Source organism: Eptesicus fuscus, chromosome 9, assembly GCF_027574615.1.
Source record: "Eptesicus fuscus isolate TK198812 chromosome 9, DD_ASM_mEF_20220401, whole genome shotgun sequence".
Classification (NCBI taxonomy): domain Eukaryota; kingdom Metazoa; phylum Chordata; class Mammalia; order Chiroptera; family Vespertilionidae; genus Eptesicus; species Eptesicus fuscus.
Window position 1 is genome coordinate 84,069,942 of NC_072481.1, and position 72,089 is coordinate 84,142,030.

At 40.2% G+C, this 72,089-nt stretch overlaps 1 protein-coding gene across 1 annotated transcript; it reads right to left on the reverse strand.

Annotated features, from left to right (window-relative positions):
- Window positions 1-22,864: 22,864 nt before the first annotated feature.
- TMEM170B (transmembrane protein 170B) lies at window positions 22,865-54,937 on the reverse strand. Its single transcript, XM_008146111.3, has 3 exons — window positions 54,595-54,937; window positions 35,275-35,445; window positions 22,865-23,754 (listed from the first exon to the last, which is right to left on the reverse strand). Exons 1-3 carry the CDS (start codon window positions 54,908-54,910, stop codon window positions 23,624-23,626), a joined length of 618 nt encoding a protein of 205 aa, XP_008144333.2. The 5' UTR covers window positions 54,911-54,937; the 3' UTR covers window positions 22,865-23,623.
- Between the last annotated feature and the right edge of the window lie 17,152 nt (window positions 54,938-72,089).

Sequence of the window (72,089 nt, forward strand, 5' to 3'; positions counted from 1 at the left end):
CAGAAGGAGAAGGTGGGAAAGATGTTGCAGAGGTAAAACCAATGTGAAGGGTGAGCAAACAAGAGGCATCAGATACGATGTTGTGTGAAAAGATGCTGCTGTCACTTCCTGAGACGGCAGCATGGAAGGAGTCAGAAGAGATAATAACTGCGTTTTGAAACCTGTCCAAGCATTTGTTACCTAAATAAGGTGGAGATCTGGTTACAAGAAGGAATGAGAGGTGGCTGAAATGTACCAGGCTCCATAGCCTTGTCCTCTAGATCTGAGAACATCCTCCCCACCCTGCAGTTCTCTATCAACTCTTCCTCCTCCTCCTCGCCCTCCTCCTCCTCTTGATCCTGCTCTTCCTTTTCTCCCTCCTCCTCCACCACTACCTTCTCCTCCTCATATCTGCTACTAAATGCTACTTCCTTAGGGAAAGCCTTTCCTCACCCTCCTCACTCCAATTCTGATTTAGGTGTTCCTTCTAGGTGCTCCCATAATACCCTGTGCCTCCCACATCACAGCACTTGCCACCTTTTATTGTAATTGCTATTATAATTTTGTGGTACAGTAGCTAGCCCACAGAAGATACTCAATAAATACCTATTGAATAGATGGGAGTAAGGTAGTAGGGGGAGGGGGAGAAGGAAAAAATATGGAAGGAAGGAAGGAAGGAAGGAAGGAAGGAAGGAAGGAAGGAAGGAAGGAAGGGAAGGAAAGGAAGGAAGGAAGGAAGGGGAAGGGAGACAGGAAAAACCTGGAGTTCAGAAAAGCAGAAAGGCCAATTTAGATGTCAACCACAATAAAGTCAGAAGATAAAAATAAATAAGAAAAAAATATGATAGAAGAGTGTATAGACATAGGTGGACTATAGGCCAGGACAGAGCCTGTATATTTGGAATGGAGGGGGAAGGGGGAAGAAGGGAGAAAAGAAGAGGACGGAGTAAAGGAAACAGAATGATTGCAGGGGTTAAAAAAAATCAAAACAGACACGTGTCACTGAAATGCGGAAACAGAAATTTTCATGAAGGGGATGCTACAGTGGAGCAGGGAGGATGAGAACAGTGACCAAAAAAGTGTTTGGGGCTGGCACCCAGGAAGCCTGTGGTGGGAGATGTCAGAGTGAGAGAATGAGAATCGGAACTATCAAGAGGGGCTGTGAGTGGAGATGCCACTGGGAGGGAAGAGAAAGATTTTGCTGGCAGCTCAAAGGAAGAATGGGGCTTAGATATATTTTGCACTCAAGGAGACCAGAGAGGTGTGAGACTATTCATAGCCCAAAGGGAGAGAGTCACAATACAAGAAAGGGAAGACACAAGGGATAGCACAGGTCAATGGGGTTGGTAGGTGGACTCAAAGTCAAGGTCAGAGACAAAGGGCATTAGCATTTGAGAGGAAGCAAAATAAATGGTTCTTAAAAGAGGAGGAAGAAAGGAGAAAAAGACAAAGATAGCAAACAGGTGAGAGAAGCTAAAGATGAACCGAGGTCATTTGCTGAGTGAGGGGGTCAGGTAGGAGGGCAGTAAAGGTGGGACTGGGTCTTGGCAGGAGTGAAAGATTTGCAAATCCCTCACTGGTTACATAGGAAAGAATGTTAATATTCACAGCAGGTCTGGAGCCCACAGAACCCTTAAAATAACAGCATGCCGGCCCTGGAGGCACCCTCCTTTCCAATAACCCAACCCTAAGTGTGCAGGGGAGAGTGAGTCCAACAGGACTTTCCAAGAAAAGGAAAAGACTCTGTATCCATTCTAAGCATTGTTCCAAGCTGTGAAGTCAGGCTAATAGGAGAGCTGGGACAGCAGATTGCTGCCTGCAGGGATGGCCTGCCCACTCCCCCACCTCTGCTTTATGACCTGTCTGGCTTTCAACCTGTTACCCCATCCAACTGTGAGTCTCTTGGGAGTCATGACCCCAGTCATGGCTGGACCCCACCTAACAGCAAGCAAGAGCAGGGAACTCCCCACATGAGAGGTACAGTTAAGTGTGGTGGGAAGTTTGTTATGGCTCTGGAACTGCTGCCTACCTCACCATTAGAAATGTGCTTTTGAAATCAAAATGAGAAGAGGAGCATAGTAGAGAAGGAGGCCATTCACTGTGCTCACCTGTGGATTGGCTTAGCCCTTTGCTTATTCCTAAAAATTAGCTAATCTCAGCTATCCCAGGAAATGAGAGTAGGTAGCAAGTATAGACTTAGATTGAGGCCAATATGACAATAAGTCTGTGCTTTTTATAGGAAGCTATATCACCTCCCAGGTGCTGCTTTTCTCTGGATACAGTAAGAAATAAGAGAAGGAAGAAAGGATGGAGGGAGGAGAAAAGGAAGGAGAGAGGGAAGGAGGCAGGGAGCTGTATGGGAACATTTTTTTAAAAATATACTTTATTGATTTTTTTACAGAGAGGAAGGGAGAGGGATAGAGAGTTAGAAACATCGATGAGAGAGAAACATCGATCAGCTGCCTCTTGCACACCCCCTACTGGGGATGTGCCCGCAACCAAGGTACATGCCCCCAATGAGAATCAAACCTGGGACCTTTCAGTTGGCAGGCCGACGCTCTATCCACTGAGCCAAACCAGTCAGGGCAAGTATGGGAACATTTTGAGAATCAAGAAATGGTTCTACAGACACATTCCAACAGACAAGGGATGTTGTTATACCAGATGCAGGAGCAAAGTTCCAGTGCCATTCAGTTCGGAAAGATGAGCTGCCAGGGGCACCCAAGCCCCAAAAGTGTATACCACAAACTTGGATATTTTTACCTCTGGCTTATCCCCCCTCCTGCCTCCCTTCCAAGTATTAGTATCTTAACATTCTTCTGATTATGTTTCCTTTTAAAGGAGATGCTACTCTTACTAAAAGGTCAACCAGCTAAAAATATTTTGTTTGAATTTTCCATGCTCTTTCCGCATGATTTCTTTGCTTCAGGTCTTGCCTAGGAGGGAGGACTGGAACATTTTCTACTCACAGGGAGCCGTTCTCCAGGCACCGGCGCCAAGGTCTCTTTCCTCCTCTTCCTTCCCCGATTCATCCCCTTTAGTCTTATCAGAAGAACCAAAATAAATATTTTATTTGTAGAGATAGAGAGAAACATTCCTTTGACATTTAAAGCCAAAGGGCCAATGTTCATTTTTAGAAAACTCTTTACAATAGCAAAGGCAGGGTGCTTCTATATGTTAGGTATTAAAATGAGAGTTTTCCTTGGGGCAGGGACTCCAGCGATCTGATTGCCATTGGTAGGCACACTGCACTTACCTGACCATCCTACTAGCAGAATCACAACTTTGGGCTGAGACATGGAAAGTCCCTATTTAAAGTTCTCTTCCTGGAGTCTCTTTCCTCCATTTCTCTACCTGGCAAAATTCTACTTATTCTTGAACACACAGCTCAAGGTTAAGTACTCAGGGTTAGTTGTTCTGTCTTCCAGATTCTTACTCCTACTACTGTTACAGTCCTTAACTTGTCCTTTGTTTGTCTGCACGACTTCTTTCCACAACACACTCCCTCTCCATAGCGCTTTCATCCAGGCCAAGACCAGTCTTATTATCTCTATAAAACAAGGCCTGGGACCTAATGGGTACTGGTAAGGAAAAAATTGCTCTGAGACTTGGTAATGAAGACTTTATTCAAGACTGCTGCAATAGGGGAGAGAGATCGGGCTCAACTCTAAACACAGCAAGGGCAAGTAGCGATTTACAGCCAAGAAGCAGGGTGAAGGGGTTCAGGAAATGGACTATTACTAAGAGAGGACATCAAGAATGGGGAATTCTTGCTAAGTTGACTTGCCAGGACTCTTTGCTAAGACTAGGTTGGCTAGACCAAAGACAGGGACCCATTCCAAGGCCCATTCAAAAAGCGGGCTCAGAGGACCCTGACTAAAGTCTGGTCAAGGAGAGAGTCTTAATTATTACCAAAGAGCTTACAGAATGAAAGCATTTCAGAAGTAATTTATTCTTGTGATTCAACCCTCTGACATAATTCCCTCTGTGAACAACTACTGGTCTTTGACCAAACCCTAGCCAGGCTCTTCTGAATTCTCTTCTCAACCAGGCACTGGATTTTGGGCTTCTGGGTTTGTTTCTGCATTATCCAACTTTAGCAAGAATCCTGCTAAGTTGGTTTAGAATCCCCGTCCTCTGTATCTGATCACCCTCAATTTCTGGCCAGATCCTCATTCTCCACCATCCTCCTGGTGGTGTCTGATATCCTGCCCTGACTTCAACAAGAACCTTGTTGATTGGTTCAGCCAGAATCCCCCTCAACCCTGATGTTTCCACTCAGTAATTTTTCAGCCACTGATCCCCCACCCTGCTCCTGGGGTATAAATTCCCATTTTTCCTTGTTGTTTCAGAGATGAGCCCAATCTCTCTCCCCCACACAAAACCCCACTGCAGTGGTCCCCATACACCCTGAGAGCTCCCCCTGGAGTAAAGTCAGCCTTATGATCCTTTTACTAGTCTCATGAATAATGTTTTCATTAACACATCCTTTTTACCAAACCTGGCTAGAGAGCAGGCTGCACCGAGAGCACTAACAGGAAACTGAGGGGTGGACCTAGATGGGGGTGCACTGGTCAGGAAACTGAGATCTACGGGCCCCCAGGGCCAGGGCACTGAGAGCAGGTAGGGTCCCTAAAGAACAGTCTCATCTACTAGTACATTACAATTGTACCTGCAGCTCACCCTTGTCCTCAAGATGTCAAATTCTTCTCATATCCAATTAAACTTTCAAGTTGATTCTATTCCCTGGTCAAGGAGGGTTGTTTTTGCGTTGTTTTCCCCCCATTTAAAATATTTCCATTTAAATGTGAAAAGCAGCCTGCCCTTTTTGTTTTGAGAATATCTTTCAGTTCCAAAGCAGTTCCCATGGGAATTCCTTGTAAGATTATGAAACTTGAGAGACCAGGAGCTAATGGTAGAAAGTGGAGGTGCCCAGGGGACAGTGAAAGTAAAAGATGAGTTCTGTTTGTTTTCAGCCTGATTCCCTTCGGATCACCTCCTCCCATTAGGAGCTTCCTGTTAGCACAACACTGTCCTGGAAGGGGGGCCAAGATCAGTCACCTAGCCAGAGGCTGAGATGGAAGTGATGGTATTTGCTGAAGGTCTCAGGCCTTTGGAGGAACAGAATCAGGACAGGAATCTCCACATCTTACTGTCACTCATTGTCTGACCGCCCCCCACCACCCTGAGCCCTCTGAGCAGAGGCTCCTGAGCAGGAGCTGTTCACTTGTCAAAGGACTTTACATCAGCTCACTGATGTGAATCTGGAAGGTTCTGAAGCCTTGCCGACACAGGAGTTTTTGTGTAGAAATAACCTAGTGGTTGTCCTTGGCAATTCGCAGCTAAGCTCCTTAGCTTGCCTTTTGCAGAGCCTGGGCAGGAGCCCTTGCATGTTCTCTCTCCATGATAATCAGGTAGCTCAATAAACGAGGAAACCAAACTTCAGCTCCCAGCGAGAAACTCAGGTTGTCACTCTCAAGGCTGCAGCATTTACTAGACGCCTGGTGGGGAAGCAGCCACCCAACACAGGCTGCAGATTGCAAATGCACCTGAAACTAGTCATCCGACTCAGCCTTTTCCATGGAAATATCAACCTCAATCTAAAGGTTAATTTCAAAACAAGGATATATTGTATACTATAGCTATATTATATACTATATATATATATATACATATTATATATATATATTACATACTATAGGTATATGCATTATAAACACATATTTTAAACTTCTTATTTGAGATCACTTCAGTTTCATAAAGTTGCTAAAATAATACAAATAACTCTTACATACTCTTTACTCAGATTTTAATGTTGGTCCACATGTATTTTTCTTCTCTCTCTCTCTCTCTCGCTCTCTCTCTCTCTCTCTCTCTCTCTCTCCCTCTCTCTCTCCATATATATGTTTGCCCCTAAATTATTTGAGAGTAGGTTATATACAACTAGAGGCCCAATGCACAAAATTTGTGCAGGGGGCTTGGCCCTCACAGCCCCGCCTGCCTCGGTCGGCCCTCACAACCCTGGCTTCATAGGGAAGATCGTCTGGACTTGTTCTGCTGTTCGATCTAATTAGCATATTACTTCTTTATTATATAGAATTATTCCCCTTTACCCCTGAATGCACCAGAGTTTGCTTGAGATAAAGATGCCCTCTTACATAACCACAGTAAAGTTATCAAGTTCAAGAAATCTAACAATGATGTGATAGTTATCTAATCTACCGTTCATTAACTATAGCTATAATGTATCCCAAAAGTCTTAGTGCAGCTTTAAGCTGTTTAATGTTTTTAATAAAACAAAGAAAAATGTTTTACTCACTGCGGAGATAATTCATGAGAACCTTCCTACCAATTTATATGAAGAACAAATTATTTGCTCCATAAATTATTTATTGATGTAGCTATTTTTAGTTTGCTTATTGCCTAGCACTAAAGCCTCTGAAGACCTAGCTGTAAATCCAGGCAGATAGTCTGGATATCCTGCTGGTATCAAGTTGATTGGAAAGATCTGATATTTTACTATAAAAGCAATTAATCAGCAGGGAAGTTGAAGAGGTAAAATACAGCCTTTACATTTTTAGCAGGGCTTGGGCTTCTGGGACATACAAGAATTAAAACATGGATGAGAAATGTTCTTTGTGAAAATTACCCCAGTCTCCATAAGACCAGGATGCACACAATTAATAGTCACACCAGGAGCCAAGAGCAAGAATCACTAAACCAAGCACAGAACCATCCTGGCTCTATGGTTTTACCTCTTAAAGTGAAAGATGAGACAGAGGGCCGGAGACCAGGAGACCAGGACACAGGCTTTATTGGAGGAGAAGACCCCTGCTGGGCTGCCTTCCAAAGGAGAAAGAGCACACGTGCCGGGGTGAACACGCGTTTTGAGGGGAGGAAAAGGAAGGGACGGGGTTTAGGGCACTCAGCACATGCTGATTGGTGGTTTCATATAAGGCACATGATTAGGCACCTAGGGACTTAGGAATCAGGGGCTTAGGGTATTTGGCAGGTGCTGATTGGTGGTTCAATGTACAGTCCATATAAGGTGCCTAGTTAGGTGTTCAGGAATGTCCGTGCTGCAGGTGGAGTTTACGTCATACTCCATCCATCAGTTGGGGGAAGGGAGGATCTATCATAAAGGGAAGGGGAGAGATTAGATGATAGATAGATAGATAGATAGATAGATAGATAGATAGATAGATAGATGATAGATAGATGTAACCCTACATAATAAAAGCCTAATATGCAAATCAACTGAACCGCAGAATGACTGGTTGCTATGACATGAACTGACAACCAGGGGGCAGATGCTCAATGCAGGAGGTGCCCTCAGCCCACAGGCCCCAGGCCAGCCAAGGAGGGTGCCAGTGAGGGGCTCCCCCATCATCCCGCCAGTCACCCCACAGATCAGCCCTGATTGCCTAGGGGCCCTACCCATGCACAAATTTTGTGCATCAGGCCTCTAGTTTCATAATAATATGAAGATTATACCCCCTTACCTTCAGCCACACTCAATCTTATTCTCAACCACCCACCGTGTCCTTAGAAGAGATGTCCTTTCAGGTCATTCCCCCTCCCAAACCCTGGGTGACCTTCTGGAGGCTATTTTCTCTCCTTGAGACTTTGCCACAACAATCAGTCTCTCTCTCTCTCTCTCTCTCTCTCTCTCTCTCTCTCTCTCTCTCTCTCTCTCCTTCCCCTTTTCTCTCTCCTTTGCCTCCTTCTCCACTGGCTTTTTTCCTATGACTGGAAGTCTTTCCCCAGGAATGAAGTTCAGGTGCATCTGGAGTAGCTGTGAGGTGGGCGCAGTGCCTGTGGGGAGGCAGGCTGTGCGGAAGCAGAGTGAGAGACAAGGAACCACCTGGACACGTGATCAAGTGAGATGAGGCCTTCATTTCGGAGCATCTGGACTGAGGGGAGGAGGTAAATTAAAGATCCTAACAGGTAGCAATAGGGTAAGGAGAAAAACAGAAAATCAAAAGACATCAATAAATTTGGGGCTAGTGAGAACTACTTGCTAAGAGTCTTATAGTTGAAAATAAATGCTCACATATAAGGATTTATTTTTACTTATTTGCCATGCCTTGGGCACCAAGTAGTGTCCAGATAAGAGATTTTGCAGTGGATTCCCATCAGGTATTCCCTTCCCCAACTAACAGGCTTTAAAAGAAGAAAGGGAGACGCTACAAAGGGAACTTTAGTTTTCCAGCTCCAGGCAAAACCTGCCAGGTTGGGGTCAGTTGGTTTCACCTCCCCCTGAAGGCCTCTTTGCAGGGGAGGTAATGGGGCAGGTTGGGTTTCAAGAAGTCAGTCCACCAGAGCCAGCCCAGGTGGCTGCTTCTGTCTGCTGACAGCTAACACCAATGCTAATGAAGAAAACAGAGAGATAAGCACTCAATAGCAACCAAAAACAGCAACTCAAGTGAATAAGGAAAAATGCATTAGCAGCATGATTCTCTCTGTTGTGGGCAATTAGGGCCGTGTGGGCTCAGGGGTCCTGCCAAGGGCAAGCGGATGGCCAGGTGGTGCGCACCCCTCTCCCCACCCTCCCCACCCCCGGCCCCGTCAATGTCCCAGGAAAACGGTGTTGCGTGCATTGCAGGTCAGAATGATTCCAGCGCCGGCTTTAGTAGTATGTCTGTAGCCACGTCTCATCCCCACAGCACAGGCTCTTTACATGTTTAAGCCTTACAACAACCTGACAAGATGGCTTTGAAAATCATTTCATACATGAGGAAACCGAGCTTCTGTGAGATTAAGAAACTTTCTCAAGCCGAAACCGGTTTGGCTCAGTGGATAGAGCGTCGGTCTGCGGACTCAAGGATCCCAGGTTCGATTCCGGTCAAGGGCATGTGCCTTGGTTGCGGGCACATCCCCAGTAGGGGGTGTGCAAGAGGCAGCTGATCGATGTTTCTAACTCTCTATCCCTCTCTCTTTCTCTCTGTAAAAAATCAATAAAATATATTTAAAAAAAAAACTTTCTCAAGATCATAAAATAAGTGGCAGTAATAAGTGGCAAAGGTGGGTAGGTGGGTTATCATAAGGGATCTGACCTAGAGCTCCTGTTCTCTCTGCTAACACCACGAAGCAGACACTAAAACGATGTGAGCAGGTGACAGCACCCCTTCACCTGCTTTTCCTCTAATTTCAGGTGGAAGTGGACTTCCCTTTCAATGGGTTTCCTCTGCCTAGAGAATAAAATTCAAGTTTATATGCCTGGGGCAGGGCTCTCACATCTGGTGTCCATTTACCTTTTAGTCCTACCTTTCCCTGTCTCCCCCTTCAGCCTCGCCTGTCTGACTCACATGGCATACCCCCGTCCCCGACCTGGGTTTCTGTTGTTCTCCAGCCTGAAGTATCGTCGTCTATCACTTTCCTTGTCCAGATAGGCCACCACTTCTGCCTTTAGTAATAACCTCCAAGGCCTGTCCTATTGCCAAGTCCCCGTGCAGCTGTCCCTGACCTTTCCAGCCCCCGGGGGCTTCTCCCTTTGCTAAAATGCTGTGACATTTAGTCTGCAGCTCTCATTTGATATTTGCCAGATGCTACCTTGGATGTTATATGAGGGTCCCATTGAATATGACCAACTTGAGCCTGGGCCAGGAGCAGTGATTGCCCTCAGGGGAAGTGGGTCTGGGAAGCTCCAGGAGGACATGCAAGTTCGGAAGTTCCTGGCATAGATCTGCCAAACATGACATCACAGGGTGGGAGAAGGTCAGCATACACTGGAGGCTAGAGAGGAATTAAAAACTTAAACCTGAGATTTTAAAACCTTGGTTCAGGCTCAGTGTGATAACTTAGAGGTCTTTGGGATGGGGACACTGGGAAGAACTTGAAAATATGCTTGGAAATGCTTTCCAGGGACAACAGGATTAGCTAGCAAGATTTCTCATATTACTATAAACTGTACACATTTTATGAGAATTCATGGCCATTAAACTAAGTCAATTAGGGTTCTTTTTCAAAAATACTTTTTATTTTTAAAGGGAGAGGGAGAGGGAGAGGGAGAGGGAGAGGAAAACACTGATGTGTTTCAATTGGCTGCCTCCTACACGAAACTGGGGCATGTGCCCTGACCCGGAATTGAACTGGCAGCCTTTTGGTGCACCAGACGATGTTCAACCGAGTTACACTGGCCAGGACAATTAGGATTCTTAACTCAAAGCTTTTCGAAGTCTTCGATATGCTTGTGTGGATTGTGACGCTCTAAGACAGAAATATAGAAGGCAAGTTTTTTCAAAATTATTTATTCAGAGAATTTTTTTTCTCAAAAGCCTCTCCCAATTGGTGACCTTCAGAACACACTTTATAAATGCTACTTACATTTAGTCTAACCCCTGTTTTGTTGTGGCTTAAAAAGTGCTAAGATTAGGAAATTTTACAGTGATTAGGCCTTACTTTTAGCAAATTTATCACTGTGTTAAAAGCCATAGTTATTGGTAGCTTTGGACCAAAGAATGAGTCCAGTCTGGGTTAGTAACAGCCAAGATAACCATAGAATTCCTTGAGGTGTACATCATAAAACTGGAACCCTACCAAATGATTTGATACACTTCTCAAGTTAACAGCTGATATTTTCCAATATTAAAGACACTGCATGGATATTTAAGAAAAATAATAATTTTTAGTTATTTTTAGCTTGATTGTCCTCATTTTAGCTTATGAAAAAAGCCCTGCTTTCATAACAAAGCCTATTTCAAGGGCTTATTTTGTTAACTTTTTGGAGTGTTCTTTTGAGAACAATCCAAGTCTACTTGATCCATCTTAATTCTTCGTCTATTCTGCATGCAAAGAAATCCTTTGACACTTGACCACCTCTACCCCCTTCCAGATATGGTGAGTGAAGACAAAGCTTATATATACAGAAAAAAAAGTGCTTTAAACTAAAAAGGGAATTTATAAGGCGGCACAAATTTCAATGTCAGGCAAAAATTCTTGAGGGGTTATTCACCAATTTGTTATCTGCCTTTTGTTTCTTCCATTGTGGAGGGGTTGACCCATGTTGGCCTCGTCTTTATTTATGGGCACTATTGTAATCTAAATTTCAGTTCAAGCTTTTAAAAGTTTCCCCAATACAGTTTCAGATACCGCAAACAGAGTTCTGATGTCATGGGTGGATGTGTTTTAACTTGATCCTGATTCTGAGGTTAATCAGCCGGTTGTTCATTTTTTCCATCATGGCCGACAAACCTGCTGCTGACACACTGCAGGCCCGAGTCTGCGGACGTCTCTAAAACACCGCTTCCCATTTCTATGTCCAGGAACACTGAAATGTTTTCTTTGACTTGGCAACTTTTCCTGTTCAGATAATTAATGGTGTACATTAAACCAGTTAAGGTAAAAGAAGAGTCTCTGAAAATCATGCTGTTTTATTTATGAAAGAAATAATCTGCTGAGTTAAGCTAAATCTTGAAAAACCTTAATTAAATATGGTGGCACTCCCATTGACATGAGCATTCTGTCAACACTGGCATGTAATTCTTAGGACTGAAGGCATCCATCACAAGGAAAATATTCCTGATCGGAGAAAACAGGTTAACTGCCCCCATAAGATCGCATGTGAACACATCTGGGCCTTCCTGTGTCCTTTCATAAGAAGTCTTAAGTCGAAGCACAATGGCAGGAGGATCAGCTGGTCATGGGTTACCCAGGAAGCGACCTCTTCAGGCTTCCGGAGACTATCTGGGTCCAGGCTCTGGGCTGCTGAGTCTATTTTAGGTCTGTTTTTAATTGTTTACATTTGTCCAAACAGCTGCCCAGGTCTCATAAAAGACCTGTGGTTAGCAGGTAAGTGGCTTTGATTTTAAAGGGAAAAAAAATGGACATCTTTCCCCCAAACAAGTACAAATTGTGAGGATAAAATGAGACAATAGATGTGAAAATGGTTTGAGAGTAAAAGTTCAATTCAACATTGTTTCAAGCATGACCCTATACAGGCTTTGCGTATTTCCTAAAGATACTAATTTTAAAAACCCAGAAGTTTTGGTTGAGATTTGAAATTCTCATCCCTTTCATTCATCTTGCAAAAGTTAAATAAGCTCAAGCAAGAAATCTGAAGGCAACAGTGCGTTTGGCAAATGTCAAGTTCCTGATGCCACACTGGCCCTGGCCCAGGGAAGTACAAACATAACAGACCTATATTGATGTTGTCCCATTAAAAGTTTCAGTCTACATTTAAGAGAAGACAAAAGGAGCCAATCCTTTTGCATGTTTATTACAGAAGAAATTGACATATGAGGTCTCATGTGCAGGGGGTCAGAACCAGGGAGAAGACCCAGGTCTGACCCCTTCCCCACTCAGTGAACAAACGTGGGACTTTCAAATCTGAAGTCTCTGATAATTGTTGTTCCCTCAGCGCTACATCTCCCAGCCATCTCTACCGTCTCCTATTTTCCACATCAGAGATAACACATGTCTTTTATCTTAAAGTCACCCACTTATACCTATTACCACAAAAAATAAGCAAAGGAACAGGAGAGATGTTGTATGAAAATCTGGTCCTCGTCTCTAATCTCTTAAGCTCAGTCCTGATTTCTTTAAGACCTAGAGTCTATGGGCATGTCTGTCTCCACGGCTGCCACAGACCATGCTGTGGAGTGAGATGTGTGCTTTTAAGGTCAAAAACTCTGGAGCTGAAAAGAGCAGCAACACATCTTTAAGTGTGAAACATAGGCTGTTTCTGTGGAGCAATAAACAAAGTTTAGAAGCCCACTTGCAACAGGATCTGAGCTGGTTGGTGACTGTGCACAGCACACAGGGAGTCATGACCATCTTTTGGGGGATTTAATTTATGTTGGCTGCTTTGACTTCCTCCTTTTGTACATATTAGGATTAGAGAATGCAAGGAATTTGCTAGCTGAGCAAGTTTGTTCATTCTGTTTTCTAGCCAGGCTCTGTTCCACTGAGGTCTGTTTGTAAAAAATTCCCTCCACAGACTTTGCTGCCAGCGCAGCATACAATTCAATGGACAGTTTAAACCTGAAACTGTCCTCTCTGAAAATGCACTGTGACCTGCGCGGAAATGGAATCCGGCTGACTTCGAAATAGACTCATACCAAAACTTATAGCAAAACCCAGAACTACACCATCCTTCTATGTACACACATGCACAAGAAGAGGCCAATGGGATAAAGTAGAGGATTTGCTGAGCACCCACTGCATGCAACAGGATACATTATTCCTCTGTACAAATGAGGAAAACTGACGATCATGGGAGTAAAGTAACTTGGCCAAGTTCAAACATTAAATGGCAGAGCAAGAACTTGAACCCAAGTCTCACAATACAAGGATTGTGTTATGTTGGTGTATTCCCTTTGGTCCCAACCAGTTGACCAACTATGTAACTAAATGTCACTAAAGTATAAACTATTAAATTAGATAAAAAACCATTATGCATTAAGAGTTAGAATGACAGAATTAAGAAAAACACAGAAATCAAGATCCAGATTAATAAATAACTTATCAAAATTAATGTAATTTTCTGATTTGTAAATAAACCTTGAACACCATATTTTAACACTCTTTGAAGAAAGTTAAATTTGTTAGTGATAACATGTAGACACTCTTGACTTTTCTCTTAATTTTCTCGTGCACTTTTATTGGAAAAAGATAACACTAGATACAACCTATGAGTATGAAGTACAAATGATGTTGTCCCATTAAAAGTTAATCTTAGGTAAGAATGGACAAAAGTACAGACTAAGTTAATATGGGTTCTTAGGTAAGAGTGTCCAAGACAAAAAAAAAAAAAAAAAGGAGGGAAAATAAATAGAACCACTGCACCATCTAGTGATGAAACTATTGCTTTGCAACAAAATCACTTGATGCAATTCTATTTTGCAAAAACAGTCTAAGCCTGAATATTCATAAAATTGGGCAAAAGAAAAATCTGTGATGACAAAAAATTCAATGGAAAATTAAGGGGAGATAAATAGAAACAGTGGAATGGGATGGATTCTTCTGCTAAAGTTCCTTTGGAAGCTGGAGGTGAACCCAAATTCTACTCCTCAGAGAATTGCCAGAGGTCCTGTTTACTTTTCTTTACATCCTAATTAGAGACCCGGTGCACGAATTTGTGCACTAGTGGGGTCCCTTGGCCTGGCCTGTGGGATCAGGCAGAAACCAGCTCTCTGACATCCCCCAAGAAGTCCCAGATTGCAAGAGGGTGCAGGCCAGGATGAGGGACCCCACAAGTGCACAATTGGGGCCATGGAGGGATGCAGGAGGTTGGCCAGCTGGGGAGGGAATGCGGGAGGGCTCCAGGGCATGTCCAGCCTGTCTTACTCAGTCCCAATCAGCCGGACCCCAGCAGCAAGCTAACCTACCCGTCAGAGCGTCTGCCCCCTGGTGGTCAGTGCCCGTCATAGTGACTGGTCAACTGTCTGCCCCCTAGTGGTCAGTGCACGTCATAGTGAGTGGTTGAGCAGCCTTAGCATATCATTAGCATATTACACTTTGGTTGAACAGATGACCAGATGACTGGACATTTAGCATATTAGGCTTTTATTATATAGTACCATTTTATGAATTAACAGTTCAACTGAGTTAAACAGAGATAACATAAGTATATATTCAGTAAGTATGACCAGGACTCATTCTGCATCATAAAGCTCAGTGTGAAATCTAAGCATCTTTCTTCTAGATTACCTTTCATACTGGTCTTGTCTACATAGATGGCACTAAATCTGGAATCAGATGCATTTTTTCAATGCTCAGTAAATGTCAAAATACCCAGATAGATTACCTATTACAAAAATATTACTTCAAGAGCCAAAGGTGGTAGAATCAAAATAGAAAATTTATTTTTTAATCTCAAGATTTATATTTTGTTTAAGAACTTCTTCAGACTCATAGTCAGGAAGAAATATGTTTAATAATTTTGTAAGTCTATGGTTGAAACAGTTACCTAGAAAAAAAGGAAATACATTTCAATTTAGTAATTACATAAACTGTCAATATATATGAAGAAACATTCACTTCCATTTTGCCTGCCCAGTTTTAAAAGTTAAGCTAGTCTTTATTCCAGCAAGGCTGTACCACTTACAGTCAGCCCCACTCTTTTCTCAGACAGGAGAACAGCTGAGCCTCATTGAGTACTTAGTATCACTCTTAGAAATCCCTAACAAAAATGTAAACTATGCATAAATTTGACAATACAAATCCTGAGTTAATCATTTTCAAATCCCCGTAACTCCATCTCCTCTTCAATAATGAGACTTTATCTCATTACAGGTAAGAGTTCCCAGAATACTCTGTAGAAATCCCTCATATAGCATAGTGGGGAAAAACACAGGTAAGAGTAAGAAAACCTCAACTAAGCATTATTGCCTATGTGACCTTGAGAAGTTTTCATCTTCTCTGAACCTCAAATTCTTCACCTGTAAAGTGGGGATAAAACACTTAACCTGAAGGATTACAGTGTCTAACATAAGCACTTGAAAAATGGTAGTCATTTATTATTGAAAGTGATAGTATGCTTTTTAATTATTTTATTTTTTGTTAATCCTCACCCAAGGATATTTTTCCAATTAATTTTTAGAGAGAGTGGGAGAGGGAGAGACAGAGAGAAACATCGATATGAGAGACACATTGATTTGTTGCCTCCTATACGCACCTTGACCAGGGCTAGGGAACCTGCAACCAAGGTATGTGCCCTGAACCAGAATCGAACCCGGGACCCTTTAGTCTGAGGGCTGACACTCTATCCATTGAGCCAAACTGGCTAGGGCGATAGTATGCTTTTTAAAACAATAACTCTTAGAAGTGAATGCTTATGTTGCCTGGGACTGGTCCCAGGTAAAACTATAAACTAGGCCAAGTGTGTTTTTCAGATTTCATAATTACATTTCAGCACTACCCCCAAAAGCCCTATGTAAAACTGCCCCAGAAAAACTGACAAAAGGGTGAGAGAGAACATTGGAGTTTATAGAGAATGAACTGAAAAGATGTTATCAAGAATCACACATCCCATAAAGCTTTTAAAGACAGATTTATTTATATATAAGTGCATGAAATAGAATACAGAAACTTTATTAAAATACTGTATATTACAAATTTTTAATCCAATAAATTCTGTGTTATGACATTTAAGTGCTGGATTCACTTTTAACAGTTGTTTTGTGTGTATCAGTAGAATCACCCTGTATGTTACAAAGAGGAGAAACACACATGGACCTCAGAAATGGTCCTGTGATTAAACAGTGGATGATATTAATTGTGCATCTGTTTTTTAAAGCCAGGAATTGGAACCTAGATCTCGTCTTTGTAGACCAACTGTCTATAACCAAAAAGAATATGCATATGTTTATTGCTGCCCTTTGAAGAAAATGAGCGGTAAAAATAATTTAAAACAAAAATCAACATCGCTAAGGCTAACCTGATGCTTACCACAGTTAAAATAATTAAGATTCACCGCAAAATTTGTGTTCTCCAAGAAATTATGCTATATATACAATGAGATTTGTACATGAATTGGGAAATTAAAAAATTGCTTATAGAAAATTAAAAATCAATAGTATACAATATTTACAGACTGTTAGGTATTATACATAAACATAGTTTTTTAAAATAATCCTTCAAAATTAAGCTGTATTATGTAAACATGCAGTACATATACTCATACAGTGTAGTTTATAGTCTTAACAGAAGGGGAAATTGTGTTCACATAACATAGGGTACTTCATCAGATATGCCTTTGCTTTTGTGCATTACCCCTCCAGCATTTATTCCTCCTGTCTTTAAGCTTCACAGTACATTAAGTATTTGGATAGCAAAAATAAATCCCTGATGGTAAACATATTTCTAAAGGTTACATAAAATGTCTGCCCTTGTACTACAATATAAAACTAACACTGTTTATACTAGAATCTCTAGTTTACAACAAAATTAAATTTTAAAATACCACTTTTGTCTTGACTACATTTTTCCCCATTTCAAACTTACTTTTTAAAAAAGAGAGACAAATACCACATCATGAAAATGTAATGAAAGTCATCATCTGTCATCATCAATAGCAAAATAACTGACTTATTAAACCATAGGTGATTCTATTACACTGTCCTTAACGCTGAATCCCCATTAACAGGTGTACCAATCCTGAATCTCACTAGATTCACTTTGAAAAAGTATCTTAATTTCCAAGGCACTGAGACATCATTTAGCCTTAAAAATGGTACTGTGGTTTACTAAACGATTCATCAGTAGTCTGTGAGAGTTAACACAATTTGAAAGAGAGTCTTTTAATACCTATCAGGTAAACTATATTTTTGATCTTTAAATAAATACATTTTAGTTGGTTAACTTCAAGATGAAATCGATTCTCTCATCATAGAATGACTAGAGTCAGGAGTTAATACTTCATGGTAGAATCATATGAATTTTACCAAGTTATAAGACTAAAATGAAATATACTGTGGAATTTCATATTGTTCATCTAAATGTGTAGAGCTTGTGTGTGTGTGTGTGTGTGTAGAACGCTAGAATATACAAAAATTCCTCCATCGTAAATGCATCCAATATCACAAATACTAAGAAAGTGTCAACAATTACACTATCAACTCATCCAATATTCAAAGTAAATCATTCTTATTACTATTCAAACAAGTGCCTCTATTTTGCTTTCTATGGAGAAAACTTTAAAATGTTCCTGCCCAAATATACTTAGTGATGCTGTGCAAATACACTAATTTAAAAACAAAGGAAAGTTTTCATCATCAGTAATACTATCAACTTAACATTCATTTATACAAGGCTCTAAAAAATGATGCTTTTTAGAATTTGCCAATATATAACAATTTTGGAGCAAAGGTGTTCTTGTTATGGTAATTATGCATTACAGCTCCTCTTTCTATATATTTATATTACACTGCTTTCCAGTTTCAGTTACATATCTAAATGCATTCCTAAAAGGGGGGCAGTCATGTTACCATTGAAGGAAAATGCATATGGGTGCACTATAGAATCTAAAAAAATATGTTAACGTTTCATGCTCTCTTGACTCTCCTTACTATCTATTTGTCTCCTTAGTATCTAGCACATTCTCTTCAAAACCAGCACTTCTCATTCTATTAACAAACTGTACATATGTTTAAACCACAACATATGACAGTTGTGTGGAGGGAGGAGATTTTTAAGAAATTGCTAAATTGGTTCTCAAATCAAGAAAGGATTATGATAAACAGCTTCAACATAAATGCAATGAATGTAAAGAATGTGAAGAGGAGTCCTCTAAACACAGGGGAGGAGGTGGTTACAGTTCACAGTTCAGTTCACTCAGAAATTTGGATGTTTCCACTTATTTAATAAAGTATTAACTGGTACATCTCCACATTTACTGAAAATACTTTATATATTAAGCACTACTTCCTCTAAAACAAATTCAGATACATTTTTAGATAATTTATTCAGCAACCTCAAAAGCACTGTATTCCTACACTGAACAGAGATCCTTAAGTTAGAAGGGCAAACCTACCAGCACCACACACACACACAAGTAATAATGATTTCAAAGCTTTGTGGAAGTTGTCTCACAGGTAAACAAACCCCACATTCTGGAAACATGCAGGACACATATGCATACAGTGTAGTTTATATTCTTAACACAAGGGGGAATTGTTCACAGAATGTTGAGTATTCATGATATGCCTTTGTTCTATGTGTCACCCCTCCAATGTGTCTTCCTATCTTTAAACTTCCCTCTGCTACAAAATGCTACCACATGTTTGAAATTTTTCATCATTTTTAACTAAGTAATGTCCTTTTTATCCTGGAGAGTCCCTCTCTAAGACAGGGGTCCTCAAACTTTTTAAACAGGGGGCCAGTTCACTGTCCCTCAGACCGTTGGAGGGCTGGACTATAGTTTAAAAAAAACTATGAACAAATTCCTATGCACACTGCACATATCTTATTTTGAAGTAAAAAAAACAAAATGGCAAAAACACCCGCATGTGGCCCGCGGCCGTAGTTTGAGGACGCCTGCTCTAAGATGTTACAAAAAGGAATGACCCCTGAGGGAAATTAAAATCGATCAGTGGTCAATTTTAACCACTGAGAGTCTCACTTTGATTATGAAAAGGAACAGCAATTTACCCCGTTACTCAAGTATTGCCAAACTTCTCTGCAATCTAAGCCTACTTGAATTTCTTCACCAACTTTCTGCATTCTTCATATCTTAAAAACAAATAACAACTCTTTGAAGAGGTTCCGATTAAGATTTTCTGAGAGAAAAAATTGTAATAGCAAAAGTGAAATAGTTTGAGAAAATACTCGTAGCATCTTGTTACTTCTTGAATTATAAAATGGACATAAATGTAAAATAACACTATTTCTTTTTAAGTAAAAGCAAATGAACAGTAGCTGAAGCACCTTGGTCCATGAAGGAAGGACTTGGTAGACACTCTTTTGTTTCCCTATAGAATTTGCACTGCACTGTGAGGCCAACACCCATGGGGCAGAAGAGGAGACACTTCATCCCTTAAACACATGGTAAGTTGCATGTAGTAGAGATTCAATGAATGTTGGTTGAATGAATTCAAGGAAAGTAGCAGGATAAGGTAAAGGAGTAAATATTGGCTACCTCTACCTTTTTCTTTCTTAACCAGTGGTAAACACAATGTGTAATTTAATCCTGCTTGCTCTGGCCATTTCTACCACCACCAACCCCTAAAAATGCTCCCAGATAAGTATCTGCTGATCTTAAAAATAAAGAGGTCAAGAGGAGGAAAAGGAAGAAGATTGTAAGGGTTATTTTAATTTTCCTTTTTAAAAAACATGTAGACACAATGTGGAAATGAAAGAAAACAAATGTCTTTTACAAAACAACATTATTAAATAGCACTGCAAAATGTAATTTAAAAAATTCTACTGACTGACTACCATTTACTGTCGAACATTTACTGCTTTGCCATTCATGACCAAAATGTCGACAAGCAACAGGCCTGGGTTCACATTTATGTCTCTGGCTTACAGACTAGTATTCTCATCACTCTGTCACAGTGATGGTAACTCAGTTACTGAAACTCCATTTTGTGGATAAACTGGGAAAATCAGAATTTGGGGTGGTGGGGTCGAGAGAAAGACTTGAACTCTCAACTAGAATCAGGAAGCAAAATGTTGTTCTGGTCTTTTTAGGACTTAAAACCATCTTGCTAGCTTTTGGTGAACTCAAGGGCAGGAATCCTATCTTGGTCATCCTTGTACTTCCTATAGAGAATATTCCATACAGCTTTGTACGTACATACTAGGTCCATCAAAAATATTTAAACAATTGAATTAGTTGGTGTGTAAGTGTCTGCTTGGGCATGTTAACATGTCAGCCCCACTCTCCTCACCTTAATTAAAGTTCTCTAAAGACTTTTTCCAACAATGTTCTTTGATTTTAAATTATCCTGTTCCTTACATCACAAATACATGATATACAGGGCAGCTCATGTCTTTATTTCTCACTTAAAGCAAAATTAAACCCTTACATTTTTTAGGGGAGTGGAAATACTAAATGCTGCAAACACTTAGTTTGTTACTTAGTACATTGGGTAATAAACTGTAACACTGTTTGGTAAACACTGAGATCTACAGTAAGAATAATTAAATGCAAACACTGAATATAGCCAACATTTAGGACTTTCCTTATTCTAGACAACCCACGGAATCATCCTATGGGCAGATTATTTGCGCCTCCTTCATTTAAAGGTTTTCAGTGTTATTTAATAGTATAGATGAGGTCCCCTGACTAAACTCTGGCCTATGGGCATTTCTAACCAGGATGTTAAATAATAACTAGTTTGGGCATATAGGAGTCTCTTCTTTGGGGAACTAATTTCATTGTCAGCAATACTTTACTACACATTAAAAAAAAAAGATGTATAAACTGCAGATGCTTTCCTCTGTTCTTCCTGCTTTAATCAAAGAGAGTTTACCACTAAATCACATACACATTTTAAGGAGGTGTAACGCAAATACATCAGTAAGAGCTTTTGTCATATCAAAAACAAGGGTCTCCAGCACTATTAAACCAAGAATAATATCCCCAAATTAAAAAATTTCAAACGTCCTCAAACCCATTTAAAAGATCATTCAGCTGAACAAACTCTCCACTAGAGCATGGATGTGTTCCCGGAACATACGCTTTCCAGCTAGACTGCATTCATACATGGCAGCTTTGTGTGGACGTATATAATGATACAGAGGTGTATGTGGATAGATATCATTACAGGTTTCTTGTATCTGTAGGAAAACCACTTTTAAAAAATCTCAACACAGAAATATCTATTAAGACAATTTCATCAATGCACACCATTCAACTATATTTCAAAACATCAAAAGAGTGACAGTTGCACAAAATCCCAATGGAAAGAGCTGAAAACAGCAAAAAACAAAACAAAAATTCCCCTACAAGTTAAGAGTACACACACACACACACACACACACACACACACACACACACTTCATAATATAAAGCAATTTGATAATGAGATTAGGACACTCTACAAACTAATTATTAATAATCAAATTATACTTCCATTCTAAGAGTAAAAACGGGAGTTTAAATCTCTTTGGTCCACGCATTCATATATTTATGTACCAAGTTATTTTCCGGTTAATTTTTGATTCTGAACCATATTATTACCTCACCATGATAACTTTCTTAAATCACAACATAACCATATGTTAAAAATTTTCATTCTGTACATCTTCAATATGTTATTGGTAATTCCTCTCAAAGAATACAAACACTTTAAATTATTGACAGAATAGCCAAAGTAAAGAAAAAACAATGAATTCAAGACTAACAGAAAAGGAGAAATCAAATTGATTTGGAAAACGTATGCCTAAATTTAATTTGGAAAACATCAAAAATATAAAGAACAAATGAAATTAATTTCAGGGTTATACGTATTTAAAATCAATTTTAAGATTTACTTCAAAGATCTCTAAGTGCATAGATGCTAATTGTTGTTTTTTTAAAAATATTTCCAAGCCACAGAATTAGAAAATCCCCCAAATTGGCTTTCCTACTGGTAAAAGTAGCTCCCCCTCCCCCACCAACTCCTCACTGTTTTTTTGGTGAAGGAAAAGTGGCCTGTGCAGCAAAGGCCTTCAATTTGAATGAGACCTAATAGAAACCTACTTGTTTCCCAGCCAGGTTCTAAAGCAGTGAGGCTGCAGCACACAGACTGTTTTTCTGGACTGCCCTTCACTTCTCATTCTCTACAATGGCTCTCCTTGGAGTGAGAACAGTTATAATTGTACCTGGTTTTAAAAAAATGACAGTAGAAGAGAAGTTCAAGCAGGTTCTGTTTCCCTTACTTCCTGTAGTCTTAAAAACAAGTATATGTTGCAAAAATCTCTTAAAATATTTTATTCTAAGGACTTTTCCATTTCTAATAAATGCCATCACATTCTAATAAACTTAAATAACAGCATAAATCAAGAAATGAACAACTAAAATGAATCACTCAAATGTATTTCAGTACTGTTTTAATATACTGAGAAGGACTGCCAGATTTAATAAATTCCTCAATTTTTATTTAGTGAAATTTTGTTACCACATATCCAAAGTAAGATAGTTTATTAATCTTCCTAGATAACTTACTGTTACTTATCTACAAATGAGGCTTTTTGTTTTCACAGCCTAATTTAGGCCACTCTTTAAATATAGGTAATACTCCAGAATTAAAGACTGCTTACACTTTGTCAAAAATCAAGACATAGGCAACAAGTCATAGAACCCCACTGAGGAACAGTTGTGAAGATGTTTTCTCCATGAGACACAGGGCAAAACTTTCTTTAGGGGGCAAAGAATGCAACATGCACTTCAGACTTGTTTTCTAACAAAATTTATAAGAAAAATTCCAAATAATATTTTTATGACACAAACTACAATCAATGTGTGTTACCCATAAAGTTTTTTAATTCATATCAATAGAACATTTATGTATGAGGGAAACTACTGAAAGTATTATTTATGTGCATGAAAAGGATGCACCCTATAGATCTACTTTGAGTCCTTAAAAGAGTTTAGCTAGTTTTCCATTAATATTATTTTCCACATAAATTAAATAACAATAATGCCTAACCATATTAAAGCCCTAAATCCCAGAAAAGTTCAACATTAAAAATAAAATAATTTATCTCCTAGTAAACAATTCGGTATTCGGCACTCACACAGGATTTAGAGTTACAAAGTCTCACTACGTGACCTGAATTCATGTCAAACATGTTCACAGCACTTGTCTCATCTACATCTACACTTGCAAACTGTCACATGACCAATTTATAAAAAAAGAAGAGAGTTTGGCACATATATCAATTCTTCAAAATGTCCCTGTAACTTAAACACAACACTGTTAAAAACAATGATTCAACACCAATGTTAACCTGATTGGCAGCTAAACAAGGTGCCTTTTCTTGTAGCTTCTCATAGTGTAATTCGCCTTGCCTGGGATGGAGGCACGTAAGGTGCAGTGCGGTAGTGCAATCACTTGAACACCAGAGGGCAATCTTTCCACACAGCTCTAGGCCTTATGCTGGGACCTGCTCCTTCCAGGATTCCTGTATAATTTAATTCCCACTTGCTAACAATGCCATTTCCAGAGAATCTGTACATCTGTTTCCTTATGTAAGGTCAGACATTTCCACAGAAACCTCAAAGTGTGGCGAGGATCCTTGAAAAGGAGATGATCAATGTCAGTACAGTCTGTCCTACGCCCCACACCAGGGCTTCCAAAGGGGCCATGTTCTTCCCTGCTACTCGGTAAATGCCTGCTACTGCTGCACCTGGATGAGACAGGAGGGAGAGAAACAAAAGGCCACATTCATTCATTTTAGAGCACACTGCATGGCTTTAACTTAAAATGTCTTTTCATTTCATCAAAACTGAGTTAGTCATTGATCATTCTCATTTTATAAATTTTCTATGAACGAATTTCCATGTGATTGGTAAAAGTTACACTTTATCATACCACATTTACCCACTTAACTTAAACACAGGCTTTTCTATTCAACACAAAATACATATTTATGCTACATGTTGCTTCACACAAAATATGTTCATAAAAATAAATAACTCATTATTGTACATAATCTCTCATCTGGGCATTGAACTGGCCATAATTCATCAGCATTTTATAAATATAGATAACAATACATTGATAATTATAAATGATAATACAAAACTACACAATTTAATGTAAATTCTAAATTATTCAATTTAATATTAATCATTTTATTTCAATAAGTAAGTTAATTCTTAAATGTCATAAAATATCAGGATATTTGATGATTTCATTTTACAATCTAGCATATAAAATTGCTTATTAAGGTTATTTGGAGACCACTATGATATCTAATAAAAACAGAAGATGAACTTGACGTTTCAGAAAAGATTTTTAGATAATGTGCACTTCCAAGAATGAGAGAATCACCATTATAAGAAGCCTCAGACCCATCTGATTCAACACTTGACCTTATTAACACAGCATATATAATAATGTATCTAAGTGGATGATTTTAAAAGCACATTTGGAAATCATAAAGTAAGAAATATTTAAATTATAGAATGCCGTCTAATAGATTGAGATGGCCTTGAAACTATTTTTCTACAAAAAGCTGTCTACCTATCCTAGAATGGTCAAATATGTAGAAACTAGAGGCCCCGTGCACAGAATTCATGCACGGGGGGCAGGGGGTGTCCCTCAAACTAGCCTGCACCCTCTCCAATCTGGGACCCCTCGAGGGATGCTCGACTGCCCGTTTAGGCCCGATCCCAGGAGGATCGGGCCTAAACGGGCAGTCGGACATCCCTCTCACAATCCAGGACTGCTGGCTCCCAACTGCTCGCCTGCCTGCCTCCCTGATAGCCCCTAACGGCTTCTGTCTGACAGCCTGATCACCCCCTAACCACTCCCCTGCCAGCCTGATTGATGCCTAACTGCTCCCCTGCCAGCCTGATTGCCCCTAACCGCTCTCCCCTGCAGGCCTGGTCACCCCTAACTGCCCTCCCCTGTAGGCCTGGGTCCCCCCAAACTGCCCTTCCCTGCAGGCCCAGTCGCCCCCAACTGCCCTCCCCTACAGGCTTGATCACCCCAAACTGCCTTCCCTTGCAGGCCTGGTCCCTCCCAACTGCCCTCCCCTGCTGGACATCTTGTGGCGGCCACCTTGTGTCCACACGGGGGCAACCATCTTTGACCACATGGGGGCAGCCATCTTATGTGTTGGAATGACAGTCAATTTGCATATTACTTTTTTATTAGCTAGGATAGAGACCTGGTGCATGGGTGGGGGCTGGCTGGTTTGCCCTGAAGGGTGTCCAGGATCAGGGTGGGGGTTCCCTTGGGGTGTGGGGCGCCCTAGGTGAGGGGCCTGTGGTGGTTTACAAGCCGGCCATGCCCCCCAGCGACCCAAGTGGAGGCCCTGGTATCTGGGATTTATTTATCTTCTATAATTAAAACTTTGTAGCCTTGAGCAAAGGCCAGGGCAGGCCAGGAAGCTTGGCTTCCTCCATCACCGGGGGCAACCCAAGCCTCCTGCTCTCTCCAGCTCCGTGGCCTCTGCCATTTTTGTTGGGATTTATTTATCTTCTATAATTGAAACTTTGTAGCCTTGAGTGGAGGCCAGGACTGGCCAGAGCAGGCGGGAAGCTTGGCTTCTTCCATTGCCGGGGAAACCCAAGCCTCCTGCTCGCTCCGTGGCCGCAACCATCTTGGTTAGGTTAATTTGCATACTTGCTCCTGATTTGCTGGTGGGCGTGGCTTATGGGCATAGCGGAGGTATGGTCAATTTGCATACTTCTCTTTTATCAGTATAGATAAGAACAGAGATAAATTATTTGAGGACACCAAATTTATAATTACTTGACAGAAAATTCTATTCAGAAGAAAAATATACATCTATATGAATTGACAAAGAAAAAACTTAAAACATACAATTTATACAATAAAGATAGATAAAACATAAAACAATATATATTCTTTACTAGTACATATATATATACTAGGGGCCTGATGCACGAAATTCGTGCAAGAGTAGGCCTTCATTCCCCCAGCTGCTGGCACCAGCTTTACTCTGGCACCCGGGACCCGGACTGGCTTCCCTCCAGCCACCGGCAGGCACCCAGAACCTGGGCTTCCTTTTGGCCCGGCTTAATCCAGAAGGACATCTGGTTTAATTAGCATATTACTCTTTTATTATTATAGATGCATGTGTATGCATGTAGGCCCACATGTACATATATATATGCATGCATGCATGTAATGTAGAAGCAAAAATCTGGGGGATACATAATCAAACTGAAAATAGGATTACATTTGAGAAGAGCACTGGTTTACGAATGCTACTCAAAAGAGACCCCGGACTCATCCATAACATTTTAAGTTTAACATGATGAAAACAGTTATATGCCATATATACATAAGTTCCCTTTATCTACAGTTTCACTTGCTGTGGTTTCAGCTACTGCATACACACACATCTGTATGTATGTACTAGTAAAAAAATATATATTGTTTTATGTTTTCTCTTTCTTTGTTGTGATCAACTGTGGTCTGAAAATATTAAATGGAAAATTCCAGAAATAAACAATTCATAGGTTAAACTGCATGCCCATTTGAGTAGTGTGATGAGATCTGCTGTTCTGCCCAGACGTGGAAATCTCCCTTGTCTAGCATCTCTACACTGCAGGTGCTCTCTGGGCATCAGCCACTTAAGTAGCCTTCTCAGTTATCAGATCCACTGTCGTAGTATCATGATGCTTGTGTCTAATTCACCCTTATTTTACTTAATTATGGCCCCAAAGCACAGCGACTGCTTCTGTGAACATCCTTGCATGTAACACCTGGCACACACATATAATCACTAGTTTCTCTAGAAAATGCCAAATTATTTTCCAAAGTAGTTGTGCAAATTTACGTATATTCCAGTTACGAATCCATATACTTATCTTGTTTTTTAAAATTTTGTCAACCTGGTGGGTGAGAAGGGTTATCTCTGTGATTAATTTGCATTTTCCTGATGTGACTGATATTGTTTTCACATTACTTGCAATTAAAGTTTCTACATCTATAAAATGCTTGTCAAATCTTTTGTCTATTTTGCAACTGGGTCGTCTTTTTCTTATTTAATTAAGAGGGTTTAAAAGTATATAGTTTGGATATTAATCTTACATATTTATATATGATCACAAATATTCTTCCCCAATTTGTGCTTTAGTTTTCATTCACTTTAAGATGTATTTTGTTGAACAACAGTCAGCTGAAAAATTACAAACATTATGAACATTATTTTCTTGGTGAAATATGAGGCTAAGCTATGTGAGAATGAAGAACACAGAAGTGAAATAGGGTGCTTGGAGTAAATGATACGTGTTAGGCACTTCCAATATGATCAATGGCAGAAGGAATGAATTGGGAATAAGACAGGATCCCAAAAGTATTAGTGAAGACTGGTGGGGAAAGCAATATGGCTGAGTTGGTGTCAATATACAGCAACACGACGTGCCTGCAGGGGTGTACCAAGGAAAGGGATTTGATTTCCTCCTCATATTTCCTAAGAGAAAGCAAATATAAAGGTTAAGGCAAATTTAGTTTTACTAGTGTGTTGATTCTATCACTGTTGTAGTTAGATCAGGGATTTGGCAAACTATACTCTGCAGGTCAAATCTGACCCACCACTGTATTTGTATATAGCATGAAAGCTAAAGATGATTTCTATACTTTTAAACAGTTGAAAAAAATCAAAGAAAGAATACTATTTCATGATCAATGAATATTGTATAAAATTCAAATTTTAGGCATCCATAAATAATGTTTTATTGGCACACAGCCATACTTCCTTCTGATACTGAGCTATCTTTGCACACGTAGGATAACATGCATAAGGTAAAGAGCCTGCACTTTTCTGTTCTTAGCAGCAAGATTACTTTGCCTTGGTAAAGAAGCTGTGCCCCAGCTTTTACTCTTTCCATTTTCTGCAATAATTTGGATAAAATAGGAACTTACTGTTTCTTGGAAGTTTGGGAGATATGTGTAAACCCATTTGGGCCTGGAGTTCTTTGGGGAGAGGAGTATTTAATATTTCAATGGTTTAAAAGTACTTATTGTCCAATTCATATTTTCTCTTTCTTCTTATGCTAATTTTGATATTTATATTTAGAAATATATAGCTGTAACAAAACTATGTTATTTTAATAATTCTTTACCCTATCTGTATTATTGGATCTGTGGTTGTTTTTTCTATTAAAAAAATATGTTTTTACTGATTTTAGAGAGAGAGGAAGGGACTGAGATAGAGGTAGAAACATTGATGAGAGAGAAACATTATTGATTGGCTGCCTCCTATATGCCCCCACTGGGAATCAAACCCAAACCTGGGAAATGTGCCCTGGCTAGGAATTGAACCTTGACATCTTGGTTCCTGGGTCAAAGTTCAACCACTGACCCACACCAGCTGGGCTATTTTTTCTAGTTTGTTTTATATTTTACTATTCTGCCTTAACTCATTTTTAATTAGATTTCTAGTAATCTATTTATCTTATTAACTTTGCAAAGAATCAGTTTTTGTTTTATAATCTTTTATAAATTCAACATACAAAACTTAGCAGCATTTCTCTACACCAATAAAACTAAACAATGTAGTCAAAAGAGATACCTGGCATGATAACCACAGCATAATGAGGTTAGGAAATAACTTAATCAAAATATATACCCTTCCTATGGAGAAAAACATTTTAAACCTCTAACAAAAGATAGAAGTTTATCTGAATAAATAAAGATACATTAATGTTCTTAGATGGATTAATTTAATATGCCAATTCTTTTCATATTAACCTCTACATTCAATTAAATCCCAATTAAAATCATAGTTATATTTTTTTAGGGACTCAGTAGATATTTTTAAAAATTTACATGAAAGAATCAATACCCATGAATAGCAATGTTAACCCTGAGTAAAACAAAAAAAAGGAGAGGGACCTAGCCCTATCAGATATTGAGAAATACAGGCATACCTCATAGATATTGTGGGTTTGGTTCCAGACCACTGCAATAAAGTGTGTATTGCAATAAAGCAGGTCATAACCTTTTTGCTGGTGGAGGGTTTGCCTTCAGTTTGTAAAATAATGCAACATCTGTGAAACATAATAACGTGAAGCACAATAAAGTGAGGTTTGCCTGTACCACAAAATCACAGGGATATAAAATGTGGCCTTGCTGCAAGAACAGATAAAAAGACTAACAAATCAGAACAGAGGTTCAGAGACATATCCATGTACCTTGAGGGCATAATACACAAAAAAAGAGATACTACAAATCAATGAGGAGATGTATACTTTAGTGGCTAGTGTGGTAAAAATTGCCTTCCTCCTCTGGGAGGAAGAAAAGGCACCTAGAATCCTATCTAATACCAAATACAAAGGTAGACTTTAGACCAAGGGGCAAATTATGACATGAATGCCAGATGCCTGAAAAGAAGAGATGTTCTAATCCATTTAATAATCAGAGAAATGCAAATTAACCAACAATGAGATGTCACTTTATACCTTGCTAAAATTAGACAGATACGTGTATACTGCCAAATGATGGTATTACATAGTAACCCAGTTTCTTTCAATATTGGTATTAACTATCTATACTAACTAAAATGGAAAAAAAATCACTCTATTCTAGAAATAAAATCTAAGAAGCAGTAAAATATGAGAGATATGTATCAACCAGTGGCCCGGCGCATGGATTCATGCACATTGAAAGGAAATTAATTAGAAGAAAGATTCATGCAGTAATTGCATTACTGCAAAAAATTACATGTCAAATAGTATATATAATATAGTATTATAAAATTCAAATACAAAATATTTTAATATGTATTGTGCATGCACAAGTCAACGTTTGTTTTTAAATTGCCAGTACATGTCATATGTACCAGCCAGTTGGTCGGTTTGGATGGACGTATGCTCAGTCACTTAGCCTTTTATATATATAGAATATTCAGTATCTTGTTCAATATAGATATCCAAGACTCGTTTGCTGCACTGAATATAAAGCTGAGAGTGCTCCGACACTCACAAATCACATTAGGAAAATTTAGTTAAATATTCACATTAACTAGTTTTCTTAATTCAAGTGTTTGCAGGTCAGAAAATGAGCCAGAATAAATTTAAATGTTTTCTTACTAACAATTGTTTACTTGAAATTGTTTCAGACTTAATTTTCGAAGATTTTAACATATAACATTGCAGTTTCTAAAATCATTGGCTTGTTATATTCTTGACTGAAGTAAAAGTAGGCAATAAATGTATACAGGTATATACCACTGAGATAAATGAAAGTAGAATGACATTTCTTTAAACATTTATGCCAATAAGCACACACACACATTCTGTGACACCTGAACAAGCTGTTCCTTCTCTCTCCTCATTTGCTGTTTCATAATTCCCACGAGGGCACATCAGAAACACTGGAATCCCTTTCATGCCTCTTTGCATGCCACCAAAGTGAATAGTAATTAATTGGAGGTTTTCCCTCTGCCATAGTCCTAACATTAACTCTTTCTTTTCCAACCCACTGCCACTCTAGCTAAGATCCACCCTCAAGTTCAAATTTTAGTTATTGCCTCTTAATTCCTCTCCTTTCCCTTTCTTTCTCTTTTCTTGCACATCCTTTCTTTCTTCCTTTCCTCTGCTCTTTCTCACTCACTACATCCGTTCATCCATCCATCCAACCAACCAGCATCTTTTTAGTATCTATTATGTTCCAGGTAGTGTTTTATTGGGGATACAGCAGTGAAGAAGACAGACAAGGTCCCCACTCTTTCAGAGTTTTCTCTTGGTTCCTCATATATCTATCCTAATATATAAAAACCCAGGGTCCATAACGACTGACCAAAGGCTCGACTGAACACCGGAAGTCAGTCTTGCAACCCAGCACTGACTGCTGAGGGGGCTGCAGATCAGGCCCAGAGAGGCAGGGTCTGATCCGCAGCCTCTGTGGCAGCTGTTGATCAGCCGTTGCCTCGCTCTTTCTCTCCGGATTTCACCAGCAGCCGTGCCTCTATTTCTCTCCGGGCCTCCACGGGGGCTGCTGATCAGCCCCGCCTCTCTGATCAGGCCTGGAAGCAGGCCTAGAGACACTGACTGGCATATAAACTGACCAATCAGAACCAAATATTGGTGAACTGTGAGGAGCCAATGGCTGCCTAGGAGGCGGAGCTTTTGACACTGACTGGCATAGAAACCAACCAATCAGAACCAAATTGGCCAGCACGGGAGGGCAGTTGGGGGCAAGATCAGGCTGGCAGAGGAGGGCAGTTAGGGGTGATCAGGCAGGCAGAGGTAGTTGGGGGCAAGATCAGGCTGGCAGGGGAGAGCAGTTTGGGGCGAGATCAGGCGAGGGCAGTTAGGAGTGATCAGGTAGGCAGTCAGAGGCAGTTAGGGGTGATCAGGCAGGCAGGCAAGTGAGCAGTTAGGAGCCAGCGGTCCCAGATTGCGAGTGGGATGTCCGAGTGCCGGTTTAGGCCCGATCTGGATCGGGCCTAAACCGGCAGTCGGACATCCCTCAAGGAGTCCCCGATTGGAGAGGGTGCAGGCTGGGCTGAGGGAACCCCCCCTCTGTGCACGAATTTCGTGCACTGGGCCACTAGTCCTATATAATAAAGAGGTAATATGCAAATTAACCCAGGCCAGCAGGGAAGTTAGTGAGGGGCGACCAAATGACTGAACAAGCAGGCTGCGTGGGGCAACCAGGCCGGCAGGGGGGTTAGTGAGGGACAACCAAACGACTGAACAAGCAGGCTGTGTGGGGCAACCAGGCTGGCAGGGGGGTTAGTGAGGAACAACCAAACGACTGAACAAGCAGGCTGCGTGGGGCAACCAGGCCGGCAGGGGGGTTAGTGAGGGATGACCAAATGACTGAACAAGCAGGCTGCGTGGGGTGACCAGGCCGGCAGGGGGTGAGAGATGACCAAACAACTGAACAGCAGGCTGCATGGGGCAACCAGGCTGGCGGGGGGGCAGTTGGGAGCGATCAGGCTGGCAGGGGGGCAGTTGGGGGCAACCAGGCCAGCAGAGGGGGGCAGTTGGGGGCAACCAGGTTGGCAGGGGGGGCAGTAAGAGGCGACCAGCCCAGCAGGAGGGCAGTTACGGGCGACCAGGCTGGTGGGGGGGGGGTGCAGTTGGGGGCAACCAGGTTGGCAGGGGGGCAGTGAGGAGTGACTAGGCCAGTGGGGGGGACAGTTGGGGGTGACCAGGCTGGCAGTGGGGGGCAGTTAGGGGCGACCAGGCTGGCAGAGGGGGCACTAAGGGGTGACCAGGCCAGCAGGGGGGGCAGTAAGGGGTGACAAGGCTAGCAGGAGGGCGGGCAGTTAGGAGCAACCAAGCCAGCAGGGAGAGGGCAGTTGGGGGCAACCTGGCCGGCAGGCAGGTGAGCAATTAGGAGCCAGCAGTCCAGGATTGTGAGAGGGATGTCCAATAGCAGTCGGACATCCCCCAAGGGGTCCCGTATTGGAGAGGGTGGGCTGAGGGGACCCCGCCCCCATGCACAAATTTCATGCACCGGGCCTCTAGTATATATATAAAAGGCTAAGTGTCTGTCTGCCCAACCGGTAGCTATGACTTGCACTGACCACCAGTGGGCAGATGCTCAACACAGGAGCTGCCATGAGGCGCACTGGCCATTTAAAAATAAACAGCCACCACAGACGTGGTGCCGACAAACCAACACTCGGTTTCCCCCAAGTGTGATACAGGCCCCGCCACCACCCCAGAGCACCACCCCACCAAATTGCAGCCAACGCTGCCATGACCCCATGGTGCAAAATGCGACCCACAGCCCAGCCCAGAAACGGTCGCTGTGGGTGCCAGGTAATGACATCACGTAGCAAAGCCTGGCTTCCTCTCCCTAGCAACTAGCATTCTTGGAGTTTCTTCTTCAGCCCAGGAACATGACTTCCTTTATAGCCAGGTGCAAATATTTTACACTTTAACCAAATGTTTGGGGAGCATTTTCACATGCCTCATCTCATTTGATCCTCACAGAAGTCCGAGAGTAGGTAGATAGGAGACTTGGTAGAATTCTATTTTCTTTTCATTAGCAAGACGTGAATAGTGTTATTAAAATATTTCTTCTAATTAATTTCCTTTCAATGTGCATGAATCCGTGCACTGGGACACTAGTATTCTATATTTAGCTATAAGACACATTTTCCCATTGAACTGCTTTGCCCCTTGCCAACTCCACTCAAAAATATCTGTTTGTTTTCCGCATACTGCAGCACTTTATGGCTGGCCTTCCAAGATCCTCTAGGATTTGTCTCCATTCTATCTTTCAAGCTGAATCTACTTCTTCACTATGCACATCCTATACTTCAGCTAAACCTGAGCATGTGCTTTAAACCTTACCTATGGCAAAATGGATGAGGCACCTTATGATAAAGTTACTGGTTGAATACAGCAACAACAAAACCTAATATAAGATAACAAAAAATAAATAGTAAATGAAGGAAGGAAAAAATAGGCTACTCACCACTTCTCACAACTATTTTATGATTGTCTTAGTGCCACAGGACATACCCAGAGACATGGGATAGGGCTTTTCTCTTGAGGCAGCATATGCCAATCACTCTGGGAAAAGGTGAGTGTGGGACATTAAAGGAGAGGCCTTAGCGCTATAGAAGAAAAGGACCTTCTCTTATTTCTGGGGCTAAGAACCAACCAGAAAGGAAAAAGTCCTTTGTGGAGAGTCTCAAAACAGATAGAGTAGGAGCAGTGAGCTGCCCCAGACATTTGGAAGTACCATATTTTCCGGCGTATAAGACAACTGGGCGTATAAGATTTTCCTGTGTTAAAAAGTTGTCTTATACACCGGAAAATATGGTACATAGATTTTCCTGGTGATTCAGATTTTATGTAGCTAGAATAAAGAGGATTACCGTATTTTCTGGCGTATAAGACGACTTTTTAACCCAGGGAAATCTTATACGCCCAGTCGTCTTATACGCTGGAAAATACGGTAGACCAGAAGCAAAGGGCAATGTAAGCCTCTATTACTCAGTGGCACTGACAATCAGCAATAGCATAGAAAAGCAGCCGGTTTCTGGCAGGACCACATTAAGGAAGTCACTGTGGCACCCTCCAGTCTGAACAAGATGCATCGAAGTTCTGGCTCAACTAGCACAACAGAAACCAGAACTCTTTGAACCCAAGGCTAGAGTTGGAGCCTAAGGACAGTGTTAACAGGAAAGGGCCAGCCATGGTCGGGTGGTTCAGCTGGTTAGAGAGTCGTCCTGTACACTGAAAAGTCTCAGGTTCCATTCCCGGTCAGGGCACATACCCAGGTTTCGGGTTCAATCTCCTGGTCAGGGTGTGTACAGGAGGCAATCAATCAATGTTTCCCGGGTACATTGATGACCTTCCTTCCTTCCTTCCTTCCTTCCTTCCTTCCTTCCTTCCTTCCTTCCTTCCTTCCTTCCTTCCTTCCTTCCTTCCTTCCTTCCTTCCTTCCTTCCTTCCTTCCTTCCTTCCTTCCTTCCTTCCTTCCTTCCTTCCTTCCTTCCTTCCTCTCTCGCTCTCACTCTCTTTCCCTCCTTCCCTCCCTCCCTCTCTTCCTCTCTCCCTTCCTCTCTCCCTCCCTCCCTCCCTCCTTCCTTCCCTCCCTTTTCTTCTCCTTCTCCTTTCCTCCTCTAAAAATATCAATAAGATCATATTCTCGGATGAGAATTAAAATAAAAAAGAGGAGTGGGCAGAGGGAATGAACCTAAGACAATGCATGAAATACACGAGGCAGCACAGTAGAAAACTTGCAAATAGCTAGAGGACACGCTAAAGTGGCCAATTTCTAATAGGCCAGGGATATTTGTGCCATAATTTGTGTATAAGAAGGAAGTGTAATTTTATTTTGTAGTTACGGGCAGATGACATCAAGGACCTAAAGGCTATATTTTCACTCTTTTTTAAGGACAACCATCACTATCATATTTGTGTGCCTACCTTTCCCCCTTATGAGATAGTGAGCTCCTTTAAAGCAGAAATTACATTCACTGTAAGATACAATTTCCCATGAATTGCTTTGCCCTTTGCCAAGTTTTACAAGTTTTTGTATTTCCCACAAAACATAATGAGTCTTCACATAGAAGTAAAAAAAAAATATTTCAATGAATAAGTGATCTGATCTTTACCCTCTAGGTGAAGTGCAATTAGTGCTGAAAAAATATTCTACATGAAAGAATACATGTTGCAGGTACAATAAGAATAATGTTACCAAAACTGTAAGTGCATATAAAATTCTGTCCTTAAATAAAACAAAATCAACTTACTAGTGATCATTGCTCCAGTTACAGAAGCCAGAAATCCGATGCTGACTGCAATGACAGAGATCACTCTTCCCTGCCTATGCCTCTGCAGCATTACAAACATCAGCACTCCCGCAGCACCATGGACAAACAGAGAGGAGAAGAGAGCCCAGAGAAAGATCCAATACCACATCTCTGAAAGGAAAAGCAAAGTGTTAATAATTCTGTGGGAAAATATCTTAGAAAATTCAATTTAACAAATTGTGAGCACCCCTGGTTTGGGGAAGGTTAAATGAGATAATAGATACAAAAATGCCTCGTACAGTATCTGACACATAGTAGTACTAAATAAATTTTAACAATTACCATCCTTGCTAATGCTTAATGGGAAAATAATTCCCTCCATGACTTCAGAAGGTTAAGGCTACACACTAATTTCCTCTAAATATCTCCATTATGTAGCCAGAGTGCATCAATTTGTCTTAGACACCCCTCATATATTTTCAAATCTCCTGAAGTTAATTGTATAATTTATTACTCTTTGATATGTAATTTTCTATTTTCTACACTAAATAGCAGTGTAAAGACATTTAAAAATCTATTCCTCAATTCAAATCATTCCAGAAATTAGTCAATGAATTTATCTTTTATAATTTTAAGAACTTCATATGATTCCCACCTTGGCTCTCAACTTTATATACACTATTAAACAGTTAGAATTTTTTATTTTATTAAGAATTTTTTGCCTTATGTCATTTTAATAGTCTTTACCCAAAACTTTCAACTCCATTCTTCTTCAATATTTCCTCAATTACTGTTCACTGATATTGAATTTATAAAGAGTTAATGAGCATACCTTTCATTTGGTCTCTCTAGCCTTCATTCCCTTTCTCTCTGACAACCGGCAGCCTCCCAGTCAATGCACACAGCTCCCATAGATATTGCTGGGCCCTCACATTGGCTCCATTTTCCTGACCATGCTTGTGGTCAGGCATATCAGGGCAGGCCATTGAGCCCAGCCACGCCAGTCATTCCCGTCCCCTGATAATCCTGTACTGGGACCAATTGAGCACGCAGGTCTTTGGGAGGTTGAACCCAAAGGTTTCATGATTTGTAAAGAGCCATTTCATCATCTATATATATATATAAAAGCCTAAGCAACCATTCAACCGGTTGCTATGATGCGCACTGACCACCAGGGGGCAGACGCTCAATGCACAGGTATGGAAACATGGAACAGACTGATGAATCTCAGAGGGAAGGGGGGAGGGGGGAGGGCGGAAAGAGATTAACCAAAGATCTTATATGCATACTAGAGGCCCGGTGCACAGATTCATGCACTGGTGGGGTCCCTTGGCCTGGCCTGTGGGGATTGGGCCAAAATCGGCAGTCCAACATTCCTGAGCGGTCCCAGATTGTGAGAGGGTGCAGGCCAGGCCAAGGGACCCCACTGGTGCACAAATCCATGCACCAGGCCTCTAGTCATGTGTTAAAAGCCACCATACACAGTGAAAAAACAACAACATATCCATCAAAGACTAGAGACAACCAAGTTCCATTTTTAGTAATTTCTAACACCCTGCCACATTCCATCCTTAGATTCAATCCATTTCCTTGTAATACTAGTAAAATCCCTCTTTTTATTTAAATTAGTTCAGATAAGGTTTCTGTTACCTATAGTTAAAAGAGCTGACTCTAGAATGTTTAGATGTCACCTTGAGACTTATCCTTGGTATAAAATGTTCCATATGCAAAATATTTCATCTGCTATTTGTGCTAGTATTCACTCTATCGAATATAAAAGTCAATAAAAGTCAGAAAATAAAAATGGACAAATTAAAACTTATTTATTCCATACAATGTAATATTACTCAGCTTTAAAAAGGAAACAATCCTGTCATCTGCTCCAACATGGATGAATCTTCAGGACTTTATTCTAAATAAAATAAGCTAGTTATAAGAACAAGTACTGTTTGATTCCACTTATATGATGTATCTACAGTAGTCAAATTCACAGAAACAGAAAACAGAATGGTGGTTGCCAGGGGAATGGGGAAGAGGGAAAAGGGGAGTTGTTGCTTAATGGGTGCAGAGACAAAAACGATGTGATCTAGTGCACAACAATATGAATGTGCTTACTACTGAACTGCACGAATAAGATGATAACTTTTATATTATCTACTAGAGGCCTGGTGCATGAATTCATGTATGGGTGGGGTCCCTTGGCCTGGCTGGTGATCGGGACTGATTGGGGGGAGGGGGGGGCGGCCACTGGGGTGAAGGACCATGGGAGGTTGGCGGCCGGGGGGAGGGACTGTGGGAGGTTGGCTGGCTGCAGGAAGTTGGCTGTGGGAGCTCAATGACCACCAGGGACAGCTCCTGCATTGAGTGTCTGCCCCCTGGTGGTCAGTGCGCATCATAGCAACCAGTCAACCGGTCATTCGGTTGCTTAGGCTTTTATGTATATAAACTAGAGGCCCGGTGCACAAAACTCATGCACATGGGGAGGGTCCCTCAGGCCAGCCTGAATCCTCTCCAATCCAGGACCCCTGGGGGGATGTATGACTGCCTGTTTAGGCTCGATTCCAACCGGCAGTCGGACATCCCTCTCACAATCTGGGACCGCTGGCTCCTAACTGCTCGCCTGCCTGCCAGCCTGATGCCCTTAACTGCTCCCCTGCTGGCCTGATCGCCCCTAACTGCCTCTGCCTGCCAGCCTGATCACCCCTAACCACCTCTGCCTGCCAACCTGATCGCCCCTAACCACCTCTGCCTGCTAACCTGATCGCCCCTAACCACCTCTGCCTGACGGCCTGACCACCCCTAACTGCCTCTTCCTGCCGGCCTGATCGCCCCCTAATTGCTCCCCTGCTGGCCTTATCACCCCCTAACTGCTCCCCTGCTGGCCTGATCGCCCCTAAATGCCCTCCCCTGCTGGCCTGATCGCCTCCTAACTGTCCTCCCCTGCTGGCCTGATCACCCCTTAACTGCCCTCCCTTGCTGGCCTGATCACCCCCTAACTGCTCCCACCTGCCAGCTTGATAGCCCCCTAACTGCTCTCCCCTGCTGGCCTGATCGCCCCTAACCACCTCTGCCTCGGCGCCACAGTGGCTTTGTCTGAAAGGACATCCAGAAGATGTCCGGTCTAATTAGCATATTACACTTTAATTAGTATAGTTTTTTTTACCACACAAATAAGTAAAAATTTTAAAACATTTGGGTGGAAATTTAAAAGATAATTATTTTAAGTCAAGACCATAAATGAATAGGCATTTAAAAACAAAACAAACAAAAATCTCTCTGGAGAAAGAAAGCAGGTTATAAAGGGGTAACACTAGGGGTTTTTGTGGCAATAAAACTGTTTTGTATTTTGACTATGATGATGAGTATATATAAAAGTGATAAACTGTATACAACTAAATACATACACACACACACACACACACACACACACACACACACACACATGAGTACATGTATACAATACCGGTGAAGTCTGAAGGTTTGTGGATTGCATTAATATTAATATCCTGGTTTGGATATTATACTGTGCTTTTCCAAGAGGTTCCCATTGGATAAAGAGCACAGGGGCTCACCCTGTTTTATTCCTTACAGCTGCATGTAAATCTATAATTATCTCAAAACGAAAAGTTAAATTTAAAAAGAAAAGGAAAGGGAGATTCCAAATTCTAAAGAATTGATCCTTAGAATGGACTCAAATCATTCGAAATCATTTCACTGGAGACATCTGATATATTTTCCAGTGTTTTAAAGTACCATGCATCCTTCTCAATGGCATGGAGATAGATACTGGTGATTAAGGAAAAATAGACACAGCTTTCCTTTTAAAAGGTTTTCTCTCTTCCAGTTTTCAGGGAAATAGTGCTTTCATGCTATCACACCCAAACCAATGGCTTCCACTTATAATAAATTAATTAAAGACAAAAAGGCTTAACCTGCTCAGAAAATTTATATTTAAAAAGATAATAATTTTCCAAAGTGAACTCAATAAAGTAAAAATGTAAGGGAGTACTAATGCACTGTAGGGAGTGCTCTAAGACAAGAAAGGGCTCTGCAACAGAAAACATAATCCTACTAAGTCAACAATGCGCCTTGTATCCTAAGACCACTTCCGATAGCTTATCAGATGTATTCCCCCTAAAGCACTTTCCTTTGTTGTCCTTGTAATACAAGTAGATAAAAATTTCTTGACTGCATTTAACACTATGAATGCGGGATTATTTGACACTATAAGTAATATTCTTTGCCTGACTGTATAGATATTGACATCAACAATACATTTACCTAATAATCAGGAAAAGTAAATTTTAAAATTAATGTTTTAACAAACCCCAAATTATAAAAGAATTATATAACTAAAAAGGAATCTTAAATGGTCCTCTAATGACCAGTCCAGGATTATCCCTTAAACTGACTGAGAACAAAGTACCTAAACTCAAATTTACTTTTATGTTTCTCTCGCTTTAAAAAAATATATATATATATATATATATATATATATATATATATATATATATATGATATTTTATGGAAAAAAATTAAACTCCACTGAAAATATCTACAACTAACTTAGGTGTCATGTTGCTACTATTATTTTGAATTACCTGATAGATCAATACAACCCTGTCACTGAGCATGGCCTCTGAAGATCTTGATCTGTTCTGGGTAAACAAGCCTGTCTACGGTTCTACTCACCATTGGCAAACCCAGGAAACCTACTGGGTTAGTTCAGATGAAGAGAAGTGTAGGATCCTAAGAGTAGAGCAAGAAGAGTTGTCCAAAAGTCCTAGAGGAAGAACAGGTACTAAGAGGACAGGAGTAGAATATCACAATTTTTTCTCTAACTGTCTAGGTCCTACAGCTAACTTGAACACTAAGAATCCCAGTTTTTCCTTTCCATCTGTAACTCATCTGATCCAACTTTCTAGCAATTAAGCAATAGTGAAGGGAGGAAGCCAGAGGGAGCCTTTGCTAGTGCTAAACAAATACGAAAATTTAAAGTACAATGCACAACACAGAAACTTTGAAGCATGCCATCCATATAACCGCTTTAATTCCATGGAAGAAGTATCCCTTCTTCCTGGGCACATCTTAGGAAGCCCTTTGGCTATTTCTCCCTATTGAAGGCTGTCCATATCTTCATCTTAAAGTAGTTTTGCCTGGATTTTTGCAGTGTTTACTTTTTAGTGAGACAAGAGGCAGGAGAGTTGTGATTTGTTCCAGCCTCCAAACAATACTAGTAATAGCCCTGCTTGAAATCTGCACCTCATCAGCCCTGGTTGCCAAGTCACTCAGAAATTATACTCTGTGCTTTTGATTTTAATCCTTGGGAAAATTATTTATGAAAAATGAACTTCTCTCAATGTTTAGAATATATTAACTGAGTAAAGACAAGTTAAAGAATGGTACATAATGTTTGATCCTATTTGTTTAAAAAATTACATGTTTATATATGTACATAAAATGTATAAATAAACAAAATACTTGACAATGGCTATCTTTTAAAGATAAGATACAAGATGAATGACATTTTATATATTCTTTATCATTTGCTTGTTTTTAACAACCTGCTGGAAAGACTTTAAAAAAAATTTTACTGCAAACATACTGTCTTTAAAAAATAGGTTTTTGCCCTGGCCGGTTGCTAAGTGGTTAGCACCAAAGGATCTCAGGTTCAATTTCTGGTCAAGAGCACAAACCTGGGTGGCAGGTTTGCTCCCTGGCCCTGGGACATGTGCAGGAGGCAACCAATCCATGTGTCTCTCTCACATCGATATGTCTCTCTGTCTCTCTCTCTGTCTCTGTCTCTCTCTCTCTCTCTCTCTCTCTTTCTCTCTCTCCCCCACCCCCATCTCCCTCCCTCCCTTCTACTTTCTCTAAAAAAGTCAATGGAAAAAAAAATCCTTAGTGAGGATTAACAACAACAAAAATAGGTTTTCATTCTATAGTTCATCAAAGCCAAAGGTTCTCAACCCAGGCAGCTCATGATAATTACCCATGGAGCAACTAATACTCTCTGGAGGTAGGACCTAAACTACCATGTTTTTATCAACTAATCATGACATGCAATAGAGACAGAAATCACTACTCTAAAGGTTCATAGAGGTATTTGTTTAAAAAAATCCAAAAATCATAAAACAAGGAAACCTATCTCATTAAACAACACTAAATATATTTTTAATCCTCTGTAGAGTATCTAACCCTTTAATATCATTAGCAAGTAGATACTAAAAATGTACTATGTATTCAACATATTCTAAGCCTCAAGCTGAAGATACCATGCCAGTAAGACTCTATTTGGGGACTGTTCATAATTTTCCACCTTCTTTATAGAAATGGTGCACACTATAAGTTTAAATAAATTGTGTTCAAATTAGGCTATCTCAGTGTCTCAAACTTTTTTCATTCTAGCAAATCTAAGGTGTGGAACTTGCTCTCTCTAGTTTCAAATAGGAGTAACTTCTAAATTTGGGGATATATCCAACAGAGGAGGCTTATTAGGTTCTCAGGAAAATGATGCATTTGTATGTGAAAAAGTCACCAGATCAGAGTCAGCCTCAGATATGGCTCATGACCCATAACTGTCTGATCCACCGCCTGTTTCTGTACAGCAAGCATGTCAAACTCGCAGCCCACAACGAATATTTTTGCAGCCCAGCCAACATAACGGTACGTAAGAAATGTTTTAATACAAATTTCGTAACTTGCTTTTTACAATATCCTGTTATACATAATCTATATATATAAAAGGCTAATATGCAAAGTGTCCCCTCAGGAGTTCGACTGGGAGTTCAATCGCTCGCTATGACATGCGCTGACCACCAGGGGGGTGGCGCGGAACATGGCGGGCGACCAGTGGCAGCAGGGCACTAAGGGAGCAAGGGAAGGAGGAGGCGAGGAACCATGCGTTGTGGGGGGCGCCGGTGGTGAGGGAAGGAGGAGGCGGGGAGGCGGGGAACCTCATCGGCCCTGATAGCCGGCCAGGCCTAGGGACCCTACCCATGCACAAATTTCGTGCACTGGGCCTCTAGTTACTAATAACAAACTACAACATTCGTAATGAATGATTAATATAATCATGTTGCGTTCATTTCCCTTAAACGCCTGATGCGCAGGTGCACCATTTCTCTCCACTAATACTAGCAGCGAATATTTTAGCAGTCGATCGCCACATCATTAGTCTTGTACTGACTTCTTTGCTGTGTGCAACAGAAAATATTTTGCTTTCAGAGAACAAGAAAAATACTAGATTTATTTGCGTTATGCTTATTAATTTGTGCAGTTATTCAGTGTCTGGTAAGTTAATGTTCGAGAAAAAAATATCAATTTTTATTAAAATGTTCTATTATTTTATGTTAACAATTACTCATTTATTTCAGCCCTTTGTATTTAGCATGTTTCTATCAAAATAAACCTACCTTTCTATGAAAACTGAAGCTTTTGTTTTTTTGTGGCCCACATAAACTTAAACCTTATTTATTTGGCTGTGTTAGCCTTTGAGTTTGTGAGCTAAAAATTGCTTTTATATTTTGAAATGGTTGAAAAAATTCAAAAAACAATATTTCAAGGCACATGAAAATTACAAAAAATTCAAATTTCATTGTTCATAAAGTTTTATTCTAATGCAAACATGCTCATTCACATTGTCTATGGCTATGTTCATGCTACAATGGGCAGTCGAGTAGTTGGGATAGAGACCATATGGTCAGCAAAGCCAAAAATATTTACTGCAGTTACTATATGTTGAGCATGTTGAGTACTGCCGATTCCTGGTCTAGATGATTTGACATATGTCCTGGGTGCTGCGTTGTTCCATACCCCATTGAAAATTAGTCACAGTACTTCCATATATTATCAAGAACACATTTGGTATTTAATTAATGATACTTCAATGGCATATATTCTAATACCTTAGGTTCTTCAGAGCACAGTGTGCAGCTAGTACTATGGGATATAGAGTCCTCAGCAAAAGGAAGGAATATCAAAGAAGATTGCAAGAGAACACATTGCTACACCTGAGTTTTCAAAAATAAACAGGATTAACCAAACTATAAACATATTGGAGATGGAATGAGGGTGAGGAATGGGGATGGCGGATGGTTCTCAGAACCCCTTCCCCCGCCCCCCATATGTTGGAGTGACTTGGGCGAGCCTAAAAGAAATACCACCACTGAAATTCTGATTTAATTGGGCATCAGAAATTTTTAAAGTTCCCAGGTGACTCATGCACAGCCATGAATGAGAAAAAAACTGCTCTAAGATATAATGATCAAGTCATAGAATTACATGCAATGGAGAATATGAAACTGCAAAAACTCTGGTCTTGAGGTTGCTCTCCCCCAATGGCTTAAGTCTTTTGTTTTGAATAATAGAAGGTGCCAAGAAGCAGGCAAGGTTAACTGATACAAGGAATAGTGTGGCTACCATAGTTCTAAAAGGCAAAAAAACAGTCCAATTCTTGAGATCTTAATACAGAGTTTACCAAAGATTAAAACTGGACCAGGCCAGCAAAGAAATTTTCCTGCCTCCACCATGAGCCAAACACTAAGTAACAAGCAACAGAAGTCTGCCACTGGGGGAAGGAAAGTGCGTGGACTGACAATCCTTCTGTGGTGTAGGCATGCAGAGATGGCTAAAACCTGACATACAGCACTAACAATGAGAATAACTCTGCAGCACAGGGACATCGCAACAGCAGCAATTTCTATAGACTTTGAAGCCTGTGGCACACTGAAGGTAACCATAACAACAACACAACTCAAACTCAGCTTACTCCTGAGGAAATTAAATCAACTCTTCACACTCTGGTCTAACAAGCAGCAGCCCATTTGCTGGCATAAATACTACATACTTCAGTCTGTACTGCTATGCATATAAAGTCCTGCATTTAATAAAAAATTATGAGACAGTCCTGGCCAGGTGGCTTAGTTGGTTGGAGCTTCATCCCATACACCAAAAGGGTTGTGGGCTCAATTCCCAGTCAGGGCACATATCTAGGTTAAGGGTTCAATCCCCAGTCTGGGCATGTAATGAAGGCAACTGATTGATATTTCTCTCACCTCTCTTTCTCTCTCCCTTTCTTTCTAAAATCAATAAATATATTCTCAGGTGAGAATTAAAAAAATAAATTATGAGACCCACTCAAAAACAGGAAAAACAATCCACTGCTAAGAAATAAAGTGATCAATAAAACCAGACCCAGGGATGATCCAGATTTTAGAACAACCAGACAAGGACTTTAAAATAACTATAATTAACACGTTAAAGGCTCTCATGAAAAAGGTGAACAGCTCACATGAACAGAGAAATTTCAGCAAAGAGATAGAAACTCTAGGAAAAAGTCAAATGAAAATCCTAGAAATTGTTTTAAAATGCAGTAACAACAAAAATATCTCAGAGATAAAGAATTCCTTTAATACTGGTAGGCTCACCAGCAGACTGGACACAGCTAAGCAAAGAATCAGTGAACTTATAAGATAAAACAGTAGAAGTTATTCAAACTGAAATATAATAGAAGGACAAATAGAAACCATCCAAGAGCTATGGAATAATTTCAAATGGTTCAAATGGTCTCTCTTCAAATATTTTTCTTCTCCATTCTCTCTTCTCCTTCTAGGACTCCAGTTATATTAGACACAGAGGAACAAAGATAAAAAGTAGAGCATACTTCTCATCAGAAACTATCAAACCAGAAGACAACAGAATGACATTTTTAAAAAAGACTGAAAGAAAAAAATCTGTAAAGCCAGAAATCTATATTCAAGAGAAATAACTTTCAGAACTGAAGGTGAAATGAAGACTTTTTCCAGAAATAAAAATGCTGGGAGAATTAACTGCCGACAGACCTGAGCTACAAGACATATTAAAGGAAGTTCTTCAGACAGAAGTATAATACTACATGGAATCCTAACTCTACACAAAGAAATGAGTAACAGTGAAGATAAACATAAGATATATTTTCTTATTTTTAATCACACTAACATTTTAACCAGATTTAAAAATAAGTTACTGTTTTTGCACTTGAAACCTCATTTAAGTTAGAAGTTAAAGCTGTGTTGGATATTTAATTCTGCTTAAAAAAGAGCAAAAACGTTAGATTTTAAATTTAATTGTGACACCTTCAAGAACTACTTTAAAATACTGCCTCTCTTAAAGCTTATGGCAATACTGTTTATCACCCACTTAAACTAAATTACCCTTTCACTAGATAATTATGTAATTTTAAACTGTAAATTACAGTACTCATCATTGAATAGTAAAATTCTTAGAAAAACAGGTGTTTAATTTAAAACAATCTGAATACCAATTGCTTTAAAGAAATCAGGTTAAGCTATTTAAAATAGTTCAAAAATTGCTCTATATTTAAGCCACAGCACTATCTTCCTAAGGATGTCATTGTTTGTTCTTCCTCATAAATGATTAATTATCACTCAGTTATAAAATATAGGGTTTATAAATCAGAATCTGAATCTAATTATAAAATTAAAACAGATTATGCAATAGTTTCTATTGTTATTACTTGTCTGCCCTCAAGCATCTTAAATTACATTTGTTCGATTTAGTCACTGTCCTTAACTCAGCGAATGATCTCATGATACAACATTACAAAAAGATATTTACACTGAATACTGAAAAATGAACTTTCTACATCAATAAGCAGAACTTATAATGAAATACCCAATAACAAATTATTAACATGAATGGCAGATCAGAAAATAAAAGCACCACCAGAAAAACTACGCAAGCAATGCACAAGCATGTCAAGACAGTCACGCCTCAGGTATTATTGATAGTAATCCTGAGGGAACGGTTTACACCGCATGGGGATTGAAAAAACAAAAACAACATAATTTCGGAACTTGAAGGGATCTTCAGATACTGAATCCAGTTTCCTAAACCAAATTTTAAGAAGGCCTAATTATAAGAGCTATTAAATGGTATTCAGACAACAAAGATTTTCTAGGTCCTAAACCAAAACCTAATGAATTAGCATATTAAAATATCTGAGGAAGTCCCCATTAAAAAATTTTTAGTTTTAGAGAGTAAAGAAACAAGTTTCTATGCAAATATAAACATTTTTCTTAACTCATAGTAAAATTTCTAAACTTTTTCTCAACTCATCAAAATTTCTAAATCAGCTTTCAATATGAAAACTGTGGGCATTAGGTTATATTATGAATGAGAAAACCTAGGCCTCGGAAATAGGTGGGTTGTCTTAAGTGCAAAGGCTAATTAGTAGCATTCAAGGATAAAACTCAGGTTCTTATAAACTCAAGGATCTAGTGCTTATTTAGACTCTTTATTTGCATAGAGAAATCTAGCAGAACCCAAATTATACTAGGGGTAATTCTAATAACTGCTCATTATGTAAGCATTTACATAAACAGTGTTCATGTTTAATTCTCCCATATACTTCAGATTTAATATAAACTGCATAGAATTTTAAAAATACAATTATTTCATAAGCATTATTCTCTATAGCTAATAGTTCATATAAATAAAGAAAACATTTTTAAAAGATATATGATCCTAATGCTAAAAGTCACTTAAAAAAACTGGTTATAGCATCCTCTTGGAAATACATGGATCATTAATATTGATATTTTAACTATACTAAATACTCCATATTAAAGTGCATTATATATCTTACATACCTACAATTTGATCACTAAAAAAACTTAGTTTTTAAAAATCAGGTGTTCCCAATCCTTGAACCCTCAATAACAAAATTACCTGAAGAGCTAGTTTAAAAGGTGGTTTCCTAGCCTCTGTTCTCAAAGACCCTAATTCCATAGAGAGGGGCTGAGGCCCTGGATCTGTGCCCTTAACCAGCCCCAGGTGATTCCAATATTAGCAAGGTTTAGAAATCATGCGGGATTAAAGTAATTCATGGGAGGGAATGGAAGAAGGAGAATTTGATAATGAAAATCCAGTTTCACATTACTAATGAAAACATCTTAGTTGGACAGATATTCAAGTAATACTTTTAAACTTAATCAAGTCCTGATAGTATTCCTGGACCATCCTACAGGCAGTTCATCTTTCCTTTCTCTCCATCACCCCATAAACAGGTTCTTTCTCCACTCTCTACCTCTTCTGTTGCCTTCAAAATCCCACTACCTGGTTCTCCCTGAACTCAACAAGCCACAAAAGAATTACTTAACCCAGTGGTTGGCAAACTCATTAGTCAACAGAGCTGCAGTTTGCCAACCACTGACTTAACCTGATGGTTAGTCAGGGTCTTTAGCCCATGAGCTCCTTAGGGACAATGATTGATATTTTCATCTTTATCAGTATTTACCAGAGACTGACACATGACTCATGATCAAGAAATATCCAATAAATTAAACCTTAAAAATGCTAGACACTGCATTTTAGTATAATTCTTCAATGTATCAAGATGGGTTTTGCTTTTTCTAGGCACCTGTTCCTCTTACAGATATTTCATCCCCTCACCCACTACATTACCTCTAGTCTTCCCGTTCAGGGCCTCATTCCCTACTCCCCATACCTACCTCCAGGACTGAGCAGCCAGGCTCTGGGAGACCCCCAATGATCCTGATCTGGTACAGTCCCCTGGACAATATACCAGAGTGACAACAGAGTACAGCAGAAGTGATGGGATACCACTTCCAAGATTAGATCATACGAGACCCTATGACTTCTGTTTTTGGTTTCTCTGCCTCTGACCACTCACTATGGCGAAAGCCATGTTACGAGCAGCCCCTGGATGCCTCCTAACAGCAGTCACATGCAAGTGCCTGGAAGTGAGCCAACCCTCCAGCACAGTCAGGTCTGTAGAGACTGCAGTCCAGGCTGACAGCTTGACTGTTACCTCTGTAAGACGATGAGCCGCAACCAGCAAAACCATTCCCAGATTCCTGAGTATCAAAAACTGTATGAGAAAATGAATGTGTTTGGTTTTAAACTGCTAAATTCTGGGGTAATTTATTACTCCGCAATAAGTAACGAATACAAAGATTTGCAAATTCATACTCACTACAACATAAGCTTCTTAAAAACAGCCATGACATGTTATGGTATCTCTGACGGCATCATGTCCACTGCAGTTACTCCAATGTTTGCTGAATTGGATTGATTGATAATTTTTCAAGTCCTAGATTATGTATTTTGTAAGCAGGAGCAAGATATTGCCTGTAACAGTTTCTCTAGTTTTAAAAGTGGAATCAATAATGGTCCCTTACCTCACGGGGTTATTGTAAGGATCCAATAATATAATATTCATAACTGCCTCAGAACAATGCCCACCACACTAAAAAGTGTTAAGCGTTGTTAACTACTAAAAGTAAAATTTCTTAAAAGGAAATGTATCACTCTCTTTCCTTAGTATTGAAACCCTAAAAATGAATTTTTTTAATGTAAGAATTATTTACAAGCCATGTCAGATTCATGAAATAAACTTAGAAAACTGATTTACCTTCAAATATTAAGATAGAATACCAAATAAAGAAGATACTGGATATGTTAATATGATAATACTAATTAATTTAGCAATCTATATTCCTCAAAACTGTTTTCATTTGTCCTAGTCATACTGCAATAAGTTCATAACATGCTCCTAGACTATATTACAAGATTATATTATAAGAACACAAGTAACTGGATCCAGGTAAAAGTTTGGTTCTTTTTTTTTGTATGAAATTTGGTGGAAAATCTTTTTCTATTTCAAAGTTTCATCTACTTAGCTAAGGTCACTGGAATTTAATAGTTTAATGAGAACTCTCTCAAATGTTTTGCTACTGCCACTGTTCACTATATGATTTTTGTTAAAATACTTAGTCATTAAAAATACATAATTAGCTCAGCCAGCATGGCTCAGTGGTTGAACATTGACCTATGAACCAAGAGGTCACAGTTCGATTCCTGGTCAGGACATGCCCGGGTTATTGACCCTATCCCCAGTAGGGGCTGTGCAGGAGGCAGCTGATCAATGATTCTCTCTCATCCTTGATGTTTCTATCTCTCTCTCCTCTCCCTTCCTCTCTGAAATAAATAAAAATATATTTTAAAAAATACATAATTAGCCTATCACAACTGAACAGAGCAAAGATAAATTTGTACTTGATAGTTAACTACTAGTTAACTATTAAATTGTCAAAATCATAGCTTACACAGTCCCAAGACTTATCCAGAAATTGCTTTAGATTTAAAACATGTCATCTGGACCTTAGACTTGGTATTGCCAGAGGATATGGTTCAAAGATAATGAAATGGGAATTTTTAAAACCTTAAGATAAAAAATCTAATTTTTGAAAAATTACAGTAGCTTCATTCACAATACGATACACAACCTTCCAAAAAGCAAACTCCTATAAAGTACAAATCATACCATCACTTATTAATTGGCTCTGTATCGCAAAAGAATACAGGATTTTTTCACAAGTATTTCAGAAACAGCTAATTTTGGAGTCCAGCACAATACTGAAAAGAAGTACTTGTCTTTAAGGCTACATTTACAAAACATAAATACCTGTAAGTGGACATTTGAAATAATTTTACCTACATAAACTCACCTCCAATAACAGAGCAGTTAGGAAGAGGAATTAAATTTAATCGTAGCCTAGGATACAAAATAACACAGAGAGAAGCAAACCGACTTGGGAGCACAGCTAAAGGAAGGTGCCGGCTTTACTAGCATGTGGTGTAAGCAATTCCAGATACCTATAGTAGATACCAATTATTTTCCCTCTTTCTTTCTTTCTTTTTTTTTTTTTTTTTTTGGCTGAAAATATTAACACTGAAGTGGCTTAGTAAGTGAAAAGTCTAAAAGGGAACTACGATAGTGTGCGTGTACATACTGCAAAAATAAGCACATATATTTAATATAGACACACACATATACGCACACACAGAGACGGCTGACTTTCCTCCCAGTTTGAATTCCCAGCCTCCCAATGCTTATTACCAATAGAAAAAGGGGAGCACCTGCCGCCACATTAGCTGCTGTCACTGAGAGAGGAGACAGTCTAAGGCCAGCCTTTGCCTTTTTTCCCAGGGACCAATTATCCCTTTCCCAACACCAGCCTGGATCTGTGTTTATCCAGGGGTTTATGCATCCTGCCTATTTCTAAGTAAAAAATTCTTCTCTAAACCAAATTTGGGTTAGAACACAAAGTTGAGAAAATAAAGGTAAAGCAAAGGAATACATTTTATTGTCTATCATTTTTTAAAGTCAAGTAACCCATGAAACTGAAAGGGAATATACATACTGACTCTAATTTTAGATTGGGGCCATGGTACTAAGAACAATTTAGAGAAAGAAAAACGATTTGAGAAAGAAAGCCATTTATCTCTCTACGTTAGTAAGCTAAAGACCCATCTAACCTATGCACAGTTAACACTTTAGGAATCTTATGAATCACACATTTTGGGAAGTGTTGGATACAGAAGAGAACTGTGGCAATGGTTACTAAGTGACAGACATGGGGGTCTCCAGATATTAATCTGCTCTATATGGAGTCCTCAATCCTAGTGTCTTCCATGAAGGAGGAAAAATAAATAGCAGCCTGAACGTCATAGGATTTCTAAAAGTGGATATATATAAATATGAATCACTAACTTTTACATAGGCAAAAGCAACTTAAAACTTTATAAAGCACTATTATTCAATAATTCTTGCATTTTCTAATATATTTTATTAGATGGGTAGAAATAAATTCCAGTCATACATTCTTGGGTTCATTGGGACAAATACGTACCAGGCTATTCTTAAGTACATTAAGATTAATTGTCCAACAGACCTGCCTGAAAAAAGCCATGTGGGGTAAAAGGAAAAGGCACAGAACTAAGGGTCAGGGAAGGTTAGTTCCAGCCCTGCCTCCATCATTAAGCAACTGTTTGATCCCCGCCATGCCCTTCACTTCAACAATGTGACATTTGATATTTCCAAAGTGAAGTCGCTGAACAACATAACTTCTAGCTCTAAAATGTTGTTTGTCCTCATGATCACTTTTTAAACATTTATTTCTATCAAAGTGATACATACTCAAGACTGCTTTCTAAAGGTCAGTCTCTAAGATAAAAAGGTCAATATAAAAATTTTCCCGCTTCACTTATGGGATAAGATGCAAAGAGAAGAAAAAAAAAAAAAAACAGCTGTTGGTTTGTATAAAGAAAAAAATAGAGCCTGTCTGGTGTGGCTCAGTAGTTGAGCATCGACCCAGGAACCTGAAGATCACAGTTTGATTTCCAGTCAAGGTATTGGCCCAGGTTGTGGACTCGGTCCCCAGTAGGTATGCAGGAGGCAGCTGATCATGATTCTCTCTCATCATTGATGTTTTTATCTCTCTCCCCCTCTACCTTGCTCTCTGAAATCAATAAAAATATTTTTTTAAAAAAAATAGAGATGAGAGGGTGTTCCCCCTTTAATTGGCTTTTAATAACTAGAATTCCTATTTCTCAGAATTCTATAAATCCTTTACACAGTCATTTCTTAAATCCGAATCAGTCTGGTTCTATACTATGCTCCTTTCTTTTACCTGTTTCTCTTCCAAGTTTATTATGGTGACAAAAATGCTTTCTGACTTAATGTTATCATACTTTGAAAAAAGGTAATGATATTTAACTTATTAGCTATCAGATGTAAGCAAGTTACTCTTCACTTCAATGTCTAAATGTGTAAAATAAAGATAAACAATCTCTCTCAAGATTGTTGACAAGATTCAATAATATACATGGAAGTATGGTTAACTAGCACAAAAGCACTTTCAATAAGCATTTGTGTGTTTTAAAACTTTGACAATTATCTACAAAAGTTATTGAAACACCTCATTCCCTAGTTAACAGCACATTTACTCCAAAAGATGTAGCCAAAAAATAATACAAATAGAATGTTTAAATCATGCAACTGTTAAGTATTATTTTTAAAATTCTGTAAATATGTATTGAGCATTTACTATGTGCCAGGTACTATAATGCTAGGGTTCCAGAAATCGGTGATTAAGACATTGATTCCACCCCCAAAAAGCTCATAGTCTATAATACAATTGAAAAATATAATTGAAAACCATATACAAGGAGCAGGATGAAGCAAATGTTTCACTATCTACAGAGCGTAAAGAGGAAGTAGCTAAAAGATCCTGGAAAAGGGGAAAGAGTAGTTTTGCAGGCAAAGACTGGGTTTTTAAAGCCCAGCTCAGCCATTTACTAGCTCTGTGATTTGGGGCAACTGAATTTACCTCTCTGAGCTTCTTTGTAAATCTACTTTGGAGAGTTATTCTGAAGATTAGAAATAATATATGTGAAGTACCTGATACATAGCAGAAATTATTTTTCATTGTTTCATGATTTGTTTTTAATAGACCAAATTTAAAAGCTACGGTGGGTAGCATATCTTGACTAATGATTAAGCTACATATGTCACCAGAACCGAGAATGCCATAAAGAACCACATCAGAATGTTACCACTTCCAAAGTCCAAAGTGATGTGGTTCCTAATGTGGTACACTCACCTGCTGGTGAAACATATTTCTAATCTATTTCCTTCTCCATTTTTACCCTGACAAACAATTTTGCATACTCACACTCTACTTTTTTCCATTTATTCCCCAGGCCCACTTCAGTCCTAGTTTGGGACATTCTGCATATCCTCCAGGAAATGGCAAAGTCCTGTGAGCAACTGGTGATTATTAAGATTATATTAGGAGATAATTAGAGCTAACTCTGGGCTCAAACTACTATTACTAACCTAATGGTTGACTTGCAGAACTGGAAGCTGCTAAATAATGGTTAGAATCTTAAAGTAAATATTTTAAAATATTGTAAAATCCAGCCAAGAGGTTAAGTTACATTTACATTTTCTCTGTTCCCCAAAGCTATTTTTTCTAAATACTCTAACTGATAAAACATTTGAAATACACACAATGAACAAATATGAGGCAAAGCAGTCTATCCCTAAATTCTATTGAATCATTACGTGGTCTTGTCATAAACTTGTCAACATAGTTTTTCAGAACTAAGAACATATTCCTATCTTTAAACCATCATGTAAGGTCAGTTTGCTCCAAGTTAAATAACCACATATTAAAACTGAGGACATCATGAATCAATCCAGAACTTACTTTAATTTTATAGCTTCCACGTTCAAGAAAACCAGTGACTCTAAGTCACCTTGTGGTATATAATTCAAAAAAAAATACAAATATCTCTATGAATAGCCATATCATACCAGTTATATTTACAGTATACTCTTCCTACTCTTAGCCAGTTTGACATAATGCATTTTGAAATACTAAAGTTCTATTAAAATTAGCTGCTTTATACATTTGCAAGAATCAAATCCTGGGCATGTTTTAAAGTTTTTTCTCGGAGGATAAGGCACTGAGGAGTCACCAAACTGCAAAAGAATCTCTTTCTTGTAAATACTAATCTTTAGAGGGTCTTTTTAAAATTCACAACTCGGAGTATTATCAAGCATTTCCACATTAACAAAACCAGAAGTTTCTTCACAAAGCAAACCCAAACACCCTATAAAAATGAGTATTACTGCTCATTTTTACAACTATAAACTGATGTTAATTATTCTAATGTAGTTCAGTCCAATTCCCTCCTGATAGCCTTGAGAATGAAGGGAAATGCATAAAATTATCAAATGTCACAGAAGCAGCAGCTTGAGGCCAGAAGGGGAGAAAGAGAGACAGACAGACAGACAGACAAAAAGGAAATAGGAGAGCGAGGAGATGTATGGTTGAAACTAAAATGCTTATAATCACTAGACCTTGGCCCAGCCCCGGACCCACTGTAATCTACTTAATGTCATCTATCTTTCCAAAAAAAAACACAAAAAGTTAACAACGGGAGCAAATTGATCATGAGCAGGAAATTTAAGTCCTGCGTTCGGTTTGAGATTTGCCAGAAAGAAAAAAGAGCTAAACAGAAAAAGATCTAAACAATAAAAAGCGCTGTGCGTGTACGAGCGTGCGCGCTAGCGGGGGCAGAGGGGGTAAATGAAAGCTAACTGTGCCCCAGTCTCAGCACAGATGCTATTCCGCGAGTACTACGGGAGGCAGGGCCCTGGGCCCTCCCTCTGCCGGGCGGGAGGCGGGGGTCGTGCATTCTCCCCCGCGCACCCTCCAGACTGGGGAGCCCCTGAGCGCGGGGCGAACGGGTGGCGGCCGCCGGCGCCCCGGGATCCCGCGCGGAGTGGATCCAATGAAGACCTCCCTGGCCAGGACCTGGGACCGCGATCTCCCAAGGAGGCGCACACGGGGTGGGGCGGCCAGGAGCACTTCCTCTGCTCGGGAGGGAGGGAAGAAGGCGAGGGGTGGCACCGCATCCCAGTCCCCACCCCGGCGCATCAATTACCCGTGAGGTTCCTCAGCACCGTCCCGTGGGCCCAGAGGCTCAGGACCTGCTGCACCGACAGGTTGATCATGGAGTGGTCACCCCCCTCCGCCTTCATCTTCCCTGGGGGGCGCCCGCCGCCTTCTCCTCGGGCGCCGGGGGGCGGCAGCTGGTGTGAGGCTCCGGGGGCGGCGGCGGGTGCGCGGCTCCTCCAGGCCGCCGCCGCCGGGCAAGGCTGCGGGGCGCCGGGCTGGGCGCTGCGGCTGCGGCCGACGGACCTCCGAGGGGGGCCGCTCAGCGCGTCTCCCAGGCAGCCCTCTCCCCGCCGTGGAGACATTGAGGACGGCGGACGGGGGAGGGGAGGGGGCCCGGCGCTGTCCCCGCGCGGCCCCCCAGCGAGGACGCGGTGCGGAGGAGGCCGCCGCCGCTCCCTCTCAGGGGCAGCACCGCGCCGCGGGGATCGGGCGCGCTGGGAGGCCGAGGTCAAGCCGGGAGGCTTGGAGTGATGGGCAGCCGGCAGGTGCAGCCCCCGACGGAGTCCAACTCATCACCTCCGGAGGGTCGGGAGACCCGGGACCCGGAGGAGGCTGCGGCGGTGGCCCAGGCGGCACCTGCCACCAGCCTGCCCACCCTCCGGCCGCCGACACTCGAGGAACCGCCCCCTCCACCCGCGGCCGCCGGCGGGCCGCTCGTGCGCGCGCGCACGGGTCCCCTCCTCCCTTCCTTCGCCGGATGGGCTGCGCATGCTCAGTCTCCCGCTTCCCGCGACCCGCCGCCCTCGGACACCCGGCCGGCCCCGGAGTCCTCCTTATTCCCCTCCCCGCGCGGAGCTCGCGAGGCCGACAGCGCCGGGAGCCACCCGCAGTGGGGCGGGGAGAAGCGCAGTTGCGTCACTAGCGCCACCGCCGGCTCCGCTGCTGATTGGGTGCTGCAAGGACCCACCCCCACACTCCCCGCCCCACACCCGGGCGCGCGCCCTGGGAGCTGCAGCCCTTGACCCGCGGCGCTCCGGGCGTGCAGAGTGGCCGTCGGTGCTGAAGACCGAGCCTGAAGGGCCACCCCGGCCTACGACCCGGGGAGGAGGGGGGGGGGGGGGCGGGGCGCAAACGGTACTAAACTTCCTGAGATGGTTTCTGTGGTAGTTCAGATCTTTGGCTCCTAATGAAATACTTTTGATAGCAAATGTTTGCATCCTTTTTTGAAAGGCTTAAATATCTCAACATTTTACGTTAATTGAGGGTGTTTGTGTGTGTGTTTTTCTGAGTGAGTCAGGTGAGTTGGATAGGTCGCTACCTGCAGAATATACTTTAAAGCTACTAAAACGGAAATAGACTCCCTTTCTCATTCATCCAGTCCTTCTGGCAGCAAGAACTTGGGCCTCCTGTGGTTCCAGGCTCCCAAATACTTACTGACACAGGGCTCGCAGGTGTCCTATTCGGCGCCATTCCCTGATCTAGCTCTTTTTGCATTGCAGTATTCTTTTTATTTAAATTGTAAAAACAAACAAATTTTTAAAAAGCTTTCGTTATTTTTCTCCCCTAGGACTTAAAACTTTCTTCCCATTGTTTGCTACCTTTTTTTCATGCCCAACGGTTAGCCTGAGGAGCTATCTAAATTCCAACTATGACAAACTAAACTCCTTGAAGTTTGAAACCTTTTAACTTGAAAAATAAAAATTAAGTTTTGGCCATAACATAAATATGCACTAGCCACTGCCATTCCCAACTCTATCCTTTTCAATGGCTCTGCCATCTGTAAAGAAGATGTACAAAGGGAAGGGAAGTTCATGCCATAGCAAAAGCAAGTATGCTCGGTAAAACCTGTAGGGTTGAATCACCTGTACGATGGTACTTTGGTGACCACTTTTAAAACAGTAATTATACATACACTAGAGGCCCGGTGCACGAAATTCGTGCATGGAAGGGGGTTGTCCCTCAGCCCAGCCTGTACCCTCTCCAATCTGGGACCCCTCAAGGGATGTCCAACTGCCCGTTTAGGCCTGATCCCTCCTAAACGGGCAGTCGGACATCCCTCTCACAATCCAGGACTGCTGGCTCCCAACTGTTCACCTGCCTGCCTTCCTGATTGCCCCTAACCGCTTCTGCCTGCCAGCCTGATCACCCCCTAACCACTCTGCTGCCAGCCTGTTTGCCCCCAACTTCCCTCCTCTGCCGGTCTGGTTACCCCTAACTGCCCTCTCCTGCAGGGTTGATCACCTCCAACTGCCCTCCCTTGAAGGCCTGGTCCTTCTCAACTGCCCTCCCTTGCAGGCTGGGTGCCTCCCAACTGCCCTCCCCTGCTGGCCATCTTGTGTGGCCATCTTGTGTCCACATGGGGGCAGGATCTTTGAGCACATGGGGGCAGCTATATTGTGTGTTGCAGTGATGATCAATCTGCATAGTACTCTTTTATTAGTTAGGATAGAGGCCTGGTACAGGGGTGGGGGCTAGCTGGTTTTCCCTGAAGGGTGTCCCTGATCAGGGTGGGGTTCCCTTGGGGCATGGGGTGGCCTGAGTGAGGGGCCTGTGGTGGTTTGCAGGCGGGCCACGGCCCCTGGCAACCCAATCGGAGGCCCTGGTATCTGGAATTTATTTTCCTTCTACAATTGAAACTTTGTAGCCTGGAGCAGAGCCAAGCCTGGGGCTCCCTCTGAGGCCCGCAGCCATTTGTGTTGGGGTTATAATTGAAACTTTGTTGCCTTAAGCGGGTGGGCCCGACCAGGGTGTGCGGAAAGCTTTGCTTCCCCTGTTGCCGGTGGCAACCCTGGCCTGCTCTCTCAAGCTCCATTCTGCCGCCATTTGTTTGAATTTGTTTACCTTCTATAATTGAAACTTTGTAGCTTGAGTGGAGGCTTAGGCCTGCAACGGCGGGCAGAAAGCTTGGCTTCCTCTGTTACCTAGGAAACCTTGCTCTCTGTGGCTGTAGCCATCTTGGTTTGGGTTAATTTGCATACTCGCTCTGATTAGATGGTGGGCGTGGCTTGTGGGTGTGTCGGAGGTATGGTCAATTTGCATATTTGTCTATTATTAGATAGGATATTTATGTATGTGTATATAGTAGATGTATTGGTGTCACAACACACACAAAAAAGGGAAATTATTGTATCACTAATAGGAATTGGACCCAAACAAATAATGTAGAGTTTATCTTCCTCCCAATATTTAGAATTATCTAGATCTTAATTAATTAAACATTATAGAATATCAGACTTAAAATTGGCCTTAGCATTTTTCTAATTCATTTTATTTAATAGGTAAGGAAACGGATTCTGAAGAATTCAGTTTCTTGACAGAGGTGACACCACTTCAGAGGCTAGTTTATGAATTCCCAGTCTATTAATTCTTTCTAGCAACCACACTGTGTTTCTTAACTCACTATTACTCCATAACTTTAAGATTCTGGATGTGGAGGTGCAGGTTATGTAATGGTGGTATTAAGAGAGTCGATAGTATATGAGTAGTGGTATTTTAAAAAATCACGCAACCACATCCAGTGAAGTGTTCATAGCAAACTCTGAGCAACAGCTCATTAAACTCTCACATCAGGAACTTTCAGTTGGTTTGGAACAATTGGTATTCTCAGTATTGTACACTATTGTTTAAAACATAGCATTCATGCACATTGCAGCGGTATTTACAATAGCCAAGATCTGGAAATAGCCCAAGTGCCCATCAGTAGATGAGGGGATAAAAAAAAAAAAACAAAAAAACTGGTACATTTACACAATGGAATACTACTTGGCCATATAGAAGAAGGAAATCTGACCTTTTGTGACAGCATGGATGGATCTAGAGATTATTATGCTATGTGAAATAAGGCAGTCAGTGAAAGACAAATACCATATGATCTCACTCAGATGTTGAATCTAATGAACAAAATAAACTGATGACCAAAATAGAAACAGAGGCATGGATACAGAATGACAGATGTCAGAGGGGAAGCAGCATGGGGGGACTGGATGAAAGAAGGTGAAGGCATTAGAAAAACACACGTATACATAACACATAGACACAGAAAACAGTGTGGTGATAGCCAGAGGGAAAGGAGGGTGAGGTGTGTGGAGGTGGGCAAAGGCTGGGGGAGAGGACTGACAGAGACTTTGCTTGGGGCAATGGGGACATGATGATGTGTGCAGATGATGTCTTATTGAGTTGTGCACTTGAAACGGGTATGGTTTTGTGAACCAATGTCACCTGAATAAATTCAATTAAAAAAATAAAATAAAATATTCAGAACCTGGGACAGTGCCTAGCACATGATGTTCAATAAATATTTGCTGAATGAATGTCATAGAAAGTCAGCATTTTTCTTGTTTCACATATTTTTTTAAATGTAATTTAAGCATTGATTTCAGAAATGAGAAAGTAAGACACAGCAATGAAGCCTCTGGTCCAGCAGCTATCAACCTTTTTCACCTCGTGGCACACATAAACTAAGTACTAAAATTCTGCGGCACACCCAAAAATACATTTTTTGCCAACCTGACAAAAAACAACATGCTAGGATTATTTTGATTCATTCACACCAAATGGCCACTGTTGTGTTGGCTGTTGTCATTTTTTTTTGTTTTTTTTTTTTGACAATTTAAGGGGAAAGAGGTCAGTGCCCCTGACTAAAATCATCTGGGATTGCATGTTTTAAAAATTCTGGCGGCACACCGGTTGAAAATTACTGCTCTAGTCCATAATGCACTTTGATAACCCAACAACCTTCCCCCTGCTTTTCAGTTTCATTCAATTTAATAAGTATTTATTTGGCATCTATTACTTATAATGTTCTATGCTAGGCATTATGTATAGGATTTGAATATTAATAAGTTCTCTACTCTCTAGGCTAATTCATTGCATTTAACTTATATTAGGCTAATGATACCCACTGTGTTGGAAGCCAGTACTCTTAAGGGAATTGAACATTTTCTAACAGCCAGAGCTATAAAACACAAAAGTGAGTTAATGCAAATGAAAATTGTGTAATTTCTTTCTTTGCAGATTTTAGATATTGCATTAATACAACAATCAAGGAATGCCTTAGTCACATTCCTGCCAGAAATCAGGGAACACCCCAAATGACTCCTAAAAGTCTCTTTCAATCCTGTGCCCTTCAGTATAAAATAAGCAATTTATGAACAGTTCCTGGTTTATTTCTTACACACAACTGAGGGTTCACTCATAAGTCTTATCCATCCTATTAAATGTGCAGATAGAGCCCAGAATAAAGCTTTTAAAATCAGTTAGACTGCACAATGATATTGATCCTTAGAGGAAATGTCCTTAAAGTCATTTTTTCTCCACTTTATTATCTTTCTTGCTGTACGGTACTATATAAGAATTGTTAGAGGCACCTCACCGTCACCAGAGAGGTGTTACTGGACAGCCCCTTCAGTCAGTGGGAGAGGGCTGTTCCCAACCTCGATCCTCAATGAATTTATATGAGACACTTTGACTTCGTTGTGAAAAGTCAATTAATTAAAGCATGCACCTTCATTGAAAAAGCAAAGCAAGCAAGCAAACCTATACATCTGCCTTACAAAGCACAAACAGGCTCTCAGCTAATCTGTAAAGCAGGTTGGATGGGGGTCCGAGGTGTTATATACCCCCTGTCTATAAGTTTCAAAAATCATTTGCTGAATATTTTGGTACAGATTAATTCTCAAGCCCCCCCCCTTTATTTATTTACTTGTTTGTTTATTTATTTATTTATTTATTTATTTATTTATTTATTTATTTTTACTTTGCTGTGGCCTTCCCAGAATTCATGAGCAGCACCTGGCAACTTTATCATGCCAAGCCTTGAGACTGCTGGCTTCTCTGCTTAGGAAGTAAAACTGCCCTTTTTGCCTTTCCATTTTCCCCCTTCCCTTTCTGCATTCTCACACTAGAGAGGTTTTTTAACCATTTGCTCTCCTGTCCTTGGCTGGGGAAGATAATGGCTTGCTAAGTTACAGGGTAGCTGCAAATTGCCTACACTGTTTGGCCTTGTTTTAACTTTCCTGTCTCAGTTTCCCTATTCCTCCTGCCCTGGAATCCTGTAACAAAATGACAGAAGTAAGAGGAAGAAAGCCATGCATATCATTCCAAACTGTGTATTGTGCTGAAACTTACATGTTGAAATGTTTCTCAGAACACCTATTAGTGTCAAGAGACATTTCCATCACAGTAAATCAGAGAAACAAGGTAAAGAGGATTTTCCTTCTGTGATAACTCTGACTCTAAAAACGATTTTGCAAACTGACATCAGAATTAGAAGAATTCCAAATTGCCCACCTACACTGTTTGAAAAACTTAAATTTCTGGGACTAGGAAATATAAAGATATGTCCTGTTTTGTCTCCTCGGTAACATATGGTACACCTAGGGTACCAACTAATGATATGAGGCTTCGGAGGGATCCAGCCCTGCCCAGAAAAGGAAGGAGAGCTGCTTTGTAATGGCAGTGGGATAGGACCTCCACCCACAGTCACCCAGAGTCAGGACATGTGCCTCTAGCTCCATTTTCTACTTCATTCTTGTGCTCTCCCTCCATCTATGTATTCATACCACCTACCTACCAAATTCTCCCAGCTATCACCCCCTTACAGTGTAGCTCCTGGTTTGTTACCCCAAGTCTAAAAACGAATACATTATGACCCACCTAGAACCCAGTCCTGGCAGGAACAAGAGAGGCAGGGCCAAACCATGCAGGTACATTTAAAGTTTATGCTCCATGTCATGTATACTCACATTTATTTGGTCAAAGCAGAAAGGTCAAACCCAAACTGAATAAAATAAAGAAATATATTTGGTCTACTGGGAAGAATGGCAGAGGAGAATAGGTGGAAGCAACAAATAATTTGAACAATTAATGCAGTCTAACACAGCTGAGTGAGATCAGTCTACAAATAACATATTTCTATTTCTTTTTCTTTTTTTATAGTTTGGGCTTTATGAATTTTAATTCTATATTTTTTTTTAGTGGATAGATACTCAAATAGGTTAAATTTTAATTATGATTTTACTTTTCAGATTAAAAATGTCAATTTGTATTATAGAATTCTTTTAAAATTTAATTTAATCTTGCCTAATGTTAAGGTCATGACTTTAGAAGAAATATTAACTTTATTTTTGCTTGCATTTTGCCAAGTATATCTTTGTCAACCTTTCTGAATCACTTTTAGGGAATTCTTATGTTGAATTTTACTTTGTAATATAATGTTCTATTTTTATTTTAATTTAAACTTTCTATTTGTTGATATAATAAGCATGTAGTATTGGCTATATTATTCTTTCTATTTTTGTTGCTTCTTCTAAAATAGTTGGTATGGTTTGTGTTGCCTTTCTTTTGTTTATGTTCATTATAATTTGAAAGGGCTGGTTCCACTTTTATTTTTATGGTAATCTCCACTACCCCAATCTCCCCTAAACAGAGTGTAGCTGTTGACACACTCGAAGCAATTCAAAAGTATATACTCTCTGTTAACTCTAATCAGATTACAGTAGGTTATATATTTTCTACTCTTTACCTCTACTACTCAACACCTGGTCTAATCCAAGTCTGGCTGTTTTACCAGATAAGAACATTAGGCAAGCTATTTAACCTCACTGATCTTCAGTTTCCTCATCTGTAAAATGGGAAATATCTGTATTTCATATATATTATTCATTTCTATCCTATATAATAGAGAATATGCAAATTGACTGTCACTCTGCCACAAACATGGCGGCACCCAGAGCGGAGGTGAGGGTTTCCATAACACAAGATGGCTGCACCCACAGCAGAGGCTGAGTTCCCGTAACAAGCCTTAACGAGCAATCAGCAGGGACATGAGGCTGCTCCCCCCATTCCCCCCCCCCTGTGGAGCTTGACAGTTAACCTCAGGTCGTGCCCCCCAACCCTGGTGCCAGGCCGGGGGACCTCATGCCAAGCCCCCCACCTGGCAGGGCTTGATGGGGGACCTCAGGCCACGACCCCCACCCCAGCACCAGGCTGGGGGACCTGAGGCCGTGCCCCCCGCCTGGACAGGGGACCTCAGACCATGGCCCCTGCCCGGCAGGGCTTGACAGGGGACCTCAAGGTGTGCCCCCGTCCACCCCAGTGCTGGGCCGGGGGACCTTAGGCTGCTCCACTTGCCTCGGGCCGTGGGACCTCAGCGTGGCTTGACAGGGGACCTCAGGCCACGCCCCTACCCAGTGGGGCTTGACAGGGGACCTCAAGGCTGCGCCCCCCCTGCCTGGCAGGGCTTGACAAGGGTGGGACTGGCCAGTCTGGATCTAGCCCAATGGGGGGGAGGGCAGCCAGGTCTGGGTCTCACACAATTTTGAGGCGCACGTGGGTGGGCGGGGACTTGACTCTGGGTCCCATGGTGCACCCCAGACTCTGACAGGAGGAAGATTTTCATATACATTTTACTAATTTTCTTTCATCTCTGACAATTCTATTATAGAGAAAGAGCAAATAGCAATATTAAAATATTTCCTCTAATTAATCCCTTTTAATGTGCATGAATTTCATGCACCAGACCACTAGTATTATATCTTTAGAGTGGAGTCTGGAGCTATAAATACTCAATAAATGCTAGCTTTTATTATTGTTTTATTTAAATACTAGAGGCCTGGTGCACGAAATTCGTGCATGGGGGGCGGGGGGAGGAGTCCCTCAGCCCAGCCTGCACCCTCTCCAATCTGGGACCCCTCAAAGGATGTCCAATTGCCCGTTTAGGCCTGATCCTACCGGGACATCCCTCTCACAATCCAGAACTGCTGGATCCCAACTGCTTGCCTGCCTGCCTTCCTGATTGCCCCTAACCGCTTCTGCCTGCCAGCCTGATCACCCCCTAACCACTCCCCTGCCAGCCTAATTGATGCCTAACTACTCCCATGCCAGCCTGTTTGCCTCTAACTGCCCTCCCCTGCAGGCCTGGTCACCCCTAACTGCCCTCTCCTGCAGGCCTGGGTCCCCCCAAACTGCCCTTCCCTGCAGGCCCAGTCACCCCCAACTTCCCTCCTCTGCCAGCCTGATCACCCCCAACTGCCCTCCCTTGCAGGCCTGGTCCCTCCCAACTGCCCTCCCTTGCAGGCCTGGTCCCTCCCAACTGCCCTCCCCTGCTGGCCATCTTGTGGCGGCCATCTTGTGTTCACATGGGGGCAGCCATCTTTGACCACATGGGGGCAGCCATCTTGTGTGTTGGAGTCATGGTCAATTTGCATATTACTCTTTTATTAGATGGGATTAATAGATTTTAAAAACTACATGGGAATGCCAACTTCTAAAGAATATTCCTCCTAAAGAACAAGCAAAGAGAACTTGTGAAGAATTCTATTGATGGACAAGTATCTACCTCTATTTCCCCCTGTTTTGCTTTTAACATAATATATTCAGATGGCTGAAGTGTGTTCAGTAAAAAGTCACCTTTCACCCCTGTTCCCAAGCCACTTAGTGCTCCTCAGGCAACCACCATTATTAGCTTCTCTGTGGATTCTTCCTGAATTTTAGCTACTTCAGATATATTTGTAACTATGAAAAATGAGGAAATCAGCGTATTTAAACTTCCTCCCCTCCCCCCTTTCTCTCCCAACTGCTGCCAGTTACACAATATTATTTCATCTTGACATTAAGAATACTTAAGGAAACTACAGCATATTCCTTGAAGTTTTTGTTGTTACTTTTGTTTTATACTTAAATGAGAATTTAAGCAAGTATAAAATTAATAATGCAGGGTCCAGTTTAGGGCAAGATAGAGTGAACATCCTTCATCCAGTGTCTCCTATGGCACATGCCACTGAACTTAGCGTGCAGGGAGGAATTTGGAGAGGAAAGAGGAGCTGGTCGGTTGGGGAGGAAGATGAGAATTGGAAGTGCCGTCAAACAAGCCATTAGTGTCCCATGCCTTTTTCTCTGTGTCCCCTCGGCTGGGCTCAGGACAGCAGAGACTGTGGACATGGACATAGGTGCCAACAGAGAGCTCCAGGGGAAGTCCTCTTGTTTGGGCTTGAAGAGAAGGAAAAAGGACTCCCAACAACCAGAGAGAGTGGGGAGAAATCACTGTTTTGTGTGGGGTTTTTTGTTGTGCTCATTCCCAGCCCCTAATGTGCTATAGCTGAGGCAGCTGCAATGAGAGTCTACAGGGAACAGCAGGAGGCTAAAACTCTGAGAGAATTCTTCTCTGGTTGAAAGAGCTGTGGCCCCAAAAGGATGGGACAAACCCTGCCAAGGTCACCCAGCCTAATGCCATCTGATCCCCAAAACCTAACTGCTACTCCTCCAAACTGCCCTTTTGTTTTCATAAGACTTTTGAGGCTCAAAATTACAGAGGCTATAGGAGACCTGCTTGTTGAATGACTTTTGTGACAGAGACATTAGCTGTTCACCTGAATCTCTTCTTCCCTTCCTCCTGGGCACCCAGCTAGATACCTTCCCCAGCCTCCTCTGTAGTTAGGTATTGGCTATGGACTGGTCATATGTGCTGTGTGCCGCTTCCAAGCCTGATGTATAACCACCCCCACCCAACTGTTCCTTAATATTCTTTCACTTTACTGATGAAAACTGGGAGGGTGATACCAAAGTACCCCCGAAAGCCACATGTTGAAGATGTCAAAGCTGCCATCAGCCCAGGTTCTTGCAAAGGTGCATGGAACCGAGCACAGAGCACCCCTGGTGATCTGGAACCAGCTTGAACTTTCTCAGTGTTGAGCTGTTGCATTTTGAAACTTTGGTTTCAGCAGTTTAACTAACCTAAGAAATATTTTAATACTGCTCTATAGGAATAGATTATTTTGTATTTGATGTTTCTAGTGATCCTATTTCCTGGAAATCTGTTGGTGAATTCAGTTTAGTTATCAAATCTAGGTGATTCTATCAGACCCAAACAATTCGAGTAGATCTTGTTTACCCACAAAGTCCTGCTACCCAGGCAAAAATCTTGCAGCTAACAAAGGCCATTTTCTAGATAACTCATCCAGACCACCTTCTTTCTGAGTGTCTAATTTTCTTTGCCACATACAGAAAGATTGTTGCTCCATAACTCTACTCCATCTTAAATTTCTGTTTAATTAAGTTATATAAACAATCTATCATAGATTGAATTCAACTGGAAATATTTTGTTGCATTAAATAAATAAAATTCTGAGCCCTGTCTGGGCTCATTTGGTTAGAGCATCGTCTCAATATGCCAAGGTTGTGGGTTTGATCCCCAGTCAGGGCACATACAACAATCAACCAATGAATGCATAAATAAATGGAACAACAAATCAATGTGTTTTTTTCTCTCTCTCTCTTCCTCTTTCTCTCTCTCTAAAAAAATCAATAAAAAAATTAAATTCTGAACTTAAGTTTTCCAATGGCCATTTTTTATGCCATCTTAGATAATAAAACTTTTTTTAAGTTCATAGAGTACATATCTGGGGTAACTGGAAATATAATGAGAACATCTAGCCCATTATAAAAGTATGAAATTGAAGCCAACTTTATAATTTTTATTATTTTTCTTTCATTATATTAATTATATGTATTAAGAAATAAAAGACCAAGCTTAACATGGGTTTAGGGGAGAACAAAACATACATTTGAAACAATAAGGAAACAAATGACAAACAACCTGGGACTGAGTACAAAACTAACATTGTATATATTATATGTACATGTGCCGTATATGTATATATTATATGTGTATAATTTATGTATTATTATAGTTGTATACATAATATACAAATATTATTATAGTATGTATTATACTGTAAAATGTATAACAACATATTACATATTTTATTATATTACATAATATATGTGTGTGCTCAGTAAATATGTTACATATATATAACATGTATTCTCAGTTACTGTATATGTGTGTGTGTGTGTGTGTGTGTGTGTGTGTGTGTGTGTGTGTATTCCATTAATGCCAAGAGAATTGTAAGAACAGGCTAGGTTGAAACAGAGCTTTGCTCATAGCCAAGGTCATGTGACCCACTTCCAAGTTGGAGAAAAGGTTGTATCAACTAGGACACTCAGCTCCCTCTCTTAGTTTCTTCATCTTTCTTGATGACCAAAAGAATGGAAGACAGTGTTTTAAAATCAACTCAACACATATTGGTTGAGTAAGGCACCAAGTTGGGCAATAGTTAAATTGATGTCTTGTCTTAGAATTAGGCCAAGGGTTCTGTGTAACCAACAAGTTGCACAACAAAATGCAACTTCCTCTCTGCTTTTCAAAATTTGGCTTCCAAGGGAGGCTCCTCTTTTATTTCAACCTCCTTATAGAGGGTGTCCCAAAACATGTATACACTGTTTTTTCTGATAGCTCAATTGTTATCCTTTTCTTTTCAGATTTAACCCATTGGAATTAGTAACTATTCAAAGTGTGTATACATATTTTGGGACACCGTGTCTTTGTCCTGGATTTCTAAGCTCAAATAAAGTACAGTTTAGTATTTTACTGTGAAATATGATACATAAAGTCCAGTAGAAAGATGAATAAAGAATTTAATTGACTCGGTAAAGATTAGGCAATGAAAAAAAAGTCTTGGTTCATGTGTTCTAAGAGGCCCATTTTTAACAAAGTTAATTTTTTTTATTGATCATTTTTCATCTGTCTGGGATCTCTGGGAACATTACTTAAAGTCAGCACAGATTAAAAGAAGACCTTTTGCCTTTTCCTTGTCCTCCTTCCTTTCTGAAATTCTGAACATAATACAGATTATCAAGCATTTGAAATCATTGTTTTTTCCTTTCTATTCTTTGTAAGCCTTTGAAAAATAAAGCCCCTCCTCATGCATTGTAAGGTTTAATATATAAGAAGAAAAATATAAATCTATGTATTTCAATTTACTTACTTTGAAATTGCTGAGTGGGCATCAATTAGAAATATACTACTGAATAGTTCATTACTTCAGTGAGTAGCCAGTTAGGGCTAACCACTTAGGTATCTGAGAAAAGACTGATATATAATACATACTTTTTAAAAGTTATCTAAAAAAGCTTGCTTTGTTTGAAGTCATCCATTATTTATAACAACAATATTGGTAGTCTATTTGAATTCAGAATGTTTTCTCTCACATTTGGGTATTTAAGACTAACTTTGATAACTATTTGGTACACTTTAAAAATGTCTTCAATAGAGCTATTTGTAATTTAAGCATGGATTTGGTGTTTGGAAATGGAAGTTTCTTGGTGCCTTGTCAGTTGAGTGACCAGTCAACTGGTCATTATGACACACACCAACTACCAGGGGGAAGACGCTCAATGCAGGAGCTGCCCCCTGGTGGTCAGTGCACTCCCACAGCGGGAGAGCTGCTCAGCCAGAAGCTGGGCTCAGGGCTGGCAAGTGTAGCTGCGGGCTCCCGCCTCCGTGGCAGCGTTACCAAGCAGCAGTAGGTGCAGCGAGGCCAGGGTGAGCGGAGCATGGTGCCTGGCCCCAGCTTGGGCTCCTCTCAGGCTGCCTGTGCTTTGGCACTGCTACATCCCTCAGGGGGTGTCGGACTGCCGGTTTCAGCCCGATCCCACTGGGCCAAAACTGGCAGTCCAACATCCCCTGATGGGTCCCGGATTGTAAGAGGGTGCAGGCTAGGCTGAGGGACCCAACCTGTGCACGAATTCATGCACCGGGCCTCTAGTGGTAATAATAATGTTATATTCAAAATGACTTAACTAAAATGCCCCAGAGTGCCACCAACAATGTTGTCTTCTGAAAAGTGAGGTCATTCAAGAAATGCACGTTGAAGCAGTGGCCACTTAACAAGTAGATCATCAATGTTTAATGCATTCAATGGATAGTCCACAGGAAATACTCAGTAATTAAGTGCTTCATATATCATATAGCTTTTCCTCCATATATAAAATACAAGGTTAAAACCCATTTTCAAACTTTCTCTTAGATATTTTCAGTGGTTTCTGAAATACTTTTAGAAAGCTCTGGCTTATATGTATAGCTTGATATATGTACCTACCATTATATTAAGATCATACTTTCTATCAGTATTTATATTAAGCAAAGTTATTCAACCTCTGGTCTTTTAAAGTATTTCTCGGTTAGCTTTGAGGTGTTTTCATCCAATTTCTTATCTCTTATTCTCAGACTTCATCAAGGAAGGACATACGGGGCCTTCAACAATGTGAAGTGAGACAGATGGGGAGCTTTGTATATATGGATGGAAGATCTAGTTCTTTTCTTCTGTGTTCTGGCTTGATATGACAGTGAGGGATTGGATAAGTCCCTTTGGTACCTGTTGGCATGATGTTGAATGTAAGCTGTTCTAGAACGGAGTCTGTGAGAAATAAGCATTTAAGAACTATGAAGTACTAGTCTAAGAAAATATCTTTAAGGTACTGAATAATGTGCTTCACTGTTGGAACACAAAGTATTTCTTTAGAGTAATTCTCAACAGATCCTAGATTGTCTTGTTGAGCTCAGGAATTTCCCAGGAAATTTTATTTAAATATCAAGTTTTGTGCCAAATCCATGGCTTTTCTTAAATCAAAGCACATGTTAAACATAATCTTAAAGAACTGTCTTATAAGTACTAGTTCCACAAATCATAGATGCACAGAGTCTTTGGCAATAATGTTTACTTAGCTAATCAGGCATTTCATCTTCTAAGTCAGCTTCCGTATATTTCTTCAACCATTTCTGGCTTCTGTCCAGATCTTGCAAGAACCTGAAGACAGTCAGATTGGATTGCACTGTCTGGATTGTAGCCCACCAGCCAGCCAGCCCACTTTTCCCCCTGCTCCCCCAAATTCAGGGCAACCTGCCTGCCTGTTGGTAGTGGGGAAAGAAAACCAAACTAGGTGGCCAACTTGACAAAACTAATGGTTTAATTTTCTTTCCTTGAAATGTCCCTGTCAGATTTAGTATCCGGTCATGCTGGTCTTATAAAACATGTTGGGAAGTGTTTCCTCCTCTTTTGTTTATATAAGTATTTATGTAAATTAATACTTTTTTTTTTAACCTGTGACACCATCAGACCCTGATGATTGTATGATTGTACCTGAGCAAACAAATCCAACTTCTTTAATAGATATAGGGCTAATAAATTTTCTATTTTATCTTATGTCTATTTTGGTAAGTTGTATTGTTCAGGAAATGTTTCTACTCATGTAAGTTGTTGAATTTATTATCAGAAAGTTGTTCATAATATCTATAAGATCTATATTTGAACATTTTTTCTGATATTTATACTTCCAACTTTTTTTCTTGATCAGTATAACTAGAGAGTGTAAATTTTGTTATCCTTTACAAAAATACCTTTATATATGTCAATATTTTCTATCATTTATCTGCTTTCTATTTCATGGTTTTCTACTCTTTATTATTTTCTTGCTAGAGTTACTTGGGATTTATTTTGCTCTTCTTTCTTTAGTAGAGCCTTACATGATTGCTTTTATTCCTTCATTCTTTCCTTATCTAGGCCTTTAAAAGCTATGCATTTTCCTCTAAGCACTGTTAGCTGTATTCACAAATTTTGATATGCTGTATTTTCATTATAATTCAGTTTGAAATATTTCCTAATATGTCTTGTGATTTTTTTCTTTGGCCCATGGATTATTGTGTTTCTTTCATTTCTAAATATTTTGGATTTGTTACCCTATATATCTTATTGTTATTGGTTTCTAATTTATTTCCATGTTCAGGAAAACATAGTTTATTATTTCAATCATTTTAAGTGTACTAATAAGACTTGTTTTATGGTCCAGCAAATGGCTTACCTTAGTGAACATGCTATATGCACTTGTAAAGAATGTTGATTCTGCAATCTTTTGGTGTAATGTTCTATAAATATCAATTAGATAAAGGAGATTGATAGTGTTATTTAGATCTTTTGTCCATTTTTTCTATTAATTGCTAAGAGAAAAAGCCAATTATCATTGTGGGATTTCTTTCTTTCTCTTTTTAATTTTATGTTACTTTTTCATCTAGTGTATTTTGAATGTCTTTTATTAGGCATATACCTTATGTGCCTATGTATGATTCTTAAGTCCTTTTGTTGTTTATCCTTTTATTGTTTTCATACAGCTCAGCTAATCTCTGGCAATCCTCTTTGTCTTGGCATCTATTATATCTCCTGTTAATATAGCCACTCCAACCTTCTTAAGTTTCTTATTTACATGATATATCTTTTACTATTATTTACTTTCAACCCACTTGTATTTTTATAATTAAAGTTCATCTCTTGTGGAGAGACTATGTTGGGTCTTGCTCCTTTATCAATTCTGAGAATTTCAAACTTATAATTGGAGTGTGTAGTCTATTTACATTTCATCCAGTTATTGATATAAATGAATTTAGACCAAGTATTTTACTAGTTGTTTTCAGTTGGTCCTATCTGTTTTTTGTGTTGTTTCTTTGATTTTCTGTTCCTACTTTCTTAATTTTTTTAATGTAATTTAATCTTTTTGAGAATTACCTTTTAATGGGTTTTGGCTTTTTAGTTATATCTTTTTGCATTGTTTCAAGTGGTTGCTCTAGGGGTCACAATATGCATCCTTAATCTTTCACAGTCTATTTAAATTTAATATTGGATCATTTCACATAAAGTATAATAGTCTTTCAAAAATATATATATTTAAAACTCTTCCTTTTGTTTTTTTAGTTGTCATATATTTTATCTAAAATATTTTAAATCCCATCAAAATGTTATCAATTTTGCTTTAAACAGCTTCCTCCATATTTCTAAAATAATTAGGAGGAAGACAATGATCTTTTATACTTAGCCACACATTTATCATTTTTGGTATTTCATTCTCTTCTGAAGATTTAAGTGTCCTAACTATCATCATTTCTCCACCTAAAGAATTTATTTTGCATTTCTTTTGTACTGAAAGTCTGATGATAAAAATCCTCTTAGTTTTCATCTATCTGAAAATGTCTTAATTTGTCTTCATTCTTGAATGCTATTTTCACTGCATTTTAGAGATGTCATTCCATTGACTTCTTGTTTCCATTGTTTCTGAGAAGAAATCATTGTTAATCTATATCATTCCACTGCATGTAATAAATTAATATGTGGTTAATCTGTGGTTGCTTTCAAGAGTTTCTTTTAAACTGTGGTTTCCAGAAGATGGACTGTGATATGCCCAGAAATAGTTTTGATTTTGTTTGTTTATTTTCTTCTTAGAGTTCAATTGAACTTGCTAGATGAGTAAAATCATGCCTTTCACCAAATTTGGGGATAGTATCATATTTTTTCTCAAATATTTTTTCTCTCTCATCTCTTATTCTGAGACTACATGTACACATATATTAAACCATTCCTTGGTGACCTCATAGCTCTTTGATATTCTTCACTTTTCCCAATCTTTAGTTTTTTCAGCTTAGATACATTCTATTGGTTTATCTTCAAACTTCAAAACAGAATCATAGCTGGCAACCTTAATATTTCACTGACAGCTCTAGGCAAATCAACCAAACAGAAAATCAATAAAGAAATATTGAAATACTAGACCACACGAACATAATTGATTTACAGAACCTTTCATCTCAGAACATCAGATTATATATTCTTCTCCAGTGCACATATGTTGGGTCATAGAACTAGCAACAAATTCAAGAAG

What these genes read in the sequence shown, in the direction of transcription:
- TMEM170B (XM_008146111.3), bottom strand. Translation starts at nt 54,910, where the DNA reads ATGTCTCCACGGCGGGGAGAGGGCTGCCTGGGAGACGCGCTGAGCGGC. An exon ending in GGTGCTGAGGAACCTCACGG is followed by an intron (nt 35,446 to 54,594) that starts GTAATTGATGCG and finishes TTTTCCTTTCAG; the next exon opens with AGATGTGGTATTGGATCTTT. An exon ending in AACTGGAGCAATGATCACTA is followed by an intron (nt 23,755 to 35,274) that starts GTAAGTTGATTT and finishes TGTCTCATCCAG; the next exon opens with GTGCAGCAGTAGCAGGCATT.